The 72089-nt window shown below is 38.1% G+C and overlaps 2 protein-coding genes across 3 annotated transcripts; both read left to right on the top strand.

The window, feature by feature from the left end:
- Window positions 1-6953: 6953 nt before the first annotated feature.
- Window positions 6954-38687, top strand: NLRP14 (NLR family pyrin domain containing 14). 2 transcript variants are annotated; one of them, XM_069469494.1, is made up of 11 exons: window positions 6954-7270; window positions 8118-8197; window positions 10377-11960; window positions 14974-15138; window positions 17568-17738; window positions 25532-25702; window positions 26444-26614; window positions 28070-28240; window positions 30291-30461; window positions 37460-37630; window positions 38338-38687. In XM_069469494.1, exons 2-11 carry the CDS (start codon window positions 8145-8147, stop codon window positions 38471-38473), a joined length of 2964 nt encoding a protein of 987 aa, XP_069325595.1. In that variant the 5' UTR covers window positions 6954-7270; window positions 8118-8144; the 3' UTR covers window positions 38474-38687. The 2 variants fall into 2 exon arrangements, with proteins under 2 accessions (XP_069325595.1, XP_069325594.1); XM_069469493.1 differs by having other exon boundaries at window positions 6982-7270; window positions 8118-8189; window positions 10370-11960; window positions 38338-38473.
- Window positions 38688-49284: 10597 nt separating this feature from the next.
- RBMXL2 (RBMX like 2) lies at window positions 49285-50457 on the top strand. The gene has a single exon (XM_069469495.1). It carries the CDS (start codon window positions 49285-49287, stop codon window positions 50455-50457), a length of 1173 nt encoding a protein of 390 aa, XP_069325596.1.
- Window positions 50458-72089: the final 21632 nt, after the last annotated feature.

Consider the following 72089-nt stretch of genomic DNA (forward strand, 5'->3'; position numbering starts at 1 on the left):
GGGCCCCCTAGGGTGGGGAATGCCCCTGACTTACGGGCGTGGCACCGGAGAGGCGACTTTCCGAGCGCGAGTCTGTGGTCACCTGGGGGTGGGATCAGAGGCCAGAACCCAAGTTCGCTTGTGTGTAACGAGTAGCCTGAGGGTGGAGAACTAGTGTGGCTTCTAACTCCCTTACAGTGCTCGCTTCTTATCTCTCCTGAGTTAAGGTGGTAGGAATAGCCTCACTTTGATTCTGATGCGTTCAGGCACGCCCCTCTCTTCTCTGCCCGGGAGCAGGTGTTCGTCCTTCCATCAGTCTTTTCCTGCCACCTGGGCTCTGCCGCTATTCCTCCACCCTGGGCCTCCTCGGAGGCCCTTTCGCGATTGAAAACGAAACAAACCGCCTAAAACTTTACAGTTCCTGTGCTCCGCGCTACCAGTGTATGTTTCCTCTCCTCTTCCTAGCAAAGTTCCAAAAATAATAGCACATCCTTGCTCCCTGCATCGGACATCCTCTGCCTGTGGTGGATAGTGTGGCTTTATCACTCTTGCTGCCTCTACTCCAGCAAAATTGCTGCTAAAATTGCTCTCTCTCTATGGAGGTTATTAATGATCGATAATTTGCCAAATTCAAGTACACCTGGCAGGCATTAATTTCTTTATCTCCTTGGAATTTGACAAATGTATATTTGCCTTTTTACCTTTTTATTTTTCTACTTATTTAAGGATTGTGTTTGATTAAGCTTGAGCCCATCCTCAGAAGTGAGGTATCACAAGAATGGAAGAATAGGCACCACATGTACTCACCATCAAACTGGCACTGACTGATCAACACTAAGATGCTCACACAGTAGTAATATTTTTAGGGGGCTGGGGGTGGGCAAACTCACAACTAATGGATGCAGTGAGCATTGTAGGGGGGAAAGAGCACTCCTCAAATCATGGTTTGGGTGTGGCAAAGTCATAACATGTAACCAAAATGTTTGTACCCCCATAATATCCCTAAAAAAAAAAGTCACAAATTGTCCTAAACTCAAAATAGAACTGTGGTTAATATATAGGTATATTTTCTTTATTTTTGATGTAGAGGTTTCAATTTCTTAGTTGTAATCCTCATATTACTGCTATCTGTCTGTAATCCTGCACATATTGCATACTGCTGTACGATGAGGTCATTTTAATGACTGAAAAATCAAACGTGTTCTATATTTTGATGCATTTATTTTAATCACAATTGGATTGTTAATTTGTTGGCATTTATTTACTATTCTGAGTAAACACCCTTATACACAAAGTTTTGTGTATTGGGGATTCTTTTCATTGGAAAATTTCCCAGAGAAGAAGGTACTGCTTGAGAAGTCATGCATGTTTTTACAGGTCTAGGTAGTTGTGACCATGTAGCTTTCAATTTTGTAGCAATTAACATTTATACTAAAAATATCTGCTTCACTCCATTCTTATATGGTATTGTTGTTTTTTTTTTTTTTTTTTTTTTTTTTTTGTTGAGACAGAGTCTCACTTTGTTGCCCAGGCTAGAGTGAGTGCCGTGGCGTCAGCTTAGCTCACAGCAACCTCAGACTCCTCGGCTTAAGCGATCCTACTGCCTCAGCCTCCCAAGTAGCTGGGACTACAGGCATGCGCCACTATGCCCAGCTAATTTTTTTTTATATAGATTTTTAGTTGTCCATATAATGTCTTTCTATTTTTTAGTAGAGACGGGGTCTCGCTCAGGCTGGTCTCGAACTCCTGACCTTGAGCGATCCACCCGCCTCGGCCTCCCAGAGTGCTAGGATTACAGGCGTGAGCCACCGCGCCCGGCCGGTATTGTTTTTTAAAGCTTATTTTTTCCATTTTGATAATTGAGAAGGAATATCTCCTGATTTGCATTAGTTTTGGTATCTGCTTAAGTTGGAACATTTTCTGAAATACTTGTTAGCCATTTGCTTTTATTTTTCCTCTATGAATACGTTACTTACAATAAATTTGCTTTAGTGCTATTTTGATCGATTTGCATCATGCCTTTGTGGTGAGAAGAACCTTTTTAAAACCATGTTTTAGTGTGAACTATAACTCTTTTAGAAGAGCACATTAAACATAAATGTGCAGCTTAGTGGATGATTACTAAGTGATCACCCATGTAAATTATCACCAGGTCAAGGAATACAACATTCATTGCCAGCACCTTAGAGCCTCATGGGTACCCCCGACCAAAAATAACAACAAACTGACTGTTATGGTAGTTACTTCCTTACCCATAGCCCATTTGAAAATATATGTGCATCTATAAACAGTATAGTTTAGTTTTCTCTGTTTTGGTCTTTTTAAAATGAAGCCACCGTATAGTACATGATCTTGTATGGGTTTGGCTTCTTTCACTGATTGATTGTGAGATTTATCCTAGTGCCATGTGGCCACAGATCTTATACTTTAATTACTGTATAGGATTTTATTGTATGAATTTACCACAATTTATTTATTGGTTCTACAGATTAGGAAGTATTTTTACAAGCAATGCTGCTGTAGTTGTTCTTGCATCTCTCCTGGTATACCTATACACATATTTTTCTAAAGACTATAATTGCTAGGTTATAAGGTATGCATATTTCCAATTTAAGAAAAATAACCATTTTATTTTGGAATAGTTTTTTAGAATTACAAAAAGTTCTTATATGCCTCTGGCCTAATTTCCCCTATTTTTAACATCTTGCATTACTGTGGTATATTTGTCAACTAAGACAATTAACTGAGACAATTAAGTTATACTTAATTTGGATTTCACTAGTTTTTCCTTAGTGTTCTTTTTCTGTTCTTGGATCCTGTCCAGTATACCATTTTACATTTAGTCATTTTGTCTTCCCAGTCTCCTCTGGTCTGTGAAAATTTCTCAGTTTTTTCTTGTTTTTGATGACAGCACTGGTTGAGTATTTTGCATGTGCCTCAATTTGGGTTTGTTGATGTTTTCCTTATTGTTAGACTAGAATTATGAGTTTGGGGGCAGAATATCACAGGGATGACATTCCCATCACATCATCTTAATGGTACATACTATCAGCAATGACCCATGACTGATGATATTAACCTTAATTATAGCACTGTTCTTAGCAGACAGGATCAATTCTTCACCAATAGTAAAGGGCTTCTTAGCTTTAGCAATGCAGTTAGCCACTAAGAATGATGCTCTTGGTGTAGACACATTTGATGAAGTGGTGGCCTTCAGTAATTGCTTCTGTTCTTCATGTTCAAGTTTTTTTCTTTTGAGAAACTCCAAAGGCTTGTCTTTTAATGCAAGGCGCTTGGTCTCCATGTGGTGAAGCAGTTTTGAAGGTTTCATGGCTTCGTTGGACAGCCAGTTGCCACGTATTACACAAAGTGGGTTTGGGGAATGTGAATCACCTGTTGCAATGAACCCATAATTTAAGTAGGACACTTGGTATTTTCTTTTAAATGCAGCTTGCATTTTGTTGGTGATCTTAGAGTCTTCTGCTGTCTCATCATTGGGTGTTTACCCCTTTCCAGAGAAGCTTTCCAGCGATATTTGTGTTAGCTTTTTTTTTTTGCTAGGGTTAGCCTGTGGGTTTACCAAAACAGTTACTGAGACAAGTGCAGGAAAGAGGCATGGATGAAAGTGGTAAATAAATTAATGTACAGGCCATGCATAGACGAATATAAGTGTTAGATTCTGACTTAAAGCCTGCCACCGATGCAGTGTACAACTGAAGTACAATTCACTTGCCACTATAAAGCCTGCCTCAAGATGCAGCTTAATTGTCATTTCCCACTCACTAATAGGGTTTTGATATGAACCTGCAAGCAACTGATTTATTATGGTCTCTGTGCAGCCAAACCTCTCTGCTAATGGTAATCTGCATTTGCAGCCACTCTCTAGTGCTAGCATCACCGCCTCAGCTCCACCTCAGATCATCAGGCATTAGATTCTCATAAGGAGAATGCAACCTGGATCCCTTGGATGCACAATTTACAGTAGGGTTCACGCTCCTGTGAGAATCTAATGCCACCGCTGATCTGACAGGAGGTGGAGCTCAGGCGGTGATGGAAGTGATGGGGAGTGGCTCTAAATACAGGTGAAGCTTTGCTGGCTTGCTCACTGGCTGCTCACCTCCTGCTGTGTGGCCCAGTTTCTAACAGGCCACAGACTGGTACTGATCCCGCGGCCTGAGGGACCAAATCTCTGTAGTAAAGAATCCCTCCTTCCTTTTTGTCCTTTTGGAACTACAATAGCTCAGACGGGAGCTACAGTAGTTGTATATTTAGAGGTCTTGTTCTTCTAGGCTGATGTTGAGCACAGGGTCTGATATCACAGAGCATGGCCCCACAGATTTCATATAATTCTGAATTCCCAATTCCTAGGAAAATGAAGTGAAATTAAAAGTCAGTGCTACATAGTAGAAAGAGAATGAGCTTTGTAGTTTGATAGCCTGTTTGTCAACTCTGTAATCTAGACAAGTTTCTTAATTTCTGAGTCCGTATGTCTGTAAAATGTGAGTAAAACCAAACTTTCAGGACTATTTTAAAGAATGGAGAAAATTTTCATCAAGAACCTATACACAGTATGTCCTCAACAAATATAGTCATTATTAATATGAGCTGAATGGTTAATTTATATTGAGCAAATATGCATTAATTATTATAGGCAAAAATTCACATCAATAAATTTGCAAATTGAAATCCCCTTAGACCATAGGTTTCCATTTTAGCACAGGACATTTTGGAATGAATGAATGCCTTCACATAAGAGAAGCACATATCATCTGTTTTCTTCTTTCTAAAAATGTGAAAAGGCAGCCAGGAAACAAAACAAAACAAATTCCTTCAAGAACAGCATAAAACCTTTGGGAAGGAGGCTATAGTATGCTGTACTGTATTATAATTGTAGATATCATTTAGTAGAAACCATATTGGATTCAGACCGATATAGATCTTGGCTCCAAGGCATGCCCAGAAGGGGAGGAGGAAAATGAAGAAAGTATGGGATTATGAGAGCCAAGGAGAGAGAGAATATCAAGATGTAATAGCATTATTATACATATGACACCTTATAAGTTAGGTGTATACATTAGCTTCTTTAATCCTTGCAGAGGGAGGTAAACTTGCTATTCCTACTTACAGATATGAAAATTGAATCCCAAAATGTCTCTTGGGTTTTGCAACAGGATAATAATTGATATGAGTAATCTCAGTGGAATTGTGGTGGCAAAAATTAGATTATAGGAGGTATAATAGGAGATAAAGTCTAGAAGACTCTGAAGAAGTTTGATTATGAAGATGAAGGGGATGTGGATTAAAGGAGACGTGTGTAAAAGACCAAATTAGATTTGGTATGTTTAAATGCTAAAGAGAAGGACTTGATGGAGAAATTGAAGATAAAGAAGAGAGAACATTAATGGATTAAATCCCTTAAGGAATAGTTGCTGCTGAGATTCAGATTACAGGTGAAGGGATAAGCTATAGAAAAGAAAAGAGCCCGTTTCTTTGCTATAGTAAAGTAGAAGAAAAAGGCAGACCCACATGCGGTGATTTCTGTAAGTTGAGAACGTTGTGTCCTATGCCTCGCTTTCCCTCACCTCTGTCCTGGAGAAATTTCCATGTTCCCTTTGAAGTTCCCTCAAATTTATCCCTTTTTGCTTCTTTTTAAAAGATTATTATAGAACCTATTTTTCAGATTTATCTGTAATCTAGACTATTTCTGCAGTGTAAACAAACAACACTAAAGCAGCTGATAGCTCACCAATTATTGTAGGATAAAGTCCAGATTTACTATGTAATTTTTGAGATAATTCACCTTCCATTTAAGAGGCAAACTTACCTTTTTATTTCCCCGTCCAGCTTCCTTTTCCAGTCTTATTAACAAGAATGGGGGAGGCATTATCAAAGACTGGAAAGGGCAGGAGGTTTAGAGAAAGATCCAAGTTGAGTTTCAACTGTACCACTTATTGGCTGTCTCTTCAGGCAGATGATCAAAGAGGAGATGAGGAACTTGAAGGTGCTGGGGGGAGAGTGGTTTAAGTGATTGATTAACTGGAGTGTCCCTGCTGAATAAGAAAGTGAATAAGGTCTTAAGATGCTGATAAACAAGGGGAAAACACAGGGCTCACAAGGACTTCATGGTGTTGAAAAACTGTCACAATGAGAGTGAGGGCATGAAACTGCTCAATTAACTGGATTGTGGGAGTTTGCAATTTAAGACTTTGAATAATTGTTGCTGATAAAGCCTGGGGTAAGAGCATCAGAGTGAACTGCTGGAGTGTAGTAAGGTCATGAGAGTTGATGTCAAGGATGTGAGAGAATGATGTTTTGAATGAGCTTTAACAGTGAACTCACCCAGAATTACTGTGGTGTTGGGGAGTAGATATGAAAGGAGCTTATGATCTAGGAACAGACCCTCAGTGACTATGTATGCATGTATGACCAAAGAGGACATGACAAGAAGAGGTAGATGGTGGCATATTCCAATTGCATGTGCTTCAACAGTAATAATGTGTTGGTGGTAGTGAAAATGTTTTATAGGCTGAGATATAAAGTACTGGTTGCTGGGAGAGAGGGGATGAGGAAATCTACCAATACTTAGTAGAAGCCTGTTCTCTGCCAGGTAATATATGAACCCTACTTCATTTGGTCCATACCACAGTCCTCTGAGGTTGGCTCTGATATCCTCATTTTGCAGAGGAGTAAACTGAGGTTCAGAGAGATGAATTGCCTTTCTTTATTTTTTATAGCTCGTAAGTGGTGGGACTGGGAATGCATCCTGGGAAGGTGGAAGAAATATACAGTACAGTTGTCTATATTACAGGGACTTTTTGTGAAAGAAATGTGTTACATAGGATACTAAGTACATGAGCCTAAGATAGTGGGCTTCAACAAATATTGGTTGAATTAATCTATTTTATAGGCATTTCATTTTCTAATCTTTTCCATATGTCCGATTTATTCCATGTACTTTTTTATTTTTCCCCACTGATGCCTGAATACTGATCTACGGACAAGATGACAGATTCATTGTCGTCTTCCTTCTTTTCTGATTTTGGGCTGCTGTTGTATTTGGAGGAGCTAAACAAAGAGGAATTAAATAAATTCAAATCATTCCTGAAGGAGACCATGGAACCTGGGCGCTGCCTAATACCCTGGAGTCAAGTGAAGAAGGCCAGGCGGGAGGATCTGGCTAACTTGATGAAGCAATATTATCCAGGAGAGCAGGCCTGGAGTATGACTCTCAAAATCTTTGGCAAGATGAACCGGACAGATCTGTGTAAGAGAGCAAAAGCAGAAATCAACTGTGAGTGATGCTAGGGGAAAATATGGGGGTAGGCAGAAGGAAATGTTTCCTGGAGCCCATTGGCGCATGATTCTATAAGTGGGACTTAGGGATTAAATCATTCTGTGGGACACAAGCTCCATGGTGGTCTTGTGTATGGGGAGCTCGTTGGATCATTTGAGGAACGCTAAAGAGGGAGGAGGGTTTTGAGTACTGTTACTCAGCGTTGCTCCCTAAGGAGCAATTAACTGGCGGCAGTTCATCCATCTTGTACCAATCAAAATGATCAAAGGAATTGAATGATAAGAATTGTTCAATCTAGTACATTTATTTGCCTAAACTACAAATAAAGTCATAAGTCAGGTGAAACTTTGACGAATCTCAAGTATGACTTAATGTAATTGCTGAAATATGAGAAATGAGCTAAAAATTATTAAAGGACATAAGCCAAGCCAGTATCTTTAGTCATTCTAAGGTATGAAATATTATAGACATTTAAAATTCGTTACTGATCTACAAGCTTTCCAGCTATATATATATATATATATATATCTCCATTGTCTCCTTTGAGCCTCACCATATCTCTTTGAGGTCAGCAGAAACTGAGGCTTACGTTGCACCATTTGCCCTAGAGTTATTAGGTGGTTGAAGGGAAGGCAAGAGGTCTCCTACTTCAGTGTTGTTTGTACCACACTATTTCTCCCCTCAGTGAAGCTGGTAGAGTCTGAAGCTCTGTTGGCTCTAGTTTCCTTAAATCCACATGGTCACAGAACTTGACCACTGAGGAGAATGCTGGCCCCTGTTCTGGCCATCACCAGGCTGTCCTTATTTTTAGTAAATCTCATGATCTTGTTGGAACCTGTTGCAGGGACAGCTCAGAGCACGAGACCAGAGGATGCCAAGGCCAGAGAGGCACAGGGAGATCAGGAGGCAGAGCTGGGTGAGTAGGTAGGATTTCCGTCAGACTTGGGAGACATTTGAACTTTGGAAGCAGGATGGCGGCAGGGAGGGGGTGGGGGTTGGTTTATCTCTTCAACTCTTGTTAACTTCTTCTAATACCCCACCTATTCCCTGAATGCTATTCAAAAAGAGTCAACAAATTGGCTCTCTGGCCAGAGTCACAATCTTGTTAATTCAGGGCCTCAAGAGAGCGGTATTTGGAAATGCCTGGTCAAAAGTTGACAATCTGATGCACAAAGGTATATTCATGTTTGTGTTTTATGGACTAAACACTCCCTGAGTTGGCAGGGACCTTAGGTTAACAGATTTAGTCCCTTCCTTTAGAGATGGTGCTGTAATTAAGTTCCAGGAGTGGAGAACAACTATTCCATATAAAATCTAGAACCAGGTCTTCTCAGTCTTCATTTCATTTCCCTTTCCCCCACTTTGTTTTGAATTCTAAAAAGTTTAATTTCAGTTTCTATAAATGTAATTACAGTAGAAAGAAAACTGGATCAGGTGAGAAACCTTTATTATTAACTCAGTTATACTGCTTTCTAACAGGCCATATTATTTCATTCAAGATATAATTGAGAACTTGCTTCATTTTAAGCACTGATAAATAAAAGTATTTAAAGACCTTGAATATAACCTCCCACTCTGACCTTAATGTCTGATTCAATAAGGAAGTTTATTTTTGTGGTATGAGAGTAAACTAATGGCTATTAGTTTCCATTTTATTATTACTTCAAACCTAATAGCTATTTCCCTCATGTGCAAATATTTGCACACAGCTAATTAAATGTCTGCAATTTATTCCTTGGCAATTTATGATAAAATTAAACTGTACTTATTATAGAAATTTTGGAAGATACAGTAAGTACAAACTAGAAAATAAGTACAGCAATTAATTACTGATCCTCCTCTCTCTGTACCAGCACCACACTGTTTGAATTATTATAGTTTCACAATGAGTTTTAGGTTTCGGTAAATAGTATGCCCCTCCTCCCTGCCTTGCCAATCATTATTTTTTTTCCTTCAAAATTTTTTGGCTATCATGTGTTGGTTTATTTATGTTATATCTTTGTTTTTAAACTTCACATAAGCAAAAAAATTTATTTTTTTAAAGATTCAAGTATAGTAAAAGCATATAAAATGAGTTTCTCACTCTCCCTATTCTCCATCCCCAGTCCTGCTATTTAGAAACAACCAGCATTAACATTTTGATGCATATCCTATAGATTTTGAGACATGTAAAGTTCATTTTTTTCTAGGACAGGATTATATTGTACACATTTCCCTGAAACTTGATTTCTTTTTCTGTTATGTTATAGGCTACTTTTTGGATATCAGTAAATATAGTGGTACCTTGTTTTATTCAAAAGTTGCGTAGTGTTCAATTGTATGGTTGTATTATTTCATTTTTTTATTCAAATATATTTGTTGGTACTTTTGTGCAAGGAGATGTGTTCAACACTGGGCATGCAATGATGAACTATAGATATACTCTAACCAAGTGCATCATTTCTTTAATAAGTAATAAATTACAGCTTGTGATATGCACCGTGAATGAAAAATATACTGTGTTTTGAGAATATATGAAAGGGAGAACTATTCTAGCATTGGGGTTCAGAGAAGGCTTCCCTGAGATGGTGTCATTTAAATGGAGATCTAAAGGAGGAATCAGACTTAACCAGGTAAAGATGAACCATATTTTCTTTCTGCTTGGATCCTAAGGATTTTTTTTTTCTTCAAATATTCTTTAGGCTATATCTCAATGTTCATTTCTATTAACTTTTTACTTGTATAAAGTAGATTATTTTGATCTGTAAATTCAGGTCTGTCTCGGAGTCCTCTCTATTGTTAATTGTTGCTTCTGTTCTTCACTTTTTTTTTTTTAAATCTGGATAACAACTCTGTTCATCACATCTGTCATCTTTTTTTTCTTTGTGGAAGATAAGTACAAAGAAAATATTTCTAGAGCAAATTTAACTTTTATTTTCCATTGCAAATTTGTTTTTCTGTATTTTTTGGTTTTTTTTTTTTTTTTTTTTTTTTTTTACAACTTCTGATGCAGGTTTTAAATCTACAGCAATATTTCTGTTTGATTTATAGAATTTGTTTTGATCATGTGTGTCTTTGTTGTTTTTTTTTTTCCCTGCTCCATTCTTACTGACTTAGATGACAGAACAGAATACAGAATTCAAATAAAGGAAAAATTTTGCATGCTATTGGATAAGAGCTCTTTGCTTGGAAAACCTGAGCATCGGGAAATTACTCAGGAAAATCGAAAATTTTTAGAACATTTGTTCGATGTGGATGTCAGAACTGGTGAGCAGCCACAGATGGTGGTGCTTCAGGGAGCTGCTGGAGTTGGGAAAACAACCTTGGTGAGAAAGGCAATGTTAGATTGGGCAGAGGGCAATCTCTACCAGCAGAGGTTTGCCTATGTTTTTTATCTTAACGGGAAAGAAATCAACCAGCTGAAAGAGAGCAGCTTTGCTCAGTTGATATCAACGGACTGGCCTAGCACAGAAAGCCCCATTGAGACGGCCATGTCCCAGCCAAGTAGCCTCCTCTTTATTATTGATAGTTTTGATGAACTGAACTTTGCTTTTGAGGAACCTGAGTTTGCGCTGTGTGAAGACTGGACCCAGGAACACCCAGTGTCCTTCCTCATGAGTAGTTTGCTGAGAAAAGTGATGCTCCCTGAGTCGTCCCTATTGGTGACAATAAGACTCACAGCCTCTGAGAGACTAAAGCCTTTGTTGAAGAGTCACTACCGTTATGTAGAACTACGAGGAATGTCTGAGAATGCAAGAAAGGAGTATATTTACCAATTTTTTGAAGACGAGAAGTTGGCCATGAAAGCGTTCAGTTCACTAAGAAACAATGAGATGCTTTTTAGCATGTGTCAAGTCCCTCTAGTGTGCTGGGTCGTTTGTACCTGTCTGAAGCAGCAACTGGAGAAGGGTGGTGATGTCACATTGACCTGCCAGACGGCCACGGCTCTGTTTACCTGCTACATCTCTAGCTTGTTCACACTGGTAGATGAACACTCTCCTAGCCTGCCCAGCCAAGCCCAACTCAGTAGCCTGTGCTACTTGGCTGCCAAAGGAATATGGACTATGACATACGTATTTTACAGGGAAGATCTCAGAAGGCATGGGTTAACTAAATCTGATGTCTCAATTTTTCTGGACGTGAATATTCTTCAAAGGGACGTAGAGTATGAAAACTCCTATCTGTTCACTCACCTACATGTTCAGGAGTTTTTGGCAGCTATGTTCTATATGTTGAAAGACAACTGGGAAGCTGGGGGCCATTCTTTCCAGCCTTTTGAAGATGTGAAGCTGTTACTTGAAAGCAAAAGTTATGAAGACTCCCATTTGACACAGATGAAGTACTTTTTGTTTGGCCTTTTGAATGAAGATCGAGTAAGAGAACTGGAGAAAACTTTAAACTGTAAAATGTCACTGAAGATAAAATCAAAGTTACTTCAGTGTATGGAAGTATTAGGAAACAGTGAATATTCTCCATCACAGCTGGAATTTCTTGAGTTGTTTCACTCTCTCTGTGAGACTCAAGATGAAGCATTTATAAGCCAGGCAATGAGGTATTTCCCAAAGGTTGTCATTAACATTTGTGGAAAAACCCATTTGTTTGTATCTTCGTTCTGTGTTAAGCACTGTCAACGTTTGCGGACCGTCAAACTGTCTGTAACTGTGGTATTTGAGAAGATGTTAAACACAAGCCTCCCAGCTGAAACTTGGTAAGTATGTTAGTTCCCTGGAAGTGCCCTGTGGGGAAGTGAAGGAAGTAGATTTTGTCAGAGGGAAGAGTTGTTTAGCTGAGGTCCCAGAGTCAGTATAACTCTTCAGAGTTGCTCCATCTTGAGGCAGGGAGGCTAGGCTTTTAAACCCTTTATTGACCAGTAGAGGCTACTGGTGAAAAATGGACAAAAACTTCCCTGACGTGGCTTTCTTGGCCTGAAGGCAATTCCAGGAAAGGAACTAGGCTGAGACCTCTCAGCTGTCAACATTCTCAACAACTTTAACCCTCCCAGCAACTAAGGGGAATGAGTGCTTCAGTTCTTAGAGAAGAATGTGCCCGGGCGTGGTGGCTCACGCCTGTAATCCTACCTAGCACTCTGGGAGGCCGAGGCGGGTGGATTATTTGAGCTCAGGAGTTTGAGACCAGCCTGAGCAAGAACGAGACCCCATCTCTACTAAAAATAGAAAGAAATTATCTGGCCAACTAAAATACGTATATAAAAAAAATTAGCCGGGCATGGTGGCACATGCCTGTAGTCCCAGCTACTCGGGAGGCTGAGGCAGTAGGATCGTTTAAGCCCAGGAGTTTGAGGCTGCTGTGAGCTAGGCTGATGCCACGGCACTCACTCTAGCCTGGGCAACAGAGCGAGACTCTGTCTCAAAAAAAAAAAAAAAAAAGAATATGGTGCAGCACAAACTTGCATCTATTATAGTAAGTGTATTTAATTTCTAAAAATAATGTCCTCCAGAAGAATATGGGACTGGAGCTGTCTTGCTGAACCTGGGGTACTATCATCTATCTGTGCTATATTTCTCTGTACTTTACTGACCTAGCTCACCTTCCCCTTTGCCTGGACATAGGTCAACCTATGTGTTGTAGTTTATGAAAGGTATCAGCCCTTTAATGCCTAACTGGAGACAGAAAGAGGTTAGTAAGAAATCGGTGCTGAATGAATATTTTTAAAAGAAGAGATGAACCTTCAGTGTTTTATGTATATTATTCTGCCCTATCTCCTTCCTCAAGTTGCCTTTTCTAACTCACCTATTAATAAATGCAGGGAAAAAAATGAACTATGGAATTAGTCTTAAGATTTAACTAAAATTTATTAAAAGCTAACTAAGTTCTAGCAAACTGGGTATTTAACATATTATCCATTTTATCCCTGGTGGTAACCATAACTTAATTTAATTTTAAGATTACAGAACTGAGAGAGAGGTTTACCTAGAAAGTAAGTACACTGTTCTTGATTCAAACACACATCAAGTAATAGCTAACATTTGCTGACTTCTTGCCACATACCTGACAGTCTAAGTCCTTGAAGTCATTTCGTCTTCTAAAAGTCCTAAGAGGTAGATGTTGTCATTTCCATTTTTATTATGGAAAAAACTGAGGCACCAAGAAGGCTTATAACTTAACTAAGGTGGCACATCTGATTGTATGTCCTTGGTTTGCTAGCTTTATCCAGGCTTTCTCATTGCCACCACATAGAACTGCAGAAGTGCCACTCTTAGAATACATTTCATTTCTCTCTGAACTGTAGGAGTAGACATTATGGGTAAGATGCTATGACTTTTATCCTCACTGGGGGGTTGTAAGTAATATTTAGTCAGTTTTCTTAATTCGGACTTCAGAGTTATATTTTAAAAAGATGTGCTTGAACCCAGAGCATTAGAATATCTTTCATGGCTATTAATAAATGTTAGAAAGGTATTCTGGCCACTAGATTGACAATTCTCCTGCTAGCTTCCCTCACCTTTGTTGTAGAGTCAAATACTAGAGTTGGCATTGCTGCTAAAATTAAAAAGGAGTCTTAAAACCCAGTGTCTTAAAAGAGACAGTGTAGGTGACCTCAGTTTCTTCTACCATATAACTACATTGTAAACTTTACAAGGGCAGGATCTCTGTCTTGTCATTTTATCAATAGTATTTGCACATAAAGCACTTAAATATTTGAGTGAATGATTTATTATCTTGTTTGCACAAATTTAAGACCTCAAGTGTTACCACCACTCTTCAATGTCATTCATTCCAATTTAAGGTACAGGAACCAGTATTTATTGGGTAGCTGTTATGTATAAGGCAACACACTAGACTTTCATATATTTTAATATATATAATAGTGATTAATTGTTAGGAACACTTGCAACATGAAACATTTTCTAAGCATTTCCTATAGATTGCCTTACTGAACCTTCACAGTAATTCTAAGGAATAGATGCTATTATCTTCACGTTTCAAGATGATGAAGCTGAGGCTTACATCAGTTAATAAATTTGCTAGAATCACCTAGTGAGTGATTTTAGTGAGTGGGAGAGCTGACTTGGGATAAGCTTATGCTTATAACCACTAGGCTATCTTCAATTTTATTCCTTATTACTCTTTATTAATATTTATAATGAGCCTATTGATAATATACCTAATAATTAAATCATCCAATATTTTAAAGTTTAAAAAGTGCTTTTGTGTTCCCACTAAAATTGACTATTAAGTCCACAAAACCCTGTGAAGGGAGATGACATTTCCATTTTAAAGATGAAGAAAATTTAGGATCTCATAGAATTGATATGACTTGCTTAAAATAACATAGCTAGTAAGTAGTAGACCTGGGGCTCAAGTCTGTGGTTCTTAGTTTATCATACCTAATGTCTACCTGCTAATGTTAAGCTTTTTTGTGTGTGTGTGGTCATGTCGTATTTTTCTTCTTGATATTGGCTCTTCATGTATTTGAAGTCTTCTCCTTTGTCCCTCCTGAATCTCTCCCTCCAAAGTGAAGCCTCTCTGGTTTTTATTTTGTGTATGTTGAGGGAGTGGATAGGAGGTGAGGGGGCTATCGGGCACATAAAGCCTCTGGTGAGCTCAGAGGAAGACTTCTTGGTAGATTGTGCCCACACTAGGGCTGCATCGGATGCTCTTTCAAAGTACACTTACTTTTACCCCATAGCATCTTCTCATAGTTGCCTGGGCTGAAATAGATTCACTGGTCTTTTCTTTTTTCAATTATTTAGGCAAAGGGATGGTGATCACATTACTCATTGCTGGCAAGATCTCTGTTCTGTGCTTCACACAAATGAATACTTGACAGAATTGGACCTGAGTCATAGCTACCTTGATAAATTGGCAATGAAGATCTTTTGTCAAGATATAAGGCACCCAAAGTGTAAACTGCAAAAACTACTGTAAGTCTGACTTGAAAAAATTTAATAGAGTTATTCCCATTTGTTTCTTTGTCTCGCCTTCTACTCCTACTTGTTAGGGGAAGCCAATAGTAAACAAATACTTAAGATCCATTGTGTGAAATACTTGAAGGACATGAGTGATGGAAACGTCTGGGGACGTGGGAGCTTTACTAACTTGTTTTGGGAAAGATTCTACAGAATGTAGTAGCTGAAGACATGGGTTTTTCAGGCTTGACTAGGAATTTTCTGGATGAAGAAGAGCACACAGCTGAGACATTTTAGGCAGGTCAACAAAGCACATTCAAAGACATGTTCTGGAACTACTATTGTTTCTTAATTCTTTTCTATTAAGGAATAATTTACACTTAATAAAATGCACAGATATTAAATGTTTGCTGAGTTTTGAAAGGTATAAACACCTATATAACCAACACCCAAAACAAGATAGAAAATACTTCCATCACCTCGGAAAGTTTCCTTGTACCCCTTCCTGTTCAGTCCTCTCACCCCATCCAGTGGCAGAGGCAATCATTTTCTAATCTGTAACCATGAGTCAGCTTTCTCTTCTTGGCAATCATTTAGAATGATTCATATAGTATGCATTTTTTTGTATACATCTTCTTTTGCTCAACAAAATGTTTCCTAAAATTTATTCATGTTGCACATTTCAATAGTTTTTTTATTGCTGATTAGTATTCTGTTGTGTGAATGAATATACTACAATTTGTTTATTCATTTTTTTTGTAATAGACTCCTAGGTTTTTTCCTATTTTTAGCTATTATGAATATGGCCACTATGATTATTCTTTACAAGTCTCTTTTTAAGACATATGTTTTCATCTTTTGGGCTAATACCTGGGAATGGAATTACTAGTTCACAGATGCATGTTTAACTTCTTAAGATATCACCAAACTGTTTGCCAAAGTGCTTGTACCATTATATTGTCCCATCAGCAGTAGTTCCAACTGCTCCTCATCCTTGCCAACATTTGCTGTGATTTGTCTTTTCCAAATTTTATTTTATCATAATTTGATTCTGGATACTCTATCAGTTTTTAGAATTTGCTTGTTTATATGTCTCTTACCCTCTTGTCTGTTGGCTCTCCTAAGAGCTGGAAAGGATCCTACTTTCCTCTGTATTTTTGGCCTGTCAATGAGCCCAAGGTTCATTTGGTGCTGAATGCTGAATAAATGATAGATCTTTGTTTCCATTAGCACTGAAAATAGATGTTCTTTTTTTTGGAGGGGGGTCAGGCTTCTCACCAAATGTTTTCCTCAGATTCTGTGTTTTTAGTGACTCAAGTAGGTCTGGTCTTGCATAGAGATGTGGTGAGGCAATTGGATATGTGTTATGATTAAGGGGTTCCTGGAAGTCCTTTTCACTCATCTCTAAATATCTTCCCTACATTGTCCCTTTACTGGATGTCACTAATCCAGATCCTCACAATAGCCGGCGCTGCCTTTTGGGTTATATGGCTTCCTCTTTCAGAATACAGGGGTCCCTTGGGGGATGATACCACGATGACTATTCTCAGTCTTTGCTCCCTTAGTGTAGACTTACTCTGGTCCCTCTTCCCTAACAAGTGAGATTGTGCTTTCAGTTTATATTTACTGAGTGACTTAGGCATTTTTACTAGATGAGAAATGTTAGCGTGCTATATGGGTAAAATCTTTATTTTCTTGAGTGTGCTTGACTAGGGGTGGGAGGAGTAAGGGTGGAGGGTGAGTGGTGGGCAGAATGGAGGGGAGGTTGTATTACAAAGGGAGGTTTTGAACAGTTAATGAGCAGTGTACGCACAGTGGGCACTGGGGACTAGCAGAGGCACTCTAGAAGAATCAGATATATCTAACATTGAGTTAGGCGATAGAAAATAGGAAATAAAATTGGCAAGATGTAACCTACTTCGTGTTTTGCTTTGGCTACCTCTTTATACCTAACAGAGTCGACAAGGTGACAGGGCACATTTTGCAACGTGTTTTGCTTTTGATGCACATCAAATAATTGATTATTTAATATTGTGAATTGATTATTTAAATATTGTGAATTAATGTTGTTATTGCATATGTGGAATAGCCCTGGGTAATTTTTGGTGGTTATTTCTGGGATGAAGAGTTAAGAGGCTCCTTTTCTGTATTCATGATGTTATCACCTTATTTTCCTTGAAGGTTAAAAAAAAAGTCTGGAGTGTCAGTTGTCAGGATGTAAATGGAAATCAAACTTGTAAGCCTATTGTTTTTCTAAGTAATGTCCTGAAACTCAGATTTATGATCTGACCTGGAATATGAGAAACCCAGAGTGGGATAAGAGATGAGAATAAGATAAAAGAATATTCATACAGTATCTAAGAATTAGATTAGAAAAAAATGGGATGCTGTAACCAGGGACAGAGATGATTTTGTAATTCCTCCTGCATGTTTTTCTTCCAAAGGTTGAGATCTGTCACTTTCCCTGTAAATGGTTGTCAGGATATCTCTAGTTGTTTGATTCACAACCAGAATCTGCTGCATCTCGACCTGAAAGGGAGTGATGTAGGGGATAATGGAGTCAACTCACTATGCGAAGTCTTGAAATACCCAGAGTGTAAACTACAGAAACTGAGGTAAGTCTTGAGGTTTTTATGATAATTGAGACCTCTGTCTGTCCAAATAGACTCTTACAGCCTGGCCTTGCTGTTCACAGGGCTAGCTTGAATCTACTTTTGTTATAAGGAGCAGCAGGGATCAGAAGAATCAGGCTGATTTCCTCCTGGTGGGACTTCTCACTCCTGCCATGCCCCCACTGAAGAGTTCTCATTGTGTGGTTCTGTGTCTCTATCTCCTAAATCTGGGGGAGGGGGAAATAAGAGAAGAGCCAGAATTTATAAACATTTAACACTTTTCATATTTCAGTGCTGAAATAGAGTCATTGTATCTTTGAGCTCTCTTAGAAAAGAAGGCACTAATGGTAACCAGGGACAGTGCTGGGGCAGTCTCTGTTTTCCTTGATTTTTCATAGTGAGTCCTCAATTTATAACTGCAGCTCAGTGACCAGCCCAGAAAGTTGAGAAAGAACAGTGTGGCAGCTGTCAACTGTCAAGGCACTTGCTCGCCATCACACACTATTGATCTTAGTGGTGACCCTTTGGCTGATTTTTCTTTCTCTATGAATGTGAAAGGAGTAGCAATTGTACTTGGTCTCCACATCATGTAATAGGTTTTAAGAAAGATCTCATTTTCTAATAAAAGGCAATTAAATATGTTGGCAAAACTAAAACAAACAAAAATCATTACAGTAAGTTTTACATTGGAAGTTTTTATAATCCCTGGGCTCAGTTCTAGGCGAGTGATGCATGAAGGGCCAAGGTAGGTCTGTATTTGTGGGGAGCAAATTATACTCTAGGTATAGAAATAATAAGTGAAATCTGAAATAGGACCTTCTTTGAATTTTTAAAAACTCCTATTAGTTTTTACAAGATGGAATTCACTTATAGCATATCTGGAAAGTTGGATAATTCTTGAACATGACTTGAGTTCAGTTGCCAGTAGGCCATGTCAGAGTTGGAGGTTTTACCAGATGGGTAGTAGTGTTAAGACATTATGAGGAGTTTTCTGTAACCTGCACCTCTTGTCTGGAACCCAAGTGAGAAGTATGTCACTGGTTCCTATGTCTAAAAATAATACATATTAGTAGCAAAAAGCTGTTAAATGGAGGAAAAGATGTTTTCTTACAGTGGGAGCTGTGGATCTAAGAGAAAAAAGCCTTAGTACTTGACAGTTCAGCAGGATTTGGCAAAATCCCTCCTTTTTAGCTGAGGTTTGAATAATGTCTTCCACCAATAAATCTTAATATAGGCCCAGTTACCAGGCTTTCAAGAAGGAAACTATCTGTGTGGGTCAACTCATAGGGATCCTTGGACCAGTGAATAAAATGCTTTGGCAGAAGTCCCCAGAGGTTCATAATAATCTAATGCTGCATTATGTAGGACTGAATGTTCTCCCAGTGTAGATGGCCACTGGGGAGTGACCATTGATCTTGTAGGCCTCCTGTTAACATTTCACATGTGGAAACTTCCAGCTTTCTGTTTGCTTTAGAGCTCATATTTTAAGAGCCGTGACAGTATGAATATCTTCCTTAGTCTGACTTGTGCATAGATCATGCTGAGCTGAACTTTTCTGAATTGCATTTTGATGTTTTACTCTCCCTGATTCTAGATAACGTGGGTAGAGAAAGTATGTCTTTGCCAGTCTGCCTTGCAAAATATCCCAGTTCCTATAAGAACTTAGCAAATTTGCAAATAAAATATTTTTAAAAACTTTAAATTGCCAAGAGACTCATTTCAGCCCCATGTACATGAGCATACTGAAAAGGTACACACAATCACTAATTTTCATAGGAATGTTTCACTTAGTATTTATTAGAGGTTCCCCCTCAAGAAGCGCGGGAAGATCTACTCTCCTCGTCTCGATAACTTTTTCCACATTGTGGGCCTGGTAACAGGTTAGCTCTTAAAATATTCTGAGCAAGTAGGGGGAAAAAACAGAAAACAGAAACCTTGGAGTATATCAGTAATTCCTAATTGTGCCCAGAATCTCTTCTTAGTTGGTGTGTGCTCTGCCATTATGGCTTTACAAACAAGGTAAGGGAGTGACTGTTCATTCCACCAAAAGCCACTTGACAGGGGCCAAAATGGTATAAATGCAAAACACTCTCTTCATCTTCAAAGATTTTGAATTAGAGGACTAGTATTCCAGAAGGGAGAATCTAAAATAGTTAGATAAGAGGAACATGACTGAGAATGGCAAATATCCACAGCCTCGTCTGTGTCATCAACTAGAGTAACATATTACGTTACAGGTAAATATAGGGTATGAACCATTAGAAAGTTTTGCTTCTCTGGGAGTGAGGAACTCTCATGATTTATTACAGTTATTTACAATCATGAAGTGCATAATGAGTCATAAGTATGACCAGATTTGGAGAAGTGAGAGTACACGCTTTAAAATCAGAAGTTCTACCACCTGGACAGATTACCCAGTGAGCAGAAGCTTGAGTTGAAACTAAACCAAGCCCTCTCTTCTCCATTACAAAACATTTCTTTTATTCATTAACTTTAATAAACTTTGATATGGGTGTATACATGGCTTCATAATCATACAAAATAAGGTTTAAATCAGCAGTCCCCAACCTTTTTGGCACCAGAGACCGGTTTCATAGAAGAAATTTTTTCTATGGACAGGGGTGGGGATGGTTTTGGGATGATTCGAGTGCATTACATTTATTGTGCAGTCAGACCTCTCTGCTAATGATAATCTGTATTTGCAGCCGCTCCCCAGTGCTAGCATCACTGCCTCAGCTCCACCTCAGATCATCAGGCGTTAGATTCTCATAAGGAGCGTGCAACCTAGATCCCTCTCATGTGCAGTTTACTATGAGCTCCTGTGAGAATCTCATGCCTCCACTGAACTGACAGGAGGCGGAGCTTATGTGGTGACATGAGTGATGGGGAGTGGCTGTAAATACAGGTGAAGCTTTGCTTGTCTGGGCAGCTCACCCTCTGCTGTGTTGCCTGGTCCTTAACAGGCCACCGACCAGTACCGGTCAGTGGCCCAGGGGATGGGGACCATAGGTTTAAATGAAATATAATTAAAAGGTTTAAACTTTAACTTTTTAAACAGAAATAATATGGAATATAAGACAATATTGATTTTGCTTTCTTACTTTGAATAGTGTGAAGAAAAAATGGGTTAACAAATTGTGTGGTAAGAATATAATTTATTTTTTTTTTAAATATAACTTCTAGAAATCTTTACATAAATATAAATTGCTTACTAATTTTTAAAATATCATTCCAAGGTTAAAAACCAATAAATAAGTTTGGAAACTAAGTTAACATTAAGGATAATATAATCACTGTTAATAACTAAGAATATAGCAAAACAATATGACACTTCAAAACTTGACCCGGATAGTATAAAATATTTATAATATTCACTGATTCTAAGATATATAAGATTCCAATTTATAAGGGTGCTGGTCATTTATTTAGCTCATTTTAATTATATACCCATATATGTTTATATACTTTTAAATATTAATATAAATAATTGTATGTCTAACAAGGGAATTGTAAGAGATATAAGAAATTCTTTAATTTAGATTTCTTGTTAAAGAAATAGAGCCTTAAGTGATCTAAAAAGCTATGTTTGCATTTTTATTTCTTACTGTGGTAAAATCAGGGAGGAGGCGTGTAGATATCATTTAAATCTCAAATCACAGAACAAATTAATTTATCTCATGATTAATCTTGATTTAGAATAGGTCCATGGAGCCTATCAACCCAAAGGCTCCTTCTCTTGGAAACACCATTTCTTTGTCACCTGTGGTATATTCATATTGAGTCGTAGGGAACAGACAGCTTCTGCAACCATATTGCTTCAGCAACAGCTCTCTCCTGTTGTCTCTCAATTTCTAATTCATGTCAGAAAAGTAAGTTCACTCAAAAAACAAAATTATGAAAATTTTTTTTTGGTTTTTTTTGAAACCTGGAAATTACACATCTGCATAAGAGAAAAATATGCTCACACAGCTGCTCTGAGCTCCTGTAGAGCTCATCTCTGGGAACAGTAGTTCCTCCTTACTGAGGAATGGCCCCTTTCTCACGTGATGGCAGCATTCTGATCCCTAGTCATCTAGCAGCACAGGAGAGCTTACTCCACTAGGGCTCAACTCATAAAGAAAGCTCCAGCATCTTGCATCAGATAAAATTCTACCCTAACTCTCAACCTTGAGAGCTTATTCTGGATAGGTGGAACATGGATTCTTTCCACTGAATCAACTGCATCTAGGACCACCTTATGGACCTATATCCAATGACAGCTGGTCAGAAGTACAGACAGCAATCAATAAGGACAACAAAAAGAATAAAAGTTATAATTTGCTTACTTTTCAGGGGCTTTGGGAATTTCCAGTCAAGGGCCTTGTTTTAGTGGTTCTATTAAAAAGACAGTTGGACTGACTCCTCAGAAGGACCTAACGTAAGCTATAAGATAATCTGTCTCCTCTGTTTTGGTGGCTCATATTTAGGGGTCAGTTCGGAACTGCAGTCCTTGGCTTTTTGCTTCCCTTTTGAATGAATCACTGTTGACTGATGTTAGATGCTAATGTAAATAAGACCTCCATACTCTAGAAAAACAGGAAACGGAGTTATATATTTTTTATTACTTTATGCATGTGGGGAGGAGAGTGCCAATGATCTTTTTTATGATTTGACAAAATCTTTTCAATACTTATAAAATTTGGGAATTCAGAAATATCAATTTGAAGATTAGAAGTGACACATTATTAAATAAGATAATTGATAAAAATATTTGACAAAGTAGTAAAGAGTTGTTTTCACAAGATATAGCAACAATTTCTAAAGTCTAGGTATAAGATTTCCTTACTATGATAAAACAAAATCATTTTTAGAAAATATTTTCTGACTTTGTTAACTACAAGGGAAAGAGAGGACTTTTTTTTTTTTTTAAATGAGGCTGAGATATATCAAGAGTTAGGAGGTCCCATAGCTGAAATTCTGTTAGCACTAAGAAAAAAAGAAGAAATCTCAAGAAACTCAAACTTGTAATATGGAAAGGATAAGAGCGAAATAGATTATGAACAAATGGACTACTGAGCATTTAATACTTATTATATCTACAGTTAAAAACATTTTTAAATGGTTTCAATACTGTTTATATTTTTCCTTTATAAATGAAATATGTTTTCTTTCATTTTTGTTTTACATATGTATCTAGAAATTTGCAAATAATATTGCCTGTTTTTAATTTACTTGGTGATTATTTATTACCCTTCAGATTTTTCCCCCAAATGTATGCTTGAATTAAGAAATTCAAAAGGATTTAGACATTTAAAATACCCTTATGTAAGGCAATACATTTGGCATATGTCTATCATACAATTTCCAATATGTTAATTTAATCTGGGATTACAGGGAATAGATGTTTTTATACTTTGGACTCTTTCAGAACTTTTGACTTTTTTTGATCATGTCAGCACACATGAATATAATGATTTTTAGACTTAATTCTATATACTTAATTTTTATCAATGTATACTGCCATTTTTTTTGTTTTTCTTAAACTCAACTTTCCCACTGTAGAAAATTTTAAAATTGATTCATTGCATTCTTAGCTGGTATGATTTTAAACTAATGTTTTCATGAAATGTGTATATGGTAGGTATATTTTATGATCTTCTTTATATCCTTTAATTGCCTTCCTACATGTATGATGACTTACCTGGGTCTCAGGTCTCCACCTTGTTCTCAGAATTTTGACTTTGCTATATTATTTGTTAGCGCTTAGTGTTCTGATGAGAAGTCTAAGGACAACCTGACTCTTCAATATCTTAACTCACTTCCTATCTTCCCAATTGGCTGGTACATTTTTTTATTATTAGTGATGTCAGGATATTTTTCATTTTTGCATGAAAGTACCTATTCATCTGCTGGCAACCTTTCCCCCCTCCTTTTCTTCTTAGAAATGATCTCTGAGATTTTTGATTTTTAAAGTGGTTTTGGTTCTGTTCTTTCTCTCTGTTTTTCAAGAGCATCTAATAGTCATTGGTTGTAGCTCTTTGCCTATATAACTTCTACTTATTGGCATTTTAATCTTTTTTTTCCTTCCTTTTTGGGAAGTTTCTCAACTTATTTTCATTGATTTGATTCTTTATTGAACTTAAATCCAATGCAGATTTAAATTTTCCCTGTTTTTTTAATTTTATGCACTCTTTTATCTTAAACCTACTCTCTTTCTCAGTCTGATCTTTACTTGTGGTGTGCTACTCTGGTTTCATGAAGTCTGCATCTTCCTATACACATAAAGTATAAAGCAAATTTTTCTAAACATTTTCTTCTATTTCCTAGTTTTCTGTTTTTCATATATGTGTGTATTTTCTGTCCAGTAGTGTAATGTTCTTTTTCTGTAAAACTTTAACACTTTATCCACAGGTCCCATAATATCGGGATCTTTCTCTAGAAGATCTCTGTTTAAACACAATGACAAGATTTCCCTTCTTTCCCTAACTGCCTGCTTGGTGGCTGATTACAACACCCTTATGATTTAGTCTGCTCAGGCTGCCAGAACAAAATATCACACACTGAGTGGCTTAAACTTATTTCTCACAGTTCTGGAGGCTGGAAGTTCAAGAGCAGGGTGCTGGCAGGGCTGGTCTCCTCTTGCCTTCTCATTGTGTCCTCACATATATGTGCATATTTTACTTGTGGCCTTTTCTGTGTGTGTGCTAATTCCTCAAGTCTCTTCCTCTTCTAAGAACACCATAGTATTGGATTAGGGCCCCACCCTTATGATTCATTTAACCTTCATTACTTTCTTAAAGGCCCTATTTCCAAATACAGTCACAGTGGGGGATTAGGGCTTTAACATAGGAATTGTGGAGGGACACAATTCAATCCATAACACCTTTTCAGGGCAAATTGAGTTTTTCACCCTTAGGCCATGTTCTAGATATAATCCTGAACTGAGGAGGAGCTTCTCCTGTTCCTACCTCTATATACCCTGATTTTGATGAAGAGAAACAATTTCTGAGTGACTCAGGTTGATAAGTTCTTGATTAAAAGGAACATTTGTTCTGTGAAGTTTGGATTTAGTCAAAAGGCTGCAGTGAAAGATCTGGAGGGCCACATGTGGCCCTGAGGCCTCGGGTTCCCCACCTTCGACCTAGAGCAACTTCAAGTACCCACAATGCTGCTGCTGCCTGACTCTTACTGCAAATAGCTGGTTCACTCGCAGCCTTGTGCAAAGCACAAGTTGTCACAAACAGTCTCTCAAAATATTTTGAAGAGCTCTACATGCACCTTTTCTGCTTCCCTTCCTCTTTTACTTTATTTTAGAAACTATTTTATTTTATTTACGATTTATTTCTTGTTTTCACTCTTAAGGACTGGGCTCCTCAGAAAACATGATTTGACTTCCACGAATAAATAAGCTCATGGGAGACACAGCTTTTGCCTTGACTTCCTGTCCATCTCTTGTTCTGTGTCATAAGTCAGAGTGTACAAGGGTACAATCATCCTTCAATCCATCTTCTTCTAACTTGTAATTAGAGGAAATTCCTTTCAGATTAAAAAATATTAAAGATATTTTTAAATGCTTTCATATGTATTTTCAAAGGGAATCAGAGCGGCGAGGATGGGAGAAACAAGCTCTCTTCCCTTAACTCTCTGGCAGAGCCTCATGCTTTAGTTAAATAACTCTCTTTCTATGTAGAGAAGCTGGATCTTTCAGGCAAAGTCCTCCAAAAGACTGGGAAACCTCTCACCCTCTGGCTGAAGAGTTTTGGTTGTAATTCTTCTCTGACAAGTGGTCATTTCTGTTTTTCTGTGTTGTTTTCTAGGTTAGAATCCTGCAACCTCACTGTAGTTTGTTGTCTAAATATATCTAAGGCTCTCATCAGAAGCCAGAGCCTGATATTTCTGAATCTGTCAACTAATAATCTACTGGATGATGGAGTGAAACAGTTGTGTGAGGCCTTAAGACATCCAAAGTGTTACCTACAGAGACTGTCGTGAGTCTGTTTTGCATTCTGTAGAGTCATTTTGTTCAATTCTATATAGCTAAATTATGATCAGATGTGGAAACTGCTTAGGTCATGATACTAACTGGCTCAGTTATCAATCCTGTATGAGCTCTACATGCAACCTACTTTTCTTCCTCTACTTCCCTCCCTTTTTACTTAACTTTTAGACACTTCTTTCTCTTCTGATTTTGTTGTTGTTGAGACAGAATATCACTCGGGGTAGAGTGCAATGGTGTGATCATAGCTCACTGCAACCTCAAGCTCCTGGGCTCCAGTGATCCTTCTGTCTCAGCCTCCCAAGTAGCTGGGACTGCAGGTGTGTGCCACCACACCTGGCTAATTTTTTTCCGTTGTTTTTTTTTTTCCCCTGTAGAGACGGGGTCTTGCTCTTGCTCAGGCTGGTCTCAAACTCCTGACCTTAAGCCATCTTCCTACTTTTGCCTTCCAGAGTGCTAGGATTACAGATGTGAGCCACTGCACCTAGTCTCCTTTCAGAATGTTCTCTTATTTTCATTCTTTGCTAGGCTTCCCTTCTCCCCTTCCATGTTTTGTTTCATCATACTGTGTATACAGCTGCAGTGGAATTCATAATTTAAGTAGGTTTGTTGAGCTTGATTCTATGGTCGACCTGTAGGGTTTGTAAGCAACAGCTAATTTACCTATGATGGAGAGGAGAAGCATGAACTTTGGAAATTGACAGATCCCTTCCCATCTGTGTTCCTCCTTCAGCTTAGAAAGCTGTGGCCTCACAGAAGCCGGTTGTGAGGATCTTTCTTTGGCTCTCATCAGCAATAAAAGGCTGACACATTTATGCTTGGCAGACAATGCCTTGGGAGATGGTGGAGTAAAGATTATGAGTGATGTCTTGCAACATCCAGAGTGTACTCTACAGAGCCTTGTGTAAGTGTCTACTATTTTCATCTTTCTAATATAATATACATTTTGAAATATAAAATGGGAAAGTATTATGAACGTATCCTGTACTTTGCATTTTCCTTACTGTTACCCTTAATGATAAGAGGATAATGATAATGATTGCAATAATAATTGTAAATAATTGTGTCTTTATTCTGGATCCTGTGCTAAATTTGTTTACTCTGCACAACAGTACCTGATGGCGTCAAATTGCTTACCTGAGTTCTAGGTGCCTCACTGTACAGGTGAGGAATGCGAGGCTTAGAAAGGTAATGCAACTTTCTAAGGCAAGCAAATGATGAATTCAGAATTAAAGTCTAACACCTATCCAGCCCCAGAGTCTGGGCTCAGAATAGAAATACAGCATTCCATGGTATGGCTCATCACAGCAAGATTATTCAGATAATTTTTGTTAGATAATTTCCTAGGCATGGAAATAATGAGCCAAAGTTTTTATTTTGTCAGATATAGTTAAATTGCCCTCCAGATAGGTTGTTTATGTTCCCAGCAGCAGTCTAGGTGCCTGCATTTTAATTCCCTCACTGGGTATCCACAATCTTTTTGATCAGTGTTAATTAGATAATTGAAAAATAGCTTTTACAGCAATCTGATGTTGAGCATCTTTTCAAATGTTGTGGGCCTTTTATATTCAGGAATTGCCTCTTTACATGTTCAATTTTCTTCTGATGTTTTCTGTAATATATGTTATATTATATCACATGTATTATATTATATAATAATTTTCCTAGTATGTTGTTTTATTTCTACCTTTATGGTTATTTTTTATAATATAGAAGTTTAAAATTTTGGTGAAGTAAGATTCTGCTTCATGACTTATAGAGGTTTTGTCATAATTAGAAATACCTTTTTTAGAAAAAATACACTATATCATCTTCTCATACTGTTTATAGTTTAGTTTTAACATTTACATGTTAAATTACTCCAAATTTATTCCTGATCTAGCATTTACTGTTAAATTATTCCAAATTTATTTTGTTATAAGGTTTAAAATTATTTCCCCTCTATATAAGATTTGTTGTACAAAAATCATTAATGACGTAATATATCCTTTCCTTACTGACTGAAAATGCCACTTTTATTATGTAAAAAAAGTACTTATTATGATTTTTCCTGTTCTTCTCCATCTGCCTGCTCCTCTATGCTTCTACAACAGGGTGCTATATTTATGTGCAATGTAAAGAGGTTAACGTTTGACTTACATAGTAAGAAAAATTCTGAAGAACACGAATCCAGTTTTAGCCTAATTGGATGTAAACTTAAGTTTCCCAAGTGAGACAGGCTGGCAGTGAGGGTGTTTCATCTGAGATGGAGTTTTGGCAAGTAGATAAGGGACTGTGTAACATGAAACCTTTTCAAAGATACCAATCTCTGGGAAGTAGAGCAATGATTCCATCTTTCCTCACATTGTCCTTCCTGTAGGCTGAGGCGTTGCCATTTCACTTCGCTTAGCAGTGAATATCTCTCAGCCTGTCTTCTGCACAACAAGAGCCTGATACATTTGGATCTAGGATCAAACTGGCTACAAGATGATGGAGCAAAGCTTCTGTGTGATGTCTTTCGGCATCCAAGCTGTAATCTTCAGGACTTGGAGTAGGTTTTCTGTGACTTTTGTGTAGTTTCAACTACAGAGCATCTGTGAAGGCAGGGGAAGTTAGGAAAGAAAGGCTGAGAACTGAGTCACTGTCAGAGAAAGGAATATGCAGCTGATTTTCTCTCTCTCTCTCTGCCTGAGACAAGCTGGAGAAATCTGTTTATCAGATTTTTCAAAACAATTACCATAGTAATTATAGTCAGCTTCCCTCAGGTAAGGAAGACCAGAGGCATCAGGCTGAGCAGTAACATATTATTTTTTCCTTGGTTGTGCCCTAGTGAATTTATAGTGTATCTGCTATTTCATATCTGTGGAGCTGAAATTGTGCTCTATAACTTTTTCTTTTAGGTTTATATTTAAACTCAGGTTTATAATTAGGTCAACTTTCAAAGAAATTGAGAAGTGAATTCTTAAAAATATCCTGTAATCCATTTTTAAACATCAACCGTTTTTATTAATATGATGTCCTCCCTTAGTCTGTGAGCAGGTATCTACATAGTACATATGCATGGTATGTGGATATATAATTGTGATTATTGCATAGACGTGACTTTGGAGTTTCATTTTCACTTGGCAGTATTTTAGAAACACATTTAAATACGTATTTAAAATCATCATCTTGATTATTTTAATGACTATACAATATTTAGTATTTCATTGTGTAAATATTGTGGCCAGAGTGAAGCCAGACAGAGGTGTCACTTAGCAATCTCAGTTCACTTTCCCACTAGGACCTTCCATGGGACAAGTAGCTTGGGTGAGTCATTAAGGGTCCAACCTGAGCATAGTTTTTTACAACTATAAATTCCAAGCTCCTTTGTATACCCAGAAGTGTTTTTCTTGACTGGACTGACTCATGATAACCAAACTTTCGAATGAGTTTAAAAGTTTATTGTGACATCTGTAAACACTAAGGTGCTTGAACTTTAGGGTCCAATAAGCACTTGTACTTGCTTTAGTAAACTGTAGATTATGTGATTCTCTGAAATTTCCTTGATCATTATTCAACTAGAAGGCAAAGTTTTGCTTAATGGACATTATCATTCAATCCAGTGCCTTCATTTCAACTACAGAGATAATTTCTAGGTGACCTATATACTCAAGGTCTTTGCCCAGCCCACCTTCTTTCCTTAGCATTACTGTAAACATGTAGACAAATTCCTACTTTCTTAGTTACTATCATAGCCTCTCTGCAGGCCATGCCAATTCTCTCAACAAATATTTACAACAAATATGTGCTAGATGCCGAGGAGACTAAAGGTCACTAAGGTGGTGCTCTCCTCTTCAAGTAACACAAAATTCTGATGACAGGAAAATAAACACAAAGCCAATTATAATACATTCCATACGTTGTCATAAGGATATGTCAACAGTCCCAATGAGCAAGGATTGATACTTCACAGTGCAGACAGGGTTACTTGAGGCTTGAAAAATGAAGAGGATTTTGTTCTGTGGGGATATCCTAGGCAGAAGGAAAGGAGAGAGAATAGAAGGGGAATAACAACAGATGTAGTATACTTTGAGAAAAATGGATGTGTATAGTGAGAGAATAGGGTGGGGCAAAGTACAGAAAGAGAAAGCTAGGGCCAGATTGTGATTGCGCTCGAATGCCATTCAAAGGACCTGGAAGAAATACCTTCGTATGTTGCTTGGTTCTTTCTTCTGTGGAGATAACACTTTGAGATAGATGCCTGGAAAACTTTTTATTTCAGAAATATATTAAAAACTGAAAGCACAGAGATCTATGGGTTCCTTGGGAAAACATATACCCAGTTTTTAAGTATTGCTAAAAATAAATGTTCATAACCTTGATTTTGAAAGTTTTGTAGATAACAACCTGTTTGTGAAAGAAAACAGTTTTACCTGCTGGTTCCCTCTGCTCATTAAGAAATCCCATCTGGTCATATTAGACTTTCTCATGTGCATCCGGGATTGTAGATAGAAAAGAGTCAGAAAAGAAGTTCAAATACTTGGGCATCTCTCCTGGAAAGAAACTAATTAAGCCTCACAACTGGAGGATTCACTTCTCCTCTGTTGTATTTCTTGCAGATTGATGGGCTGCGTTCTCACTAGTGCATGTTGTCTGGATCTGGCTTCTGTTATTTTGAGTAATGCAAACCTGTGTAGCCTGGACCTTGGGAACAATGATTTGCAGGATGATGGAGTGAAAATTCTGTGTGCCGCTTTGAGACATCCAGACTGTAACATTCAGAGGCTTGGGTGAGTTCAGTTTTCTATTAGGAAAATTATACCTACTTGCTTGGCATAGCTGGATGAAATTTAGTATATGGAGAGAGGATGAAAAATAAATGGGGCTAGAAGTTAAGTTACTCTGAGAAATAAGAATCTAAATTTCAAATATATGAATCAATATATTGTGTGTTTGTTAGTATAGAAGCCACATTTCACATTTCTTTGTATCCCTCTTAGTGCCTTGGATAGATATGTATTAACTAAATTATAGCTCATTTGGGTCCTCCATGTTCAGTCATCCTTCAGATATTCCATTTGTCCTTGAATTAATTTTTTTGAAGATTTGACTAATCACTTTCTATGTGTAAAACACTATGTTCTTCAAGAGCTTGTAATCTAATAAAATCTCATCCTATGTTCTGGGTACTTCTTATATTCAATCCTATATCGTTTAGGTTTTTTTTTAATTTCAAAATATTAAGTGGGTACAAATGTTTTTGTTATATGGATAAAGCTTTTATAATGCTTGAGTCAGGGCTATAAGTGTGCCCATCACCAAAACAGTGTTCATTGTACCTGTTAGGTAGGTTTTTACCCCTCCCCCCTTCTGATTTCCAATGATTTTTACTTCTTTCTGTGCCCATGTGTGCCCATCAGTTAATTCCAAATTATTAGAGAGTGCATATGGTGTTTTGTTTTTCCATTCTTGAAATACTTCACTTAGGATAATGGTCCCAGTTTTATCCAAATTGCTACAAAACACATTAATTCATTTCTTTTTATGGCTGAATAGTGCTGCATGGTATATATGTAAATACCACATTTTGTTAATCCACTTATGAGTTGATGGGCACTTGGATTGATTCCATATCTTTGCAATTGTGAATTGTGCTGCAGTAAACATTTGAGTACAGGTGTCTTTTTGATAAAATGACTTATTTTCTTTTGGGTAGATACCCAGGAGTGGGATTGCAGGATTGAATGGTGGGTTTACTTTTAAGTTCTTTGAGAAATCTCCATACTGTTTTCCAGAGAGGTTGTAATAATTTGCGGCCCCACCAACAGTATACAAGGATTCCTTTCTTTCTGCTTCCATGCCAGCATCTATTGTTTTTGGACTTTTTAATAAGAGTCATTCTGACAGGAGTAAGGTGATATCTCATTGTGGTTTTAATTTGCATTTTCCTGATGATTAGTGACATTGAGCATTTTTTCATATGTTCATTCGCCATTTGTCTATCTTCTTTTGAAAGCTTCTGTTCATGTTTTTTGTCCACTTTTTAATGGGGTTGTTTTCTTCTTGCTGATTTGAGTTCTTTATAGATTCTTGATATTAGCCCTTTATTGGATGCATAGTTTGCAAATATTTTCTTCCATTTTGTAGGTTGTCTATTTGCTCTGTTGATTATTTCCCTTGCTTGTGCTTAATAATTAAGCTTTTTAATTTAATCAAGTCCCATTTATTTATTTTTGTTGTTGCTATAATTGCCTTTGGGGTCTTAGTCTTAAATTTTTTGCCTAATCCAATATTTAGAAGGTTTTCTTACATTTTAGAATTTTTGTGGTCTCATGCCTTCCATTTAAGTGTTTTATCCATCTTGAATTAATTTTTGTGAGTGGTGAGAGATAGAGGTCCTATTTCATTCTTCGGCATGTGGCTATCCAGTTTTCTCAGCACAATTTATTGAACAGGGCTTCTTTTCCCCAGTGTATGTTGTCTGCTTTGTAGAAGATTTAGTTGATTGTAGGTAGATGATTTTATACTTGGGTTCTCTGTTCTGTTCCATTGGTCTGTGTCTCTATCTTTATTTAATCTTGAAATGATATTGCCTAGTACATTTTCACTCACACAAGATGAATCATTGACCTCTGAGTTAAGAATTGTGCTCTACATGTGGGAAGCCTAGACACAATGATCTGTCTCATACTATAAGAATTTAGATGTTTCCCAGAGAAATAGTCCCTGACTCTTCCAAGAAAATGATGTTTTTCCTATATTTCCATTTACCGTTTATGTATTTTTATCAGAACAGTGATGAAGTTGTAACTATTGGATCTGAGATTTAAGTTTGTCCTACTTATAACCTAATAAGTTAGGCTATTGCTGTTTCATGGATTCTGGCAAAAAACACAAGACTTCTATCAGAGACAAAGGACTTTATTACTTACATCATAGCAAAGGCATGAGCATTAATATGTTTGTGTCAATTTCCTTTGTTCCCCAAGTCTCACAGGGCTGACATGAAGGTCTGGGATGGATGCCTGCACATGCAGTGGGCTACATCCAAGAACAACAACATGGAGTTTGAGAGACCCACCATTTTATAGCAAGCAGTATGTCAGCCGGCTCTTTGTCCTGGAGGGAGACATTATTTCATCCTCAAGGTTGCTCATTGCAAACACAACCCTGGGAAATGGCCTGGGTGAAGAGTTGTCAGGGCTTTGCATTCTTGTTAGCAAAAGAAGTAGGAGAGAGAAACTCCTATGGAAGAATGTCTCCCAATAGCCACCTCCTTTTTCCGCACAGTGCAGTCTTGGCTTCTGGTGAATATGCCATTGTATTGGCCACTCTCATTAATCTGACCAGTAGAGGCTGTGACCAAATCAGTTCAATTAATCTCATATACCATTTAATTAAGGCCAGTATCAATAAGACTTCAAGTACAGGATGAAGTGAACTTGCAGTATTGCTTTCAACCGTGCCTCCTGGGTCCTAGACTCAGCCAACTGAGTAAGTCTTACAGAAAGACTAACAGCTCTTTTATACATTATAAATCCACACAAGGGAGTTAAGAATGCTGATCTTTGGTGTAACTGGCAATAATAAAAGACAAAAGATAGTCCAGAACCAACGTTCATACCCAATAAAGATATTCAGTGGTCCACTGTTCCCCACATGCAGGCATATAACTCAAAGGAGCACAGGTCACTCTAATTTGAGATTTGTTGTTATTATTTGATTTGGGGCACCATTACACTGGTATGTTTAAGCTAGCTGGACAGTCTCACTGGTAGTTGCAGCTGCCTTGCCCCCCCATTCATGGTATAGCCCAAGACAGGTCTGGCATCAGAGAAGCCTATGAATTTGTTTCAATCATATTGGAACAAGGTTGTGCTGGTGGTTGTGTTTGTACACATATGATAGGGGTCCACAGTTGGGGCTGCCATTGTTGGCATCAGACATAGCAGAATAGTTCATGACTTGCTGTGTCCACATGAGATTTTCTGTTTTCATAGCATGTGGACAGGCACTACAAACTGGGCAGCAAGTCAGATTGCTAGCTGCAGCTGCTGCTTGACTCACACAGACCACATAATTATTTTGCCAGGCTGCAGTGTCGGATCTAGGGGAAGAAAGAGAGAATTAATTGGTCTTCCCACTCTCTGCACCTCCCAGATTCTAAGCTTGTTGTTTCTCTTCTCCCACACCTATGATATCAGTGTGTTCCCATCAAAGTGACTATAATTTCACTTAGTTTCCAATCATCCCCCACTTGCACCCAGACCTTTGGTCCAGAAGGATCAGGTAGGAGGGAGACAAAAGCATCCTTACAATATTTATGGGAAACTATTATATTCCACACATTATATTTCATATTCTATATTATCTCCTAAATATCAAAGGCAAATTATGAAGCTTTGGGGTCTTTAATCTACCTTTTAAAAAATATAGTTGAAGGTTAAGTCTAATTTACTATTTTTTCTATATAGATACTCATTTTTTCCAGCAAAATTTATGGAAGTTTCTCTCTCTTTTCTGCTTGGCCAGGGATACCTTTGTTATAGAATCACATTTTCACTGGCTCATGGATCTGTTACTGGGTTCTCTATTCTTTTCCAATGACCTGTTTGTAATTCCCAGTCCCAATAATGTACTCTTAATTACTAAAGCTCTATGATAAGCCCCGATACCCATTAGAGCAAGTCTTCTCATCTTATTCAAGAGAATTTTGGCTCTTGTTTCCCTTTGCATTTCCAAATAAATTGAAAATATCAGCTTATCAAGTTACACACATGTGCACATGCACCCCCTCCACCAACCTACTATTCATTCCATTTTGAATGGAATTGCATTGACTATCACTTAATGAGTCTCCTGATATACCAAAATGATATATCTCCCTATTTAGGCCTATCAATAAGGCTTAGTAATTTTTCTTTGAGTGTCCCTGTATTTTGTTGTTGTTCAACTTTATTCCAAAGTCCTTACTGTATTTCATTGCTGTTGTAAATGGTTATTTTTGTTATTTTTTCATTGTGTTTATCCCATATACATAGAAACACAGTTGGTTTTTGTATGTTGATTTCATACCCAGTAGCTTGCCACATTCTCTTGTTAATTCTAATTGCTAATTTGTAGATACTTTTGGATTTTCTAGGTATAAAATAATATCATTTGGGAATAATACAGTGTAGCTGTTTTTTTCCTTTTCTGTCCTTATATATTTTTTCTTTTTATTGCCTTTGCAAATGTTAATATGTGTTATATAATTAATATGTCTAGGCATAGTGGGCTTTCTTGTGTTCCCAGTGTTGAAAGCAAAATTTCAGTGGTTCACCCATTTATCAGTTTAAGGAAATTCCCTTCTACACTTAGTTTGTTAGAAATTTCTATTTTCTTTTTAATTCATGAATAGATGTTAAGCTTGAGAAATTTACTAAATGTGATGAATCCTATTGATTTATATATTCTGTCAATCTTGCATTTTTGGACAAAAACCAGCTCAGACATGCTATCTCTTACAAACATTGTGATTTTTTTTTTTTTGGTTAATATATGACTATTTAAGCATCTTTGTTCATAATGGAGATTAATTTATCTTTCTTGTGCAGTCCTCAAGTTTTTGTATCAAACTTAGGCTATTTTTATAAAATGAGTTCAGGAGTGTTCCTTTTTTTTTTTTTTTTTTTTTCAGTTTCCTAGGGAGATTTTTGTAAGACTGGAATTGTTTGTTCCTTGAATTTTGTAAAAATTTTTGGTGAAACTGTCTAATCTGAAGCTTCCTTTGTGTGTAGATTTTTTTGACTTCTGATTCAATTTTTAAAATAATTATACATTATTCAGGTTTTCTTACTGAGTACTTTTTGGTAAGTAATATTGATTTTATCTATTTCATCTAAATTTTAAAACTTATTGGCAAGTGTATAATATTTTATTATCTGCTTGACTTCTAAATCATCTGTAATGATGTCTCCTTTCTTGTTCTTGAAATTGGCAATTTGAGGCTTTTCTCATTTTATTTTTCTTTTCAAAGAATACAACGTAGATTCTCTTTATTGTATGTACACATTTTATTTCATTTCTGTCTTTATCTTAATTCTTTTCTTGTACTTTTTCTGGGTTTATCATTATTTTTCTAAATTCTTGTGTGTGATGCTTAGATCATATATTCCCTTTCTTCTTCTCTATCGCAGATATTTAAGGTTATGATTTCCCTTCATTGCATTAACTTTATCCTACAAGTTTTGATATTAAATGCAGTGTTTTGTTTTTGATTTTGTTATTTATTTTTTCCTTCAACCCATGCATAATTTTTAAGTGTATGCCTTAATTTTCAAACATGAGAGGATTTTCCTATTATCTTTCTATATTTAATCTCTATCATTGTGGTCACTGTGCATGATTGCAGTTTTCAACAATTTGTTGGCATTTGCTTCCTGGCCCAGTGTATAGTCAGTTTTTGTATGTGTTCCCTAGTGCACTTAAAAGGAATATGAAGAATTGTTGGTTACAGTATTCCATATTAGTTAATTAGATTGTTAATTCTGTTCAAACGTCTATATTTTTGGTGACTTTTTTTGCCAGATAATTCAGTTACTGTGAAAAATATAACATCTCCAGTGTAATTCTAGATTTGTGTTTTTCACTTTGTAGTTGTTAGGTCTTTTTTCCTATATTTTGAGACTGTTATTAGTGACTACAAATTTAAAATGATTGTTTCCTGATGAATTCTTGATAACCCTTTATGTCTTATAATGCTTTTTGCCCTAAGGTGTATTTTGTGCGATATTTATGTACATTGTGTCATTATTAGTGGGACTGTCTCTTCACCATGTTAATGTGAGTTCCATGTGTGCAGCAACTTAAAGTTTTATATACTCAGCACTTGTATAGGCATTCAGTTGTTCGGTGGCTAGGTAAGCATAGAGTGAAAATTTTTTTATTTCAGCATATTACAGTGGTACAGATGTTTAGGTTACATATATTGCCTTTGCTCCACCCAAGTCAGAGGTTCAAGTGTGTCCATCCTCCAGATGGTGTACACTGCACCCATTAGGTGTGAACATATACCCATCCCCTCCTGCCCCCTTCCACCTGGCTGACACCCAATGAATGTTACTACTATATGTGCACATAAGTATTGATCAGTTAATACATAGGGTGAAAATTAAACACAAATTGGTTGGGGGAACATCAGGTACAGAAGGTTGAGTTTAACATTCTTTCTCAGTTCATGTATTACACTATCATTGGCCTGTGCAAAGGCCCTTGATTGGTTGGTTGGTTAATTGGCTAATTTATTTCCATCAGCCATTCTCCTTCCCATGTGTAGTTACAATATGCCATAGAATTGTGGCTATCCTTGTAAAAGATGTGATGTTGTTTTTTGGTGTATGCATTTTTATTTGCATAAATGGCATGGCACTGGAGACCTTACTATATTCCCTGCTTTTAAAACATTCAATACCAAGTTTCTAAAATCTACTTATGTTGATATATATATTTAATGTTCAAAGATTCAACTGCTTTATAGTATTTTAGAGTGTGCTTGCATATTTTATTTATTCCATGGACTATAATTATGAATTTGTAATTCATGATTTTGGAAGGGATATGTTCAGCCTGTAAGTATCTAGTAATAATGAATATTATAAGTACTTACAGTCTTTGAATTTACCCTAATGGTACTCACTTTTTTAAGTTTCTGGAATTATCCTCCACTCTAAGCTCACAGATCTTTTTGTGTGCTTGTTCTCTGTCATGGGATAAGGCCATTTTTGTCTTTTGTCTCTCTTCCCTACAGGTTAGCATACTGTGGTTTGACCTCACTCTGTTGTCATGACCTCTCCTCTATTCTTATTGGCAACCAAAGACTGATGAAAATGAACCTGACACAGAATACCTTAGGGTGTGAAGGAATTAGGAAGTTATGTCAAGTCTTGAGGTCTTCTAGGTGTAAACTGCAAGTTCTAGGGTAAGTCTTTATTTGCTTCTGAGGGGGAGGGTTTCCTGTAATGAGGGATCTGGGGGTCTAGGGAGTCACTCATTTACTGGAGGCCTCAGAATCAACCTGTGTATCTTTAAGTGTTTATTGGGCACTTATTTGTTTTTCTCTCATAGAATGTTGAATCTAAAGAGATATAATAAAACATAGCAGTTAGGAGTTGAACACTTTGGAACCAGACTACTTGAGTTTGAATTTTGGCCCTACCACTTACTAAATGTTTAATTTAGGCTAGTCCCCCAATCTCTCTTTGTTTTGGTTTCCTTATCTGTAAAATGGATGAAATGATAAAAATCTCCCTATAGGGTTATTGTGAGGATCTGGGTCAATATAGTCAAGTACTTAGAACAGTGCCTAGCATAATAATAAACAATGAATGTGTCAGCTGTTTTTATCATTAGCATTAGTAGTAGTATTTTCCTTGGATTGCAAAAGGCTCTTGAAGGATCCTTTTATGTTTTTACCTATTTTTCTCTTCTATATTCCATTTTCCTTCAACTGCTGTATCTCCCTCACTGTATCTCTCTCAATTCCTTTCCTCACTCCCCATCCATGTTATAATATTCTCTTTCTACTTTAATATAACAGTTTTTTTTGTCCTGAAATCCTTCACAGGGTAAGTGGAGGACTGTACGAAAATTGACTTCAAGGAAAGAGATGTTTCCTTGTTTTCCCAGGTTGTGCAAAGAGGCATTTGATGAGGAAGCCCAGAAGCTGCTGGAAGCTGTGGGAGTTAGCAATCCACACTTAACCATAAAGCCAGATTGTAATGATGATAATGAAGAAGATGGGTCCTGGTGGCGGTGTTTCTGATTTGAAGAACCTGACATTCCTTAAAAAAAAAATAAAAATAAAAATAAAACCTCAGAAGGATGAGGACTTGTGTTCTTAACTTTAGGTGCTTTGCCTAGAAGATATGCACTTGACTTCTGTTAGATACAGGTTAGTCCCTTCTTTGTAAAATGTTTTTTCAGCTTCACATGGGGGTTGAGATGCTAAAACAAAATGAAAAACATAAAGCTCTCTGAAAAGGATAACATGTTTTTAATTGGATACAGAGCTTAAGAACTCAGGTAAGAAAAGTCTAGACATGAGACTGGAAGATGGGTCCAGGGAGGATCAGTTAAAGTGCCTTGTTTTCTTTCCCATTCCCACTGCCATGGCTTAGTTCACAGCCTTGCCATCTCTGGCACCTTTTATTTGAATGTGTCTCCGTGTGTGTTCTTGGGACCACCAGTGTCAAGATCACTTGGATATCCACCTTAAAATGCAGATTCCTGAGCCCCACACCAGACTTAGTGAATCAGAATGTCTGGGTAAGGCTCTGTAGGAACCAGCCTTTTTTAATAATTTCCCAGGCAAATTCTTAGGTATACTTAGTATTTGAGAATCACTAGTTTCTATAGAAATAGGAGTCTATGTTGAATGCTTTCTGTAGCCTATAATGAAAGAAAAGGAGGCTTAATTCCCTTTAAAGGAATATAAGGTTATTTGGGTTAGAGCTAAAAACAGGTTCTTCCATTTGGCAAAAACATGACACAATAAAATTGTCTATGAAAAACTGTTCTGGTTTTTAGTGCTGTGTAACCATCCCAAAATTTAATGGTTTAAAACAATAACTATTTTATTAAATCTCAAGACTTAGTGGATTCGAAATCAGAAAGGGCTCATCTTAGCATTTCTTATACTCCACCATGGTATCACTTGGGGTTCCTTGGTGGTATTCAACTGGCAACCAGGTTGCTCTGGAGGCCCCAAGATAACTTTTACTCACCTCTCTGGTGCCTTGGCAAGGGTGGCTGAAAGGCTGGGTTCAGCAGGGCCCCTCCTCCCTTCATGAGCCTCTCTGTATGGTCTCTCCAGGATGGGGATTCAGGGATTGAAAGGGCCAAGTAGAAGTTGCCAGTTCTCTTAAAAGGTAGGCCCAGAACTGGCATAAAGTCACTTCTGTCATTCTTCATTGGTGATAACAGTCCAGACCAGCCCCAATTTAAGAGTAATCAATTCTTGATGGGAGTAGCATCAAAGAATTTGTGGCCACCTTTAGTCTACTACAAACTCATCTTTTTAGTCTCTCTATGTAGGAAATAAGAACGCTCTTAACTGGTTGTAAGGGAAAGAAACACTTTTTCTTCTCTCACACGGTCAACACCCACACACTTCTGGTCACCAAATGGGTGGGTTTTTACCACATCAAGAAATTTTCCAGCACTAGCTGGGTATCCTATAATTCAATTCAATTCTGACACTATTTACCTGGAGATAGCATCAGATCCCACAGGCTAAGAGCACAGTCCCACAAGACTGCCCCCCTCCCCCACTTCAGGTACGAATTGTAAGTCCCAGGTTGTGCCCTGTACTTCTGACCAAATGGCTACACATTGGGGTTCCCACAACTCATTCCTTGGGTTTGGATAAATTTGCTAGGATAGCTCACAGAACTCAGAGAAATACGTTAACCCATTTATTATAAAGGGCATTACAAAGGATACAAATGAACAGCCAGATGAAATAGATACATAGGGAAAAATTAGGAAGGGTTCTTTCCCTGTGGATTTAGGGTACACCACCCTCTCAGCACGTGGGTATGTCCAGTAACCAGGAAGCTCTCTGAACCCCATCTTTTTGAGTTGCTATGAAGGCTTAATTAGGTAGGCATGCTTGATTAAGTCATTGGCCATTGGTGATCAACTCAAACTTTTAGTCCTCTCAGCCCTTGCCTTCCTGGAGTTGTGGGTGGGTGGAGGGAGGCGTTGAAAGTTCCAATTTTTTAGTCACTGAGTTGGTTCCATGGCAACTAGCCCTCATCCTGAGGCTATCCAGGAGCCACCAGTCATCTCAGCATGCAAAGACACTTACCAGTTTAGAGATTCCAAAGGTTTTTTAAGCTGTGTGCCATGAAACGGGACACAGTATCATACTGGTACAATAGCCCCTGGGTCAATGTGGCAGGGCTGGAGATGACAGTAGGTCATGAAAGTCTGAAGGGGACAAATGACAATCTTGTGGAGATTTACAGGTACTGATTTACTGGTACTGATATCTACACAAAACAATGATACTACTGGCATTTGGCATAGGTGATCCATGGTGGGGAGGGGAGCATTACTGAAGTTGATTCCCAGTGAGGATAATTGCTAGTTAGAGAAAGCTAACCTGGAGGTGTCACAACAAACACAGAAAAGAAGGTATGCAGCAGAGCAATGGCACCTCTGTCATTTGACAACCTGTTTTTTCCTGTAGCTCTTTAGATATTTTTAGTCTAGGGTATTGGGTAGTGGGGAGAAACATGTCATGGCAGCTCTCAATTCACATGCTGTCATCTTAGCAACCAAGGAGAAAATATACTTTTATTCCTTTTTGGTTTAAAATGTCTTCCAAAGACACTAATTGGTCCAGCATGGATCCAATGATGCAGTTAAAATGTAATTTTCAAGGATTTTAAACTTGGCTCTTATAAAAATACAGAATGAACTCTTGTCAAAAAGTTATTATCAGTAAAGGAACCAGTAAGATGCTAGTTCAAAAAGCATTTGAGGAATAAGGGTTTATGTATGCATCAGAAAAGGCATTTAAAAAAAATGTTAGAATAACATTGCTAGGTAGATACAAAACTGGTTAGTGTCCTTCAAGGCAATAACAACCTTTGGGATTATCTTTTCAGACAAATAATTTGTACTACCAGCTGAAAAGAATTATTTGCATTGCTATCAGGTTCCTACATCACAGGTGACCCTCTCCATAGTCTATTATGGAAAAGTTGAGATTTGAAGTGCACCTACTTAGCTAAGTAGGATTACAGCAGGTAGAAAATAAGAGACCATGGAAAGAAGTAGAGTAATAAACTTGGAATCAAAAGATGTGGGATTTAGATCTGTTATTACTAGTTATAAGCTCTGTGATGCTGGGAAATATATTTAGTATTTTTTTTTTACTTCAGTTATCTATCAAATGGATGCTAAAAAAATATTATGTCTCACTAAAACCCTTGTTTATTAGCCTGAAAGAAAATGAACTTTTTAGGGGTGAAGGAGGAGGAAGAAGAAGGCAGAGCAACCATCTATATCCTTCTATCATCAATATGCTTCTTTAGAGTGAAAGAGCAAATTATTTATAATGGAAAACTAAGTTGAAAAGATTTTTTCTTTCCAGTCTTACCACAATATAAGTCATTGCCTATCTAGTCTTCTGGCATCTCCCTTGTTGCTCTATCCTCCACACCAGTTTCAAAGTAGTTTTCTTTAAAAGCTAAACAAAAATCTATATACATTCAAGTCTCTCTTCCCCTACTTCTGCCTCTATTGCTTACATTTCAGCCTCATCTCTTGACCACTTCCCCCCAAACGTGATGTAAACCACTGAACAATAACAGTACTTTCAAACAGGATACCGCTCATTGTTTTGTCCCTGCCTTCCTTTGTGCATAATATTCTGTAATGTTTCTCTCTTTCTATCTTATTCTTTTTTTTTTTTTTTTTTTTTTGAGACAGAGTCTCACTCTGTTGCCCAGGCTAGAGTGAGTGCCGTGGCGTCAGCCTAGCTCACAGCAACCTCAAACTCCTGAGCTCAAGCGATCCTCCTGTCTCAGCCTCCCGGGTAGCTGGGACTACAGGCATGCGCCACCATGCCCGGCTAATTTTTTCTATATATATTTTTAGCTGTCCATATAATTTCTTTCTATTTTTAGTAGAGGTGTGGTCTCACTCTTGCTCAGGCTGGTCTCGAACTCCTGAGCTCAAACGATCCGCCCACCTCGGCCTCCCAGAGTGCTAGGATTACAGGCGTGAGCCACCGCGCCCGGCCCTATCTTATTCTTTATTCCTTTTTCTTTTCCTGTAGATCCTCAGGGATACCCTCCCAGCATAAATATTGCCTTTAAGAGCAAAGAAAAGGATAAAAACTGGCAGATTGTTTTATAACAGAGGGAAGGAAAAAGACTATGAACTCATATATATATATTAATAGTACTTCTGTCTCTTTCAGATGTGATCGGTTTAATTAAACATCCACCCCTTACTATTTGTCTTCACTTCAGAATATCCAAACCTAGTACAGTGCCTTCCACATAGCAGATGTTCAATAAATATTTGTTGAATGAATAAAAGCATAAATAGATGACCTGGACCAAATTCTTTTTATTCAAAAGGCGGATGATTTGGTTTGACTTTCCAAAATGTCACTCTCTCCTCTCACTTCTCAGTTCCTTCAATGCTCCAAGTCTTTCAGGGCTGGTATCCTCTCTGCCCACTCAGCTCCTTTTCCCGCTCTTCACAGAGCTGACTCTTGGTGATCTCTTAGACCAGCGGTCCCCAACCTTTTTGGCACCTGGGATCCGTTTCAAGGAAGACAATTTTTCCACCAACGGGGCTAGGGGGCGGGCGGAGCTCAGGCGGTGGGGGATGGGGAGCGGCTGTAAATACACGTGAAGCTCCCGCAGCCGGCTGCTCTCCTCCTGCTGAGCAACCCACAACCCTGGTTCCTAAGTTTCATGGAAGACAATTTTTCCATGGGCCGAGCAGTAGGGGTGGTGGAGAGGGGGTACCGCTTCCGCGGCGAGGATGGGGACTGCAGCCTTAGCAGTTTAAATATCACCTTCTGGGAGAGTTTGAGCCTTCAATCTTAAACCACCATCAATGCCCTCCCTCCCCCCGCCCAATAAAACATTGCGTTTCTTTCCTCCCACTATCACAGAGATTTAATTATTTCTAATTGTTTATTTTCTCATCACAATGTAAATCCTATGAGGACGCAGACCACGGCTCTGTCACTGTTATATTTCCAGCTCCACAGCTCAGTGTCTTCGTGCACCTTGTGGGCTATTTATTATTCAGGAACGAGTGAGTGAGTGGGTGAGTCAGTGGCAGCAAAAATATCCTGCTCTTCCGGGGAACGTCTGTCTTTCCAGCTTCCTAACAATTTGATGAAGTTGGCGATCACGTTATCATGGAAACCGCCGACCTCTGCAGCCTGGGAATGCGCTGTCGGAAACGCATCAGGCTGGGGGCCCGCGGTGGTTCTATTACCGGGCATTCCGCGTTTCTAGTTGGCCTTTGAGATTTATTATTCTAGTTGGGCGGGGCGCATCGGCCCTCAGTTTGTCTGGCAAGGGAAGGGAGGCCGGGTCCGGGGAGTCGTGCGGGGGCTTCGCAGTTCTGGCGGCAAGGAGGGGAGGAAGCGAGCGCGGCTCCGCTCCGGGGGGCCTGGCTCTCGGCGGGTGGGAGCGCAGCTGCCCCGGCCCGGCCTGCGGGAAGCGGGGACCAGTGGGCAGCACAGCAGGTGCGGGCGAAGCCTGCCCATCCGCTCCGGGAGCTTTAGGGTCGCTGAGCCAGGCGCTCTCGCAACTCGGCGTGGGGCGCCTGGTAGGGGCGTGGACGCGGCTGGAAAGGAGGTGACCCCAACCCTGATCTGCATCACCAAAGAAAGCAGGACACTGGACAACGCTTAGAGGCTGCGACCACTCGCCTCGCATTCCTTTTTTTATCAATAGTTTATTTCTTTGCCTACAAGAGGCAATTTCATCCCTTAAAGCTGAGGTTCCAATCTCTGAAGCCACTCTCCTAAAGATGGGCAGAAATGGATTCCCCAAAAGCGGATGCTTATCATTCATTGAAATAACATAAATATGTGTGAATTAAGGCAAACATTAAAAGTCAAGCAGTCTTTTGGCCCATGTTGTTTGAATAAACGAGGGAGTGCCTCGTAATCAAATTTATAGAGACAGAAAGTAGAATAGTGGTTTCTAGGGGCCAGGGGTAGGGGTGCATAGGGAGTTGTTTAATGGGTTTGGAGGTTCAGAATTGTAGGACACCCAGCTGGTGTCTAGAGAGTTGGAGAATTGGTTGATGTGGGGAAAAACCCTGTATTTAAAAAAAATTTCAACTGTGGTAAAATATACATAACATGAAGTTGATCATCTTAACTTTTTTTTTTTTTTTTTGAGATAGGGTCTCACTCTGCCACCTGGGCTAGAGTGCAGTGGCATCATCATAGCTCACTGCAACCTCAAACTCCTGGGCTCAAGTGAGCCTTCTGGCTCAGCCTCCCAAGTAGTTAGAACTGCAAGCATGTGCCACCACACTCAGCTAATTTATCTGTATTTTTAGAGAGGGTCTCACAATGATGCCCAGGCTTGTCTTGAACTCCTGCCCCAAGTGATCCTCCTACCTCAGCCTCCGAAAGTGCTAGGATTACAGGTGTGAGCCACAGTGCTTGACCTTAACCATTTTTAAGTCTTAAGTGTAGTAGTATTACATGTGTTCATGTTGTTGTGCAACCCATCACCAGAACTTTTTCATCTTTCAAAACTGAAACTCCATACCCATTGAACAACAGCTCCTCATTTTCCCCTCCCTCTAACTCCTGGCAAACACATTCTTTTTGTTCTACGATTCTGTAGATACCTCATATAAGTAAAATCATATAGTATTTGTCTTTTTCTGACTGGCTTATTTCTCTTAGCATAATGTCCTTAAGTTTCATCCACGTTATAGCGTATGTCAGAATTTCTTTTTTTCTTAAGGCTGAATAATACTCCCTTGTATGTATACAGTGTAGTTCCTCGGTATCCTTGGGGGATTGGTTCCAGAACCCCCTTCAGATACCAAAATCCATGGATGCCCAAGTTCCTGATATAAAATGGTGGTGGTATTTGCATGTGTGATCTGAGATACCAAAATATTAGAGGCCCCTTTATCAACTAACACAGACCCTAAGGTTAAGGCAACCAAGTTACCTACCACTCAAGGGTTTAGGACCCAGCTGGCATGGCAAATATCTAAATTCCTACAGCTCTAAACTCCCCAGCCATAGGAACTATCAGACCCCTCTTAACTCTGATGTATAACCCAGACCACTACAACTCTGATTGGACAAAGGACCAGCCTTACATTCATTTTTAATAATCAACTGCAGACTTTAAGCCAGTTTCAGCCAGTTTATGGAGGCTGTGCCCAACCTGTCTTTGTGTCTTATATTTCACCTTTGAACATGAAGAGCTAAATTCCACCTCATTTTAATGCTAAAATCCTGCCCCAATGTGAACATGGGATGTATGTTACATATGTTTATCCATTGTGCACATGCTTGACTCCCCTCGTAAACATATATAGCTTTTCTCTCAAACCTGCTGAATTTGTATGACTCAGGCCCTGTGAGGCACAAAAACCAACCTGTCCTTCCCCTTTTCAAAGAGATAGCAGAAGCTGGAGACTGTAGCTTTCTGGTTTGCAAACATATTGCCAATAAAGCTCTCCTTTCTACTATTTAGCTATCCTGGTGTTCTTTCAGATGACACATATAACCTATGCACATCTTCCCACACACTTTAAATCATCTCTGTATTACTTATAATACCTAATATAAATGCTATGTGTTAATAGTTTTTATAAGGTATTGGTAATAACAAGAAAAAAAATGTACACCTTCAGTACAGATACTACTTTTTAAAAAAATATTTTCGATCCTCCAGTGGTTGAATCCACAGATGTGGAACCCAGGGATATGGAGAGCCAACTGTGCTACATTTTTTTTATTAATTCTTCTGTCATTGGATGTAAGTGTAGCCTAAGGGCCATTCAGAGTATATTGCTAGGCTAGCTAAAGGGAAGCTATTTTGCTTCCAGTATGCTTTTGGCTTGTTCTGTCCTAAAAGTTTAGAATTAACCTGCTGCTTGATTCACAGCTGATGGGCACAAGATTAGAAAACAACCTTGAGGAAAAACATATCAGGAGTCTGGAATACGCCAACCACAGAGAGCTTAGAACAAAATCCACCAGATGACCTACTGTTTAATGATAACCATCGAGCAAGTCACAATGATGTGCACAAAGCTTGCTTTCTGATATGTATCCCCTTTACCCTTTCCCTTTATAAGTTGCTCAGTAAACAGAAAGATGAGATGGTTTTTGAGACAACAGTCAGCCATGTCCTCAGGCTGCCAGCACTTGAATAAACCACCTTTCCTTCACCAACACTCACTTCTCATGTTTGGTTTTTGGGTGGCAGGTAGCAAAATCTGTGTTCGGCAATGTGGACACACGGGTTGCTTCCACTTCTTGGCTATTGTAAATAATGTTGCTATGAATGTGGATGTACAAATACCTCAATTCTTTTGCTTATGTGCTCAGAAATGGTATTGTTGGATCCTATTGTAATTCTATTCCTAATTTTTTGAAGAATTGCCATACTGTTTTCCATACATTCCCCCAGGAGTGCACAAGAGTTCCAATTTCTCCACAGCCTCATCAACACTTGTTATTTTCGGGGTTTTTTTTGATAGTGTAGGGGTGAAGGGGAAAACTTCCTCTGAAAATTTGCTAAAAGTCACTGACAAGAGGCAAATTAATGGGAGAAAAAGCATATACATTTATTTGATCATAGTTTTATGTTACATACGAACCTTTAGAATTAAGACCCAACCCCACAATGGGGTACAGAAGCTTATATACCATTTTGAGGTTACAGAAATAATGTGGGCTAAAAGCATGGCCAAATACAGGTTATGGTGGTAAATCAGATTACAATGGCAAGACAGGCTATGAGAGAGAGATAGGAGACGTGGCCAGCAAAGGTGGTCTTGTTATGGTAGGCGAACCTTACAGGTAGCAACTGTCAGACAGAATAGATGGTAAATGTTTCTTTTCGGACCTTTAAAGTGTCAGACTTTTGGTTAATCTTTCCTAGATCTGAACAAGGGAAGTCCTGGCCCCATTGACGTAGATTCTCTACAGATGCAAATTTGTCCCACAAAAAACAGATTTGCAGGGCCACTTCTGTTTGCAGGCCCTCTGACAGCCATCTCAAAATGTCCAAGAAATATATTTTGTGGTAAAATATTTTTTATTTCCTTTAATTTCATTTCACTTCCTAATGGGTGTGAGATAAGATTATTTTATGTCCTTCAGTCATGGAGCAGTTTCAATTAATGAAGCAAGCTAGTAAATGCCTCAAATGGAAATTCTCTAGTCCAAAGTCATCACTGGGGAGCCCTCACAGGCTTTTGCCATAAGCCCCAGTCTACGCTACTCATAGGTCTACCATACAGATAATTTGTCCATCCTAGCACACCACATTCTACACTATGTGGGCTTGGGCAGTCTTATTCTTTCCCATTTAGCATATCCAATTAATACTGTTTGAAGGTCAAATTTTTATGCCTTGTGTTTTACAATACTAGGTAGGGGAAACATTTCCCCAGTCAGACAATATATCCATTCTCATAATACAATCAGGGACCAGAGACACAATCACTTCACGTAAAGCCTGTGTAAACCATTCCAACATTCACAAACTTTTGTCTTAATCCTGTCAACCCTTGCATTTTATTTTCTTTCAATTTAATTGCAGCCCACATTAGGGCTTCACCAGTGCTTTTTGGTTTATAATACTTGGCAGAGGAAACATTCCCTAGTCCAACATAGTAGCTATTCCTATAAAACATTCAAGTAAAGGACATAAGCTCTTCACATAAAGCCTATTTAAACATTCCAATTTTCATCCAAAATTTTACCTTAATACTATTAACCCTAACATTTTTATATTTTCTCAAAGTGTAGCTGTTAGGACTTCACCAATGGGTTTTGGTACCACAGTGCACATGGCTCCATTTCAGAAAGTCTCAGAAACTTCTGTTCTCCACCCCATGATCATTTGACTCACTCCTGTGAATAGGACTTTTGCGTCTCCACAGTGGGATCCAACCAAGGGACCCAGACCCTTTTGTCAGTCTTTATACTGATTAATCTACCTATTTCTTTCCTCAGTGATTCCAGATCAGGTTTTTAGTTTGCTTTTTTTTTCAGACACAGTCTCACTCTGTTGCCCGGGCTAGAGTGCCATGGCGTCAGCCTAGCTCACAGCAACCTCAAACTCCCGGGCTAAAGCGATCCTCCTGCCTCAGCCTCCCAAGTAGCTGGGACTACAGGCATGCACCACCATGCCCTGCTAATTTTTCTATATATGTTTTTTAGCTGTCCATATTATTTCTTTCTATTTTTAGTAGAGACAGGGTCTCACTCTTGCTCAGGCTGGTCTCGAACTCCTGAGCTCAAACAATTGGCCCGCCTCTGCCTCCCAGAGCGCTAGGATTACAGGCGTGAGCCACCGTGCCCGGCCCAGATCAGGTTTTATTAAATTTTACATGCAAACTTCATTTTAAAACTTTTAAATTATTACTTATTTTTCAATTAATTTGTTTTTCTGTTTTAAAATGGTTTGGGTAACTTGGATTGGAATGCATAATTATTCTCATTTTTTTCACCTAACGGCTTTTCGTTTAGCGACAAAGCTCTCAGGAGCAAATTAAAACCGTTAAGCCAGGGTCGGGTTCACTGGAAGTTGAGAGACTGGAAACAAGTCACAAAACTGCCTTCTTTCCCGACCCAGTTTGCCCCCCCGCAGACAACCAACCAATCACAACCAGCAGGAGCCCGCCTGGCTGGGGGAACCAGACCCGGGAGGCACAAACCTGAGCGTTCCGCCTGCGCAGCTGGGGGCGCGATCGCGGTTCCGGACGCTGCGCCGCGCAGCCCGACCGGTAGGAGTCGCCCTCGGCGAGTGGGCTCAAAGGACGCGACGGACGCTGCCTTTTCGCCTCCCGCCGCCATCGACCACTTCGCCCGCTGCCATGGTTGAAGCGGATCGCCCGGGGAAGCTTTTCGTTGGGGGGCTCAACCTCGAAACCGACGAGAAAGGCCTCGAGGCCGCGTTTGGCAAGTATGGCCGCATCGTCGAGGTGCTGCTGATGAAAGATCGAGAAACCAGCAAGTCGAGGGGCTTCGCGTTCGTCACCTTCGAAAGCCCGGCAGACGCCAAGGCCGCCGCCAGAGATATGAATGGCAAGTCCCTCGATGGTAAGGCCATAAAGGTGGCCCAGGCCACCAAACCGGCTTTTGAAAGCAGCCGGCGGGGCCCGCCGCCGCCGCCCCGCAGCCGTGGCCGCGTGAGGGCCCTGCGCGGAAGCCGCGGTGGTCCGCGGCGACCCCCTTCCCGGGGCGGGCCGGCAGACGACGGCGGCTACGCGGGGGATTTCGACCTGCGGCCCCCCAGGGCCCCGATGCCCACGAAGCGCGGGCCGCCGCCGCTGCCGCGCAGGGCGGGCCCGCCCCCCAAGAGGGCCGTGCCGTCGGGCCCGCCTCGCAGCACCAGTGGTGGAATGCGCGGGCGGGCCCCGGCCTCGCGGGGCCGAGACGGCTATGCCGGCCCTCCGCGCCGGGAGCCGCCGCCCCCGCGCCGCGGCCACTACCTGGGCCCGCGGGAGGAGGGCTACTCGCCCCGAGACAGCTACTCGAGTCGAGACTACCCGAGCGTCCGCGACCCTCGGGATTTTGCCCCCTCACCCAGAGAGTACACCTACCGCGATTACGGCCACTCCAGTGCCCGCGACGACTCGCCATCGAGAGGCTACGGCGACCGAGACGGTTACGGGGGCCGCGACCGTGACTACGCGGATCATCCGAGTGGAGGCTCCTACCGAGACCCCTTCGAGAGCTACGGGGACCCGCGCAGCGCCGCCCCCATGCGGGGGCCACCGCCATCTTACGGCCGTTACGAAGAGTACCGGGGCTGCTCGCCCGACGCCTACAGCTGTGACCGCGACGGTTATGGCAGCGGCCGGAGCGACCGCTACTCCCGGGGCCGAGAGCGGGTGGGTAGAGCGGATCGCGGGCTCCCCCCGTCCATGGAAAGGGGATGCCCTCCCCCGCGTGAGTCCTACAGCCGGTCAGGCCGCAGGGTGCCCAGGGGCGGAGGCCGCCTAGGAGGCCGCTTGGAGAGAGGGGGAGGCCGGAGCAGATACTAAGGAGGAAGAAAAATCCCGTTTCAAGGAAGCTAACAAAAAGAAGAACCTGGTCTATGGTAACTACCCAAAGACTAGTACAAGAAGAGTTGTTTTTACCTTTTAAGAATTTCCTGTTAACTTCCTCTCTATTTTTATGCTTTCGGGAGGAAAAAAGTTAAAATTCGTTTAATTTCGTTTTGGAATTGTTAACGTTTCTTTCAACAAGTTCATGTTAAAAGCATAAGACTTGAATCTGCGTACTAGTCTTATTATATTTTCAAGTAGAAATTCTCGTAAATGCTTCTTCCCTTCTAAATTTTTCTGATAAATGAGGCAAACGGTTCTGAGATGTTTCATAAACATCTGCTCACCTAAAATGGAAAAATGGATCATTCTGCCCATTCAAACCTACTAGATTGTGGGGGGAGAGTGGGAGGGAATTAGTATATGCTACTTTTAAGATTTCAGGATGTTTTTCAAACTGAATTTCTTGTTCCCAGTATTAAAAACCAAAAAGCCAGCAACAGCAACAAAAACCATTTAGATCAGATGCTTATGTAGAAAATATTGTATTCACTCGGTAAATCTAAAAAAGCAAATGGATAATGCTGGCCATATTTTGCCTTTTTGCCCTTTCTTTGGGAATCTGCAAGATCTCCTATCCCCTTGCTCCCCAAAATATTATTCATATTTTGAACAATGGAATACTAGAAGATTTTACCACGATGCTGCAAAAAAAAAAAAAAAAAATCGCAAAACCAAAAAAACCCAACCCCATCAATTAATAGCATTCATTTTCACCACCAACAAATTATTAAGGAACAAGTAGAAAACACACGAGTGGTGGATTTGGAGATGATTATGGCTTCCATTCCTAACTGGAAGCTACTTTTCCTTGGCTCTAGAGCCAACCACTGACTCCTGGATTGAGTTGGGCTTCTTCCCCGAGGGGTGGAGGAATCAAATGTGAGTAGTTTCAGACAGACCTCAGGAGCAAAGGTCAAAGAATACTTGAAAGAGCTTGGCATTTCAATCTCTGAAGATCTCAAACTCGTATGAAGGGGCTGGGTCTTCCTGTCTGCAAAAGGCAAAGTGTTGGATGGGTTGAGTGTTCCCTAAAGATAGGGAGAAGGGCTGCAGAAAACTGTCAATCTTTCTCTAAGATGCTTCAGGAGGGACGTAAGCGTTTCCTCTTTTTATCCTAAGCTTAGGGGAAGAAGCACCTTTTCCATTCAGCAACTGTGGAATTCCCCAATTTATCTCAGAGAAAGGTAATTGTCCAGTCAAGGGACTCTGGCAACCAGAAAAAGAAGGATCAGGTTAAATTATTAGGACCCATGTGCAATGTAATAATTGCTGCAGAAAACAAATGAACACCTGAACAACAACAAAAAAGTACTTAAAGAGATCTGAATGTAACACACTCACATACACAACTCTTGAAAACATGATTTTTCAACAAAATAATAAAGTAGGTGAATTAAAGGAGAGGACACACACTAGTGTGTCAGAAGATCAAATGCAAAAAATAGCTCAAATGAAACGATGCAGGAATTAATCTAGTAAAACTGTTAAGATCTTTATGGAAAAGTTGTTAATCTTTATTAAAGGACATAAAAGAACTAAACGGAGATTCATATGTTCGTGGTTAGGAAGTTTTTTTTATCATAACTATTCTCAACCTTACCAGATTAATTTGAAATTAATTAATTTGAAGACCAGGTTAATTAAGTTGGAAAATCAACTTTAAATGAAGTCAAAACATGATTTTTTTTTCACATAGCTCCCCTCCCCTCTTTCCTTATAACACCATTTATTTGTGTTGATCAACGATGGAATACTAAATGAAAGATTTGGTAAACCACAAAACTGAAAAAAAATCAATAGCTTCATTTCACCACCAACAAATTATTCAGAAACAGGTATTAAAAAGAGACACTACCGGGAGATGTAGCTAATCCTAAAGTTTACGTGGTTGAATAAAGAGCAAGAAGAGCCAAATCAATTCTGAAAAATTATAGTTAGGAAGGACAAACCCTACAGACACCAAGACTTAACTACAAAGCTTTAACAATTTAAGCTGTGTGTCATCAACAGACAAGGATAGACAGACCAGTAGACCAAAACTGTGAGCCTAGAAACATGTATGAAAACATGTTATATGACAGAGGTAGCTTTAAAAGTCATTGGTGACAGAATGAACTTAAGAAAAAAAAAGATGATCTCTGTAAAAGATAAAGTGAGAATCCCTAACTTACAAGCATATACAAAAATACATTCTAGATGGTTTAAAGACGTTAAGTGTGAAGAGGAAATTTTTTAAATACGTAGAAGAAAATGAAGAAGAAATTCATTCACCACACTGGGGTAAAGAATTCATTTTTAAGACATAACATAAAAATCACAAATCTATAAGGAAAATGTTGGTAAAATTTTCCATATTATTATTAAGGTATTTTTTTTATAATAAAAGACACTATTACCAAAGTGAAATGTCAAATCATAAATTGGAAGAATGTATTTGCGTTGAAATAACTTCCAAAAGAATGCTTAAAAATCAGTAAGAAAAAACACCAAGAAAAAAGTGGGCAAAAGATTTCATCTTTCTGGTAGATGTATAAAATTGATACAATCACTTTGGAAATAATATTGGCAGTACCAAATGGGTCATACCTTGTGGACCCAGAAATTCCATTTCAAGGAAGGACTAAGAGAAACTTGCACATGTTCACAAGGAGATATGCACAGGATTGGTTTGTAAAGTACTCTTTGAATGTTAAAAAAGTAGAAACAGTCTCCCTGGAGTGGATCACCAGAGATGTGAAGTTTAAGGCAGAAGCTGATGTGAATCAACCAGATCTACAGGTATCAACATGGGTAAATATCAAAATATTTATTTGGTGAAAAAAGCAAATTGCATATAGGGTATAGTAAAAAAAAAAAAAAAGACCAAAATATGATTGGATTGATACACAAAAAAGTGGTATATTTAGTGTGGGGAAGAAAGGAAAACGATGGGATGAGGAGTGGGCTGTAGCCAAAACTGTAATGTTTTATTTCTTTAAAAGTGACAGATCTTAAGCAGAACTGACAAGTTTAGCATCTTAAATTTCTGTGGTCTATATATTGGCATCCCTTTTATTCTAAAGTTCAAAACATTTCATGGTACAAATTTTAATATGAAAAAATAGAGCTTAGCACATCACCCAGCATCTGATAACTACTTAAGAATGTTTATTATTATTCTGAAACTCAGATGCAACACTCGTGAGAATGGTTCTCCCTCTTGGCTTTGTTCTCACATCAGTATGATTGATACCTTATTCTGTTTGACTCATTTTGTAGAACCTTCCTACCCTAGACTGTGCCCACAGCTAGCTCACCATAACCTCAAGGGTAGAACTTATATTTCTGAGAACCAAATCTTAGAAGAAGGTGTAGTTTTTCTCTTTGATGTTAGTTTTGAAGCATAAGAGTGATGAAACACTTTTTTCAATTAACAGAGATGCTATTTCTGCAGAGTAATCTTCTGAATATTGAAATTGTTAATAACTTAAAAAACTAAATAAGTGAAGTATTAACACTTGGAAATAAAGACTTATCTGGGGCTTAGATGAGATTAAGAGATAATAACATAAAAAGGCCATAGATTTCTCATGTACATATACAATAGAACAGCCCCAATAGTTGTTTACTAGAAATTAATGTATTACAGCTATCTTTGTAGGATCTAGTCAATTGAGAATTAGTCTTTATAATCACTTTTATAATGAAGAGAGAGAGCATATCAGATGTTTTCCAGGACTCATCCACTGAGTAAAATTTAAAGAATTTGCATCTCAACCAAAACCTTTATATTTTATATTTTGGGCTTTTATCTGTTTACTCCTGAGACCCCATCTCTTCCACATTCTTTCTTTCCAAAATGGTTCCAGGAGCCTTCAGACTGTTCATGTGGCAACTGATAGCATTACTGAATGCCCACCAGGTGAGGCCTGAACATTTTTCATTTCTGATTACAGACTGAATCCTGCTGTGGCTCCTGGAGATACCTTAAAGAGTGCTAGAAGTAGAATTCTTTTTTCCTATAGGGCAATAGCTCCCCTTTTTTACCCTTGCCTCAGGCCAGGTGCGATGGGAAAGACTTTTCTACCCACTATATTTCTTCTAACTGGAGCCTCTAAAATTTCTCAGCCTTTATATGGTTTCCACGATCCCTCCCTTTTAGCCTTTACCTTAAAGGTGATATGATTTGCCTTCCCTTCCTCCACAGAAATTTCTTTTTGGGGGACAGTTACTGTGTTCCCATATTTCCTCTTTGGGAATATTTGAGAACTCCCAAGCAGAATCAGGATATATTGTTTTTGCTGTGCACACATGGAATCCAATGCTAGTGGGAATTCCTTTCAGAGTCTTGCATGTTCTACTTGGGGTGAAGTTGATTCTGAAGCTAATTTCTCTTACAGTTTAGCACATCTAAGAATAACATAAAAATCATTCTGAGTCTAGATATTTTGTGGGTGACATTGAACAAGTTTATCAAGTGCAAAAATTTAACTCTAAAGGAACTATATAGCAATGATGACCTATTGAATGCATCCTACTGTCTATCATATTTATTAAAATGATCAAGGAGAATGAAAAATATAAGGAACTATTATGAAATTTTTAGAGAAAACATTAGGAAAAATAGTAAAGCTTTCCCTGTAATGTTTAGAGGCTACTTGTTATAGTAGAGAGATATAGTATAGTAGAGAGATGCTTAATCTTTTGGTTATATGTATAGGTCCTCATTCTGTTACTTATGTGGCTTGGACAATTTTCTTAGAAATTTTAACCTTCAGTTTTTTTTTTTTAATGTGCAAATGATGATGATAATACTGTTTCATAACATCTGTGAAAGTTTTAAATAAGGAATGCAATGGGGTTCATTAAATGATAGTACTATAGCATTCTACACAAAGCAGTGGCACAGACTTTCCTTTGGAATTTATCATTTCCATACCCAGTAAAATTACTTCGGTATTCAAAATCTTCAGAAAAGTTCATCTTGAGAGTTTTATTGTATTTACTCAAGCTGTACTCACCCAGCTTGAAATCTTAGAGACATATTTGACTTTTTACAGCCCCCATTTATTTTCCATTGGCTCTAGCCTTCTCTACCTCTTGACAGCTAGGGGGACCAAAACTTCTGCCAGCAGGCTCAGTGCCCCATTCCTAATCATTCTAGGGTGAGGAAGATATATGTTATTATGAAGACTTTGAGTCCATCAAATCAAACAGGGTTTAGAATTATTACTGTCTGGTTTAATTGGCTTAGACTCAATTTTACCCCATAAATAAAGTACCAAATATAGTGCCTGGATTAAAAAAATGTGGCTATTCTTATTGTTATTATTTTTATTTACAATTGACCCAGGGCTTGGTGCACCTAAAGAAGTCCCTGAGTTGCAGTAGAATATAGTGATTTATTAATAGAATAAGTAATATGGGATCTGGTAGACCTGAATTCAAATTCTGTATCCACCATTCACTCTGTGATCTTGGTCAGGTTACTTAAACATTCTCTGCTTTGTTTCCCTTACTTATAAATTAGGAACAAGAATGCTCACCTCATGAGATTGCCCATCTGTCTATTTACTCATTGGATTGAATGTTGAACAAATATTTAGGTAGTGTTCAACAAATGTCAAGAACTGTACTAATATCATGTTGACAAAGCAAACAACTAAGCCGCACACATACCTGGCTGCTAGATTCAATTTATTAAGGAAGATTCACAGAGACAGAGCAGTAGCAGTTGCTGGTTGCCCTGATACATTCTGGGCAAATGCACAGTATTAGCAGTATTGGATATCAGCTTTGGGAGAGGAACTCCTATACTTGGGCTGTGGGGCTTTTGGGTTACATAATGTAAGAAGTGCCAGCCCCTACCCTGAATAATTAGGAATTAGGATATAATAGCAATATGTCATGGCAGAACTTTAGTTCCAACCCTCCTGCTACTCAGTGCTCACGGCTAGGGATTTATAGGATTTGAGGCCTTAATTAATACAAAAATCTGTCTGCCTTACTTCAGACCAGTTAAGAATGGGACACTGAGCCTCCTGGTGGAGGGTTTTGGTCAGTCTAGCCGTCAAGAGCAGGAGAAGGGAAAGGCAGTAGAATATAAATGGGGGCTATGAAAAAGGTGTTACTCTGAATAACACCTTTTCTAAGATGTGGGGCAGGGGTCAAAGTCTTGCGCTTGAAGTTGTATAACATAGCAAACTAGTGGCAGGAATCACTACATCAGCATTTGTGATTGGGAGTGCACTAACGACACTTGTGGAAGCAACTGTGGTCCAAGATGTGCATCTAACCATACTTGATTGCATTAAAAATGGGTCATAACCAGTTTTCAATGAACTTTGCAGAAGGCCAACCCTTTTCTGGGAGGTCAGTATGCTGGGGATTAGTTTTGGATAAATTAATCCTTGTCTCTTAGCTAAGCAATGGGGATATATCGGTGAACAAAAGTAGACATTGTTAATCCTCAAATAGATTAGTGTTCAAAAGGGTAAACAGGCTTTGGTTAAATTATCATACAAAAAAGTAACATTTTAACTATGATAAGCACTATGAAAGAGAGATACATAGTGCCATGAGATACATTAATAAAAGCTTGTTGTAGTATAGGACATCAGAGAATACATCCTTAAGGAAGTGATAATTGAACTAAGATGTGAAGAATGAATAAGTGATTGCTAGGAAAATTAAATGCGATAATGTGTAAACTCTCAATGAATGGAGATAGGTTTTCTTATTGCTCTTCTGTTTTGACATCAAGATAGTTTTTTCTGGGAGTTTAAGCTGTATCAATAAAGGTAAAGGAATGCAGATGAATCACTAACTGATATTAACTTAAGAGGGCATACCTTGAGGTTGATTACCAAGTGAACAGAAATGAGGAACACCAAAATGTGAATCACCAAATAAGAAAGGCAGGGAATATGAGATCAGTTCAAGGCCAAATTAGAAAAAATGAACAGATAAAATGTAGAAGTTGGGAAACAGTTATGGATTGGCTGGCTTAAGGCGCTGGAATGAACTGTGTGTACGTTGATACCTCTTTAAAGTCTCAGAGCCAACTTCACAGAAAACATCATTCGTTGAAGATGTCAGGGCTGTTTGAATTTGAGGTGAACCAGACACTGTCTTTATCCTTAAGGCACTCACAGTTCAGTGTGGGTGACAGATTGTTCTGCGTCAAACCTCCTAGAATGCATAACAGACAGGGAAATGCTATGAGGTATGCATGGGCTAAGTGAAAGAATTAATCCTGATTAGGAGAAGGCTTTTCAGAGGTTGTGAATTTCAAGATTTTTCCTGAAACAGGACAGCTCCTCTTTAGTGTGTGTGTTATCCAATTTAAATACAGCTAGATTCATTTGCTTCTATTTGTAGTTAATTTTAGTATTGTCCTCATCTTTGTTTATTTTATTTCCAATATTTGATAACTCTCATGTACTTTATTCCATTGTCAGTTGGGAGCCATTAAAACTTCTGAGGGTGGGAGTGGTGATCTGAAACTGCACTCGCTTACTATTTTCCTGGCACCTGGAAGATGGATGGGAAAGAGAGGTCGGAGGAAGAGGGTCATCCTATTCATAATAAGGCTTACATTTTTTGTATTTAAGGTTGCCCTAGTGGATTAAGAAGCTGGTTAACTGGGTGGAGGAAAGTGTGCTTCCTGTTGCTGAACAGAAATTACTTTATCATTGTAGTCCACTAGATGTCACCAAAAGCTCAAGGATTGTCAAAAATTGGCCTCTGGAGCCCACGGTTTTATTTGCCAAGTTATACTGCCTGAAAGTACCTGTGCCAGGCAAGCAGGAGGGTAAGAGCACAAGTCCCTATTTTATTATGTCAATCCAAATGGCTTGGTTCTCACCCTGAAGTTCCAGGAAAATTACTAAATAGGGGGTGTTTACCTCCTATTCAGTAAGCATTTATATTTTATAATCATAGAAAAATATTTAATGAGGAACAGAAATACATTAAAAATTAGTACATAGATTACTTAACAAAGATAAAGCCCACACAATACCTAGTTTCACCCAACGTGTTAATATCTTTTTATAGCTCAGACTTCACACTTACTCTGTGGAAAAGATACATGGATAGGGCACGAGGACATCTTGGGTAGCTGCTGTGGCATTCTTTTGCTGGGTACTACCTATTTTGTTTTTTAATTTTTTTTATTTCAGCATATTATAGGGATACAAATGTTTAGGTTACATGTATTGCCTTTGCTCCATTCAAGTCAGAGCTTCAAGTGTGTCCATCCCCAAGATGGTGCACACCACACCCATTAGGTGTGAATATACCCATCTGCTCCTACCCCTTCCCATCTCCCCAACACCTATTCTTAATTATTTTTTTATCATTAACTTCTTCACAGTTAGTGTCTTATCTTTCAACCATGACAGTTATTTTGAACTAAGAAATCTTACTATGAATTTTGAATTAGAACTGATATGTATGGTTTAAAAAAATCTATAGTGTTTTTTGGTGTCAAAACCAGGATTAAACTCAACTTTGTCAGAATCTTCACAATGTCTTCTTTCTTTCACAAGCTGTTGTGCAAGGGCCTGTGAAGGGGCCACTGTACCTTCATAATTGCGGCTTCCTAGTGGCACCGTCTGTGGGTGTAACTTGAGGTTAAACCCTTCTCAGTGTTCCGTTCATTGGTTCTATCAGCTCTCACCTGAATCCTCCAACTTACAGGCAGCAATTCATTGACTTCTATCTGGTGTGGGATTGTAAATAAACTAAGTGATGTCCTAATTTCGCTATTACATGATGACACTGTCTGCTCTTACATCAGTCATCTAATTTTTTTCAATTATACCAAGACACTGTACACCTGCAGTCTTGAATTTGTGCCAGGGAACTCAATTATTACAACACTCTTATTTTCATTTGTGTTTTATTTCATTATCGAGGCCCTCCATAGACAGTGTATGGTTTTAGCCTTCTATTCAGTCTGGAAATTTAATTGTGATAAGCCTTTTTCTCCAGGCTGCCTTATTTATTTGGGTGAGATTCTAAACCTACAGTTGACACAATGATAACCAAAATCAGAAACCTGGAGAAATGAACCATTTGTATATTTTCAATTAGGAGGAAATGTTCTTGGAACAGTAATAATCACTCTGGGCAGTTAGACAGCCTGGAAATGCAATTCCATTTTTCAGCTGCTCAGTGGTTTCCAAGAAAATGTTCAGTCCATTGAGGAGGAATGAAGGGGCGTGGGGTTTGTGGCAGGGAACCAGTATGTGCTTGGGCTTGTCCTCAGCCTTCTGTTCACTCATCTAGTACAGATTAATTCAACACTTAATACTGGCTGCACATAGTTCTGAAAGGTGGAAATGCAATTATGAGACACATGAGTCTGTATCTCTGAGTATTCATTTCTCTGTCCAGTGCGGCGGCGGGGGTGGGGAACACTAACAATCGCAGTCCAACTCACATATGAGTACAGACGAAAATGCTTTATCCTGGTAGCATAAATGCTTTGGAATAGAAGGAAAATTGGAGACTAGAAGTGAGCCTAAAAAGAAGGCAAAAGTGAAGTGGGATCTGGATAAAACTTGTGTGTTTCCTCTTAAATGTCCAGTGAAATATTTTTGACATTAAAACTCCAAAAATACGTAACAGTGAATTGAAAAAGTGCTTTTAGAAGCATTGAAGAAACACCATTTCTCTCATGTAAAGAAGTCATAAATATGAACATTTTGATATACTATAAAATTGCAAACTAAGATTAGTTTTCACCAGATGTATTTCATGACCTCAGTAATATCACTGCTTTATTTATTTTTATTATTTCCAGTAAACATTCCGCATGTGTCTAATATATTTGGATTAACTCCTCTGTGATTCATTTGTTTTGGGAGGGATTAACAACAAAGCTAGATTTATGAACCTTGGGGGAGGGCTGTGCTTTGTTGAAATGCTCATCTGATTTTACACATATTTCTAAATACCCAGGAGAGATGGAATTAATGAGGCCTCAGCTCCTTAAAGTATAACCTCTGGCTAACCAGAGCAATAACTTCAGAATTAAAAATAGCAGTGGAACAGTGCTCAGTCTAGGGTTAATCAGTACTATGGCAACAAGCACTATTCCTGGCCCTGTGTGAGGGCCAGGTGCTGTTCCCTCCTAATCATTTTGGATGGCTCTTTCCCCAGCCTCAGAGAGTTTGCTCATACACCCGCATGGATTAATAGTGTGCTGAATATTCTAGGTGGACCCTCTGCAGGTGTCTGGAGTTCTCTCTTAGTGCAGCCCCTTCTCTCTGTTACTCTGGCCTGCATATGCTAACAGCTTTTTCCCCTCTGGACTATTGTTTCTGTATCCTCAACTAAGGGTGTTGGCCAGCCTCTGCTTAGATTCTCCTCTCTGCTTTCCATTAAATAGATATTTTAATAGAAACATAAATTATAGAAATAGATTCAAGAATAAATAGGATATATAAATAGGGCAATAACCATGGGAACAATTTTAAATCCGTGAAAGAATCTCTAAAAGCACATGTTTTGGTACGATTGTAATAAAGAAAAATAATTCTCATGCTATATAAATCATCAAAGAATATTTTAAAAGATAGACAGTGTTTAAGTTCATTTTGCAAGCCAGTGTAAACTTGGTACCAAAACCTGACAAAGATATAAAAGCATGAAAATTATGAACACTTTCACCCATTAATATAGATAAAAATACACTCACAATAGTAAATTGAGCCATATAACATAATTAAAGAATAATATACCATGAACAAATGGGAATGCAGTTTTATAAAATCTATTAATATAATCCTTTACGTCAGTGGACCGAAAGAAAAAAGTCAAATGAGCATCTCCAGAGATGCCAGTGAAACATTAATAAAAAATTTACCATCCGCTTTTGATATAAACTCTTAGTAAACCAAATATTGAACATGGCAAAATGTATTTATTTCAAGATATCAGCTGACAGCATTCTTAATAGTAAAACAGAAAGAATCTGATTAAAGCAAGACATAAGACAGTTACTTAATGCTGGTCTAGGACGTCAACAAATGAAAAAAAGCAAGTTAAAAAGGAATTAAAGGAGGAGGTAAAATATAATTATTTCCTGACAACATGATTATTTGCATTATTTATAATAGCTTAAAAATGAAGAGGGACTTATGCTTTCAATTTCAAGAATAAAATGGTATTTATGACCCCCCTCATTTTTCAAAAAGAGAAAATTAGAATGTTTCTCCTCCCTAGTTTCCTCCCATCTCCCTTTGCAGTTTTGAATGAAATCATTGAGATTCTAATCTTTTATAATTTATTGTTTTGTACTGTGTAGTTACTCTGTCAAAAATAATTAGTGACAATTGCATTCAGTTCCATTAGGATATTTTTAAATTGTGTAGACTAAGTTTTGTTTTCAGTACTTACTGCCAATTTTTTGTACCATCATCCCTTTATTAAGTTTAAAAATTTTTTTAAATTAATTTTGTGGTCAGCTAAAGTAAAACCTGTAATAACTTTTAAGAATGGAAATGTAGTTGGTACATTTTCCGAGTTCCTATATGGTCAGTAATATCTTTCAGTGGACTCACAAATGAATGCGTGCTTGACCAGATAGTAAATGTTGGCATTGTATATCTGTCTTTTTCAGGACTCTCTAGCCAATGCTAAATTGTTGTTATTGGAACAGGAATCTGAGACCAGTAGGACTCTTTTTTCCATTGTAGTTCACCTTTTTTTCCTACTCAGATGCTGGTAGAATTTATTTTTTAATCCTTAAGTTTTACAAACAAATGCCCTCTTAAAGTTATATTTGCTTGTGAGTAAAGTGAGACATTTCACCCAGAAAATTCAAGTGTTTCCTTAGTCCCAGGCATGTTTGTCTTTTGTTTCTTTTATTTATTTTATTCTGTTGGTTTCTCTTTTGGGGATGCTTTTTACGTGCATATGTCTTATTCTTGATTTGTCTTCCATGTCTCTACTATTTTCTCTAATCAGTTCTATCTATATTGGGCTATATTGAGCCATTTATTTTGAGGTTTAGTTTCTCTTTAGAATAGATTTAATGTGTTACATCAGTTTTTTCTCATGACAAATTTCTTATTTGTTGGCTCCATTTAAAAAACTCAGCAATCATACTTTTTAAACATTGAAAATTATTTCCTGATCTCATATTATGCTATTTTAATAATTTTTTTTCTAGTTTCACAAATGATATTATTTCCTCAAATCTTGTTGAATGTATAAATTGTAGATTTGCTAATGATTTTTTTCTTTTAGGGCAACAAATCGGTTTACTTGGAGTGGCCAGAGGGTGCGGCATTGCTCAGACTTGCCAGCTTGATTCCATTTTTTCACTGCTGAGTATTTTTTTAGTGCAGTTATCTTTTTTATTTTTCATTATATCTACTGAGGGATGTCTCTATTTTATCAGTAGGGAAGCAAGGTGGCTTTTGTCAGAGACCATGTTGGTTCCTTTCAAATATTTGAAACACTGACAGTAGAAGACATTTTAGATTTTCTCAAGTTTTACATTGCCATTTGAGAAATCTAGATAACTATAAGGAAAATTAAAACTGTAGAGCTGAGGGAAAGCCAAAGCAGGGAGCATTGTCTTGGTGCTCAAGCTAGGTTTCCATAATTATGAAAATTCAAGCTAGAGAATTCTGTGTCTTCATCTCTCCTCCTTTTCTCCCTCCTCCTCCACTGTCATCCTCCCTAAATACTCCAAATAGTATTTGTTTTGTCTTAGTTTTCTATTTAATTTTTAATTGAAAAATGTATCACACCTGCAGAAAAGAGTATAAAATTATTTGTACACTTCAAAGAAAAATTGTAAAGTGAACATGTATATAATCACTAACTAGATCAAACCAACACACAAGAAGTCCTTGATTTACCTCACCCCAAAGGTAATTCTCTCCTTCTCCTGGAGGTAACCACTCTATTGACTTTTGCAAAATTATGTTCTTGCTTTTCTTTACATTTAATAACCTACTTATATTCTTAAATAATATGATATAGTTTTGATGGGTTTTAAAATTTTATATGAAAGGAATTATACTGTATATACTGCATGTATGCTTTGATGACTTTTCTTTCCATCAGTATTGTATTTGTGAGATTTATTCATGTTTTTGAATGAGGTTATAGTTTATGAATTTTCATTGCTGTCTAGTATCCCGTTGTATGAATATACCATAATTTATTCTCCAGTTGTATGGTTGTACATAGCAGCATCATTTCCATTTTGGGACAGTTTTGAACAATGTCACTCTGTACATCCTTGTATCTCTGTACCTAGTACTTTAAATAATGCCAAACTACTTTTCAAATGTGGTAGCTTCAGTGTATAGTTCACCTGGCTATGTTGGTGAACCTGTTGTTTTACCTCCTTTCCAACTCTTGATATCATTGCATCATCATTTACTGATCCATTAGTGAGTGTTTAGCTCAGTGCCAAAGCCATCTTCTGGGTATGTGAGGTAGAGAAGGCAGTTTATGTCTGTCTCGCTCTTACACTGAGTATACAGCTCTTTGGAGTTTCAGCTCTATGGAGGGAGCGTCTCCTTTTAAAATCCTCACCTGGTTGTACCTTGGATTTTGTCTTTTCTCCCAAGTCACAGCAAGCCTTAGAAACTTCTGTTAAAGTTCAGAGGATTTGGCAAATGTTCCCCCAGCAAGAGTTCCTTCACTAACATATTGGCCTGATAATTTCTTACTGTTTTTGGCATATCTTTGATGCATTTAAGATTTATTTTTGTTACATATTTTGTCCAAATTTTTTAGTTTCTTTTTTAATGTCGCCAAAGCAGATTGGGTTGGTCCCAAAATCCTTAAGCCTATACTTTTTGGAGAATGTCATTTCCCCTTAAGTTCTGGTAGGATTCAAATGGGCCTCTTTTCCAGCAAATGCCCCAGTTCATCTTCCCTTCAACATCAAATAAAGGCACAGTGAAGATGATTAGGGAACCAGCTTTGATTAGTTAGGAGTTATCTTGACATTGATTTCCACTTATTCCCAGACAGGCTTTCCTGCCTCTTGGGAGGTATTACAGTTTGGTATTCCTTTTTCCTACCTTGTATTCATTGTATCTTTCAATATATTCTCAATGTAACTGACAGGTAAAATACAACCTTCCATAGTTCCCTTACTGATACGATTTTCCTCCCTTTCACTATATCCCTTTGATCCTTTCAATGACAACTTGGAAGGGATTGAATATAGGTGTTAAACTGTTGTATTCATGATGCCACCCTGAGCAAGGATTCTGTTTTTTTGTTTTTTTGTTTTTTTTTTATTCTGAAACAGTGTTTTTCAATAACTATTTTTGTTTCAATTTTTGGGGGGGAATGTACTGTGCCCCTCAGGTATTTAGGGAACTTGTGCTATTAATTTTTTTTTTTCAATTTCAACTTCTCCCCGTATCCTGGCTTTTCCTCATCAGCATATAAATATGCTCAGGTCTCTTAAAAACTCTCTTGACCCCCAAACCCTCCCTAGCTATCACCCTGTGACCCTCCCCTTCATAGCCAAATTTGTCTACATTTCCTTGTCTTCTAAGTCTTGTCAAGTTCTTCCCTACATTATAGAATTGGAAATCAACTTTTCAGGTTCCCTAAAAAATTATTTTAGGTTTTGATTGAGAAAACACTAGAATTGTAGATAAGTTTAGTGTGAATTGGTATTTTAAAAATATTGAATTTTCTCGTCTAAGAATACAGTTTGTTTCTCTATTTAATTAATATGTTTCCATGGCTTTAGGTAAAACTGAATTATTTTCTTCATACACAGTTTGCACATTTCTTGTTGGTTTATTGCAATTTAAAGGTGTTTAATTTTCCTTCCTGTAGGTAATGTTTTTCCCTTTCAGGCTTTTCTAATTATTATTGCTGGTTGCTAAATAAGGATATTGATCTTTGTAGACATCTCTCACATAGTAGCTATTTACTCAACACTCGTAATTTCTAATAGTTTTTCAGTTGATTCTATTGTATATTCTAGGGAAACAATCATATGGTTTGTAAAAAAGTACTTTGTGTCTCTTTTTTCGTATATTTGTGTCTCTGTTTCTATTATCTTATTGAAATGGGTACACCTCAATAACATTTTTGCTAGTAGCAGTGATAATGAGAATCCTCATTAACTCTAGTGCAATTTGCTAGTGGTATTGCTTCTAATACTTAACGTGAGGCATGGTATTTGCTGTAGGGTTTGTTAAAGGAATTTGACTTTATTCCTAGTTTGCTAAAAAGTAGTAGGGTTTTTGTTTGTTTTAACCAGAAATGGTTGTGGAACATTAACAACTGCTTATGAAACATTTATCAATGAGGTCATACGTTTTCCTTTAAACCGACCATGTAGAAACATCTTCAGATAAACTCTACAGAGTCATGATGTATATTTTTTAATGTACTACTGGATTCAGTTTTCTAATGTTGATTTATAATTTTTTCATTTATGTTCTTAGTGAGACTAGTCAGTAGTGTGTTTATTTTTTTTCTTTTCTAATTTAGGTGTTAAGGTTAGGTTAACTTGGTATAACGCTACTATTCTGCTCTAAGTCTGCACATTGCTAGCAGATGATATAATTTCCATACAATACCTCAAATAATTGACAAGCTACAGTATTAGAACTACTAAGAAAATTAAACAAGATTACTGAATATTAACTTACAAAAATAATTACCAGCCAGGTGCTCATACCTGTAATCCCGGCAGTTTGGGAGGCCAAAGTGGAAGGATTGCTTGAGGCCAGGAGTTTGAAACCAGTCTGGGCAACATAGTGAGACACCATCTCTACCAAAAAACAAAAAAATAGGGAAAACTAGCCAGGCAAGGTGGTTCATGCCTGTAGTCCCACCTACTTGGGAGGCTGAGCCCAGGAGTTCGAGGCTTCAGTGAGCTCTCCTGCCACTGCACTCCATGGAGCCTGGGTAACAGAGCGAGAGCCTATCTCTAAAAAATAAATAAGTCAGTCAGTAAATAAATAAATAAATGCCATTTTTCTCCATGGGCAATTACTATATCTAGGATACAGAATGAGATAATATTACATTAATGACAAAAGGATAAATTATATGGAAACTGTCCTAACAAAGTCTTCATAAGACCTTTAAGTAGGAAAATGCTAAAAGCTATATGAGGATCTAAAGAAAACTTCATATGCTGTGTTTAAAGCAGCCTTAACATTGTGGAGATTCAAATTCTTTTCAAAATAATATATAAATAAAATAAAATTTGAGCAAAAATTCTAGCAGAATTTTTGCGGAACTCAACATTTACAGTTATTCTTCTCAGTTTTAGATGTTGCACATATCTAAATTCGCACAGACAATTCATCTGTTTCTTTTGCCCATGACAATCTTCACTAAAAAATATTCCTTAATTTTTTAAAAAAATTCAATAGATTTAGAGTATACAAGTGGTTTTTGTTATAGTGTGTTTTTGTTATAGTGATGTATAGTGGTGAAGTCTGGGCTTTAAAAAGTGTACCTTGTAGTCAAAACTATCAATTCTTTATTGTCTGATTAAAAAAATATATTTTTTCACGTGAAAATTACAGAGATAGTCTCCTACATTTTCTTCTATTAGAAAATGAAATATATATGAGATCATAAGGAAAAGAACAAAAGAGGAGGCCCACCCTGCCAGACTGTAAAGACCTATTACATAGCCAATTAAGGTGAGAATGGCAAAAGAACAATGGAACAGAGTAGAAAGCCCGGATATGGGTATAGATTTGTGAGTATGTAAGTTCATATATAATACAGTTAGCAGTGAGGAAAAGGATTTCAGTAGATGTCGTTGGGGAAACTGGTTCATAATATTGAGAAAAATAGAATTAGATCACTACCTTACTTCATAAAGGTAAATTTAAGACTGGATAAATTGAAGATCAACATGTAAATAGTTAAATTATAAAGTTAATGTGCAAGGAATTATCTGTAATGTATGTAGAATTCAATGTAAATCAAACTAAATAGAAAAGTAGACAAAGGAGAGCTGGCCAGGAGCCATGTCTCATGCCTATAATCCCATTGCTTTGGGAGGCTGAGGTGGGAGACCAGCCTTGGCAATATGGCGAAACCTCTCTCTACAAAACAACAACAACGACAACAACAACAAAATTAGCTGAGCATGGTGGAGTGTGCCTGTCATCCCACCTACTCAGGAGACTGAGGTGGGAGAATTGCTTGAGCCCAGGAGTTCGAGGCTGCAGTGAGCTATGATTGCACCACTCACTGTACTCCAGCCTGGGTGACAGAGCAAGACCCTATCTCCAAAAAAAGAAAAAAAACGAGGAGAGCTATTTATAGAAGGGGAACACTGAACAGATAACATGTATATGATGAGATGCTTGATTTCACTGGTAGAGAAATACAAATGAAAACTGTGAGATATCACCGTCACCTTATCACACTAACAAAAATCAGAAGGCTGAATGGGGTAAAAGGGGGAAACTTTATGCTTTGCTGGTGGGAGTATAAAATAGTACAGTCATTCTGGAGAGAAATCTGGCAGCATGTGGGGAAATTAAAAAAGCTTATACCCTGTGATTCAACAATTCTAACCCTGGGACTAAAATGAAGAAACCTTCCCATGGGTCTAATAAGGAGATATGTGCAAGAACATACATCACTGCATTTTGGGGGATATTGAACTGTAAGCCTATTGTCATACCTTAAATCTAGTCATTGCCTTTAAATTCAGTTCTCCATTACCTCAGTTCCTACCTCTTGCTCTCAGACAACAAACTACCACCTTATGCTTCATTCTTTTAGGATCTATCGATTCTTCATCCTTACCACAACCAGAAATTCATTTGAATTCACTATTTTTTGTAAAGGCCTTATTTCTTCATGTCCTCATTTCCTTCCTACCAAGCTTAGATTTCATGGTTCAATACTTAACCACTCCCTTAACTCCGTTGTATCTTTTTTGCTCCAACATTTTCATCCGGCTAACCCCTAACCCCATTAGAACTAACTCTGCATACTTCTCAACTGCACCAAGAGAGTTCAATATGGCTAGAGAAAAAAAATCTCAAAACTCTGCCAGCTTATATCACTTTAAATTTATGGTCACGTATCTCAAGTAGATTCTTAGTGCTGCCAGCAAACAATGTGTCACCAATCTGTTCATCCTCCTACTCCTCAGAATCAACAAATGTGTTGTACACAGAGCAACATGGACAGATAATTAAAATAATACTGATTGAAAAAATAAAGAAGAGAGTAAAATCTACAATAAAATATTCTTTAAATTTAAAACACATTGCAAAACAACACTGAAGTATACGTAAGATATTTCTATTTTTCATGAATAAATAAATAATAAAGGCCTTATGGAATATGTTTAACTGGGTGCCCATGAGGGAAAAATTCCCTGTGAGGATGGATAGGGAATTAAGAGAAAAAAATAATAGAATAAATCGTAACGAGAGAAGTGCCTTGCACAAACTGGTGATGACCTGTGAAACATGATCAACTCAATTCCCTGCACACGGGGTTTATTTATTTTTTTTATTCAGAAAAGGAAACAAATGATCTGTACAGAGAGAAAAAAGGCAGCTCATCTGGCACTGCACTTGAGAATAAAATTCTCTTCATCCTAATGTGTGAGGATTCTCCAGCATAAGTTCAGCCTCCTGCCTACTCACTCTCAAGGAGACATTTTAAGTTTTAATGTCAGTAGGAACTGGATGGGTCACACATGGAACTGGACGGGTCACACATATACACTTGTGTAAAATGGGCTCCAAGCAGAATAGCCAGCAACTCTTGGCCCACTGGCATCTGTGAATGTGGGGCTAGTGTTGCTGCATAGTCTCTGGGTTTGTCTTTCTTTTTTTTTTTTTTTTAAAGAAGCCAGAAATATAAATTTTATGTGAAATCTTCCAATTTTAGATTATTTACAATATAATTTATAAAGTTTAAATCACTATGCAAGTCCTGATTAGGCTCATGAGCCAAATGATTTAATATATCTGAACAGATGTGAAGCCTGCCAGTTGCGAAATTCCACCCATACACACAGTGCTTCTTGTCTGTCTTCCTCCCTTATTCTTAATAGGAATGGGCAATTATGAATCATCAGCTATTTAAGGAATGCCCACAGCATGACTAAAGTAGATATACTGAAAAACTGATCCCTTGGGAAACAGATAATTCTGGAAACAGAAGATGGGTTTAAGTGTATCACATGTAGTAATCTCCTTTCCAAGTCTAATAACTATTTGTGAGTTCCTACACTGAGTTTTGGAAGGTCAGAAATTAATGTCCTTATTGGCCTTCCAGGCTTATGGGAAATTTTTAGATATTTATTTGAGAATGGAATTCACATCACAAAATCCTGTTGTATCTATATGTTCATGGATTGGTTACTTTTGACTCTTTTTCTCCATACTGTATGCAGAATAAGATAAATGTCACCACACTACCATAGAGTGCTCAGGTGGCTGACAGAATGACAAATTTCAGTCTTGTAAGAAACACCACAGTATTGATGCTGCGCGTTGTTCTTGAGAAGGCATGTATAGGCTCTCCAGGCCCAAGACAGGATTTGATGGCAGGACACTTTCTTTGCTGCTTTTGCGTTATGTTACTTTAGGATATTTTTAGAACTGTGTAAAAAGAAAGTGTCAAATTTCTTCATATCTTTTTTCTGTTTTTTCTAGAGTAATAAGACAGAATAAGGCCAAGAGCAAAATATTAAAATTAGGCCATATGCTTTTAAGGAATAATTAGAGCAAATCATAAACTTCCTCGGTTTGAAATTCTGTATTACCAGGGATTTTAAGATTGGCAAATTCTGAGCTTTTAATAGACAAGTTGAATAGAAATATTCACATGGAAATCTTGGTCATTTATTAAATAAAATTTTGTGCCTTTAACGATTCTTGTAGTGACTAAGGTTCACATTTCTCCATTCAAAACTATTTGCCACTTACTACAGAGTTCTTGTTTTCTTATTTGTTGAACTAAAATATACTGAGCAACTACCAAAGCACAAGGGCTGGAGAAGAGATGCAAAGATAAATCAGATGTAGGTTCTGCTCTCAAAATGCTCATGCCACCATGCTGAAAACTGCTGGTCATTTGTATTAGTTTCAAAAAGAATGTCGTATTATCCTTTGCCTGAAATAGAATAATTGCAGGATCTGGAGTTAGACTGCCCGAGTTCACATCAGCTCTGCAATTTAATAACTGTGTGACTTTGGATAAGTTATTTAAACTTTCTCTTTCTATGTTTTCATACCTATAAATTTGTAGTAAAAAATAGTACACACATAGATTGTTGTGAAAATTTGATTCAATACTATTTATAAAGAGTGGGAGAGCTGTTTCTGAATTCTCACATTCTATGGAAATTTAGGAATTTAATTCTGTAATCACCCTTTGAAATAGTTTGCATTAGGCCTGTTTGGTGATAAGAAAACTAAAGTTTAAAAAGATTGAATAACTTTTAAAAGAATCCATAGGTAATACCATCACTGAAACTCAATCTTTATTCAATTTGTTACATTGCAAACAGAGTTATAGAATTTTCTGAGGGAGTCATATTTTCAGATGGTCTGTGTCGTTATAACACTGTGTTCCAATTTGGGGTCTGTAAACTATAATCTCCATAATCCTCACTGCCAGTCTATTTTATGAATGACTGGCATTTTCAAGACTTATGCCCCAGAAAGTGATTAGATGGGGAGGAATTTGAGAAAAGGAGCCACTCCTGTTTCAGGGAAAATGCTGAGGTTTTGGAAGGCCATGCTCTTCTTTTATTTATTTATTTATTTATTTTTATTCTTATTTCAGCATATAGTGGGGGTACAAAAGTTTAGGTTACGTATATTGCCCTTGCCCCCCCGCCCCCGCGCCAAGTCAGAGCTTCAAACATGTCATGCTCTTCTTATAACTTCCCTTCAGTCCACAGGCCTGAAGTTTTTGCACAGTGATGCTACTTGGTGTGAGTTAAGGAAAACCTCCCTGCATCAAACTTCTTTCTTAAGAGATGCAATGGACAAACACTCAGAAAGACATAAATTCGCTCTCAGGAACTAACACTCTGCTGTGGCTTGATTTAATTAGCTTGCTTTCCTAATGCCAAGTTGAGCCCAACTGACGGAGCAGTAGGAATTTTATTCAGTTAAGGTGCTAGATAAGAATAACGTGAGAAAGACAATGGCCTTATTGAATGTCAGAGTAAAAGTTATGGATGCACACTGTGTCAGAAGAAAGGAGGAGAGAGCATAATGAGGTTGAAAGAGGCATCAATAGGGAAATAAAAGGGTAGAGTTTGAGAGAAAGTATAGGAAGATGTGTTATATACAGGTGGAAAATGAGAAAAGCACTTTGCTACCTAAAAGTGTGGTCCTCAGATCAGCAACGTTATCACCTGGCACTTGTTAGAAATGCAGCATCTCAGACTCCATCTATAATTAAAATCGATAGTCTAACAAGATCCCCAGATGATTTGAATACACATTAAACTTTTAGAACGAACCATCACAGTTGGGTGATGAGAAAAACATGCAGATGGGTGATGGAAGGGAGCAGTCTGATGGGTAAGATGGAGATGCTTATCCATATCCAAAAATCTGCCAGAA

This window comes from Eulemur rufifrons, chromosome 6 (genome assembly GCF_041146395.1).
Source record: "Eulemur rufifrons isolate Redbay chromosome 6, OSU_ERuf_1, whole genome shotgun sequence".
NCBI lineage: Eukaryota > Metazoa > Chordata > Mammalia > Primates > Lemuridae > Eulemur > Eulemur rufifrons.

Bases quoted from the DNA above. Each gene is read 5' to 3' on its own strand.
- NLRP14 (XM_069469493.1), top strand. From the start codon at position 6,982: ATGACAGATTCATTGTCGTCTTCCTTCTTTTCTGATTTTGGGCTGCTG. The intron at 7,271-8,117 runs GTGAGTGATGCT...AACCTGTTGCAG, and splicing joins AGCAAAAGCAGAAATCAACT to GGACAGCTCAGAGCACGAGA. The intron at 26,615-28,069 runs GTAAGTGTCTAC...TCCTTCCTGTAG, and splicing joins TGTACTCTACAGAGCCTTGT to GCTGAGGCGTTGCCATTTCA.
- RBMXL2 (XM_069469495.1), top strand. From the start codon at position 49,285: ATGGTTGAAGCGGATCGCCCGGGGAAGCTTTTCGTTGGGGGGCTCAAC.